This window comes from Giraffa tippelskirchi, chromosome 12 (genome assembly GCF_054371585.1).
Source record: "Giraffa tippelskirchi isolate mGirTip1 chromosome 12, T2T-mGirTip1v1.2.pri, whole genome shotgun sequence".
Lineage (NCBI taxonomy): Eukaryota > Metazoa > Chordata > Mammalia > Artiodactyla > Giraffidae > Giraffa > Giraffa tippelskirchi.
Window position 1 is genome coordinate 28,204,951 of NC_137286.1, and position 72,089 is coordinate 28,277,039.

The following is a 72,089-nucleotide window of genomic DNA, read 5'->3' on the forward strand; positions in this document are numbered from 1 at the left end:
TCTGTGTTGACAGCAGCTGGAAATGGGTGCAAGAAGGAAAACATAACTACAGGAAATGCACATAACGAGCAGAGGAATAAATAACAGTACTAGTAATAAAGTTTTCACATTGGAGTGAAAAATCACTGAGCATAGAGGGAACCTAAAGTTCTTTATTGCTTGCAGAGAATATCGTATAGAACCCAACAACTGGACAAGCTGATTAGGGAATAAAAAGAAACGAGCCTCCCCTCCCTGCAAAAAAGGCCAATGACTATGATTTTGCATACAATTTTTGTACAAGAGTGTATAATTCTTTGTATGGACCACACATGCTTTTTTGTTTCATGCTAGGAACTTGTGGCTTCCATTTATGCGCTTTTTTCTGAGCTTGAAAAATCTAATTAATCTAATTTTTTCTAATCCTCATTTTATTTTAACAGTTATATTTAATTATGTTATGTATCTATTTGCCTAACTATCTTTAATTATTTGTAGATTAAGGCAGATAATTTGAAAATAAATAAATACCTGTGTTTATGCTAATTATATACATGTAACAATTACCTTAAGCACAAATGTAATTAATTATACAATATATTTTACATATAAATTTATACTTAGGTGTATAGTTGCCTACATTAATTATGTACACATTTTTACCTGTGTTAATTTAAGCATTTCTAAAACTAATTATAAAAAGTTAGAAAATATGTTTTTTCACTAAAAGTGTTACTTTGTTCCTGTGAACTGATCAGCTTTTTTTCTCCTGTAGATCCTAAAGAACCACCCCAAACACTATAAACCGTACCCAGGTGAACTCGGGACCCAACCAACATTAGGCATTATCTTGGTACATTTGTCGAAATAGAGAGGACAAATCATTATACTCACACCATCTATTATGAAAAAGGAAGCATCAGTGCCCTGTGATCCTCACTGGGTTTGAAGGCATTACAGGTAGACCACATATTTGACTGTTCTTCTGACCTACATCCCTGGAGTAAGAAATGGCAATCGATTCCAGTATTCTGGCCTGGGGAATCCCATGGATCGAGGATCCTGGCAGGCTACAGTCCACGGGGTTCGCAAAGAGTCAGACATGACTGAGCACACACATGCTGACCTACATAGATGACATGAAAGTGCAAGTGAAAGTTGATCAGTTGTGTCTGACTCTGTGACCCCATGGACTGGGGCCAGACTCCTCTGTCCATGGAATTCTCCAGGCAAGACTATTAGAGTGGGTTGCCATTCCCTTCTCCAGGGGATTTTCCCAACCCAGGGATTGAACCCAGGTCTCCTGCAATGCAGGCAGATTCTTTACTGCCTGAGCCACCAGATCAGCTACAAAGGTGACATAAAAGGCTGCTATTTTGACTGTGCCCAGTGAAGGGCCTTGCGTTAGGTCTATATTGCAGTAAAAGTAGCTTTGCCACTTGGCCTATATGATCTGGTTAAACTCCATGGTGTTAGATATATTGGTGGTGGGGAGAATGGCAGGTAGATTTTGTAGCAAGTCCTGATGGCAAATCACAACACAGACAGCAAGGGTTTGGAAGCCAGGACATTCACCTGCAGGGAAGAGTTAAACACCTTGTGGAAAACAGCTACTTGTAGGCTTCTGGCTCCGAGTAGAGAAGGGGTTCTGATTAGGCAGACTGAAGCTGACAGCTCTGGCCATCTAAGAAGCCTGGCCCATCAGTGTTCTCCATCCAGATGAGGGTGACTTGACATGTTATTCTTCACCACTCAGTTCAGTTCAGTCACTCAGTCGTGTCTGACTCTTTGCGACCCCATGAATTGCAGCACGCCAGGCCTCCCTGTCCATCACCAACTCCCGGAGTCCACCCAAACCCATGTTCATCGATTCGGTGATGCCATCCAACCATCTCATCCTCTGTCGTCCCCTTCTCCTCCTGCCCCCAATCCTTCCCAGCATTAGGGTCTTTTCCAATGAGTCAACCCTTCGCATGTGGTGGCCGAAGTATTGGAGTTTCAGCTTCAACATCAGACCTTCCAATGAACACCCAGGATTGATCTCTTTTAGGATGGATTGACTGGATCTCCTTGCAGTCCAAGGGACTCTCAAGAGTCTTCTCCAACACCACAGTTCAAAAGCATCAATTCTGCGGCGCTCAGCTTTCTTCACCGTCCAACTCTCACATCCATACATGACCACTGGAAAAACCATAGCCTTGACTAGACGGACTTTTGTTGGCAAAGTAATGTCTCTGCTTTTAAATATGCTATCTAGGTTGGCCATAACCTTCCTTCCAAGGAGTAAGCGTCTTTTAATTTCATGGCTGCAGTCACCATCAGCAGTGATTCTTCACCACTAGTCCAATACAAAGACGAGTTGTGGAAAATAACCTTGAACCTACTAGACTGAACTGTATGAAAATTACGTTTTTTGGTAGGTAAGAATGAGATCAGTAATTTCATGTGCTTTAACCTAATATAAAAAGAATATAGAATTTATTCAGTGCCAAGCATATGCCCAAGTAAGGACACCATCCTCCTTCCCTCTCTTCCTTCCCTCCTCCTTCCCTCCCACTTTCCTTCCATCTTTTTTCCTCCTTCCCTTCTTTACAAATGTACTTTCCATCCCATTGTATGATTTTACACCATTATTCCTTTCTAAGCTACTAAATGCATTTGTATTTTTGAAGCATTTACTGCCTTGATTTTTTGTGATTATGGTTCTTGGTTGCAATAAGAAATTGCATGGAAAACATAACCAGCCCCAGTTTCCAATGATCAGCTTACAAATGGATAGAAATCCTTCTTTTAAAATGCCCTCAAAATGTATGAGGCACACATCAATGGGTGTTAGAAACCTGCAGGCAATGAAACAAAATGCTTAAAAATCAGTAAATAAAACTTTGCCAGCATTGAGCATAATTTTAGCCAAACTATAGGCAATAGCTTAGTTGGAAGCACACTTGACTTTTGGTGCATTCTCCCTTTTTATCATTAAAGTACCCATAAGACAAAATGACACCATCTGATACCTAGAATTACTGAATAAACTTTTATACCACGGAAAATGCACATCAGGTGCTTGGACAGAATTGCGGGGGAAGAACTGCCCTTGTCATCTGGTGAGTTATACAAGTATGCATGCTGCTAAGAGTTAAGAAATATTTCAGGAGAACAGAATAGTTTTAAAGGACAAGGAATTAAAAAAAAAAAAAAAAAACTCTACTAATTTTCCCCACAAATGGTATAAAACCAACCTAATGATTTTTAATTTAATAAATTTGGAAACATTATTAATATTTGGAGGCCATTTTATCCTACCTTATTTACCATAATATTGGCAGTGTTAGTCACTCAATTGTGTCCGATTCTTTGCAACCCCATGGACGGTAGTCCACCAGTCTCCTCCCTCTGTGGGATTCTCCAGGCAAGGATACTAGAGTGGGTTGCTATTCCCTTCTCCAGGGGATCTTCCTGACTCAGGGATTGAACCCGAGTCTCCTGCATTGCAGGCAGATTCTTTACCATCTGAGCCACGAGGGAAATCCAGTATTTGCAGCAACAACTGCAGCTAATAAAAACAATTGAAAATGTTCTTTAAGGAATTGAATTGATCATATATAGAGCCTCTTCATTTTCTTATCTTTAGCATAAGACTTCAAAAAGTAGAACAATATGAGCTGAATATAGGGGCATTAAAACTGCTAGTCTAAGTCCTTTTACTTTACAGATGAGCAATGTGTAGCCCAGAGGGTGACTTGTTGATGGAACCAGAACAAGAACTCAAGTCTCCTGATTACCTATCCCTATGCCTTATTTCATTACCTATATGAAACAAAATGAGAAACATTCTGCATTCAGTATTGGGGACCACTTGGTCAATTGCAGAAGCATATTTTTGCTTTGTATACTTATCTAGAGTAAAGTAATGTACTAAATTTAGAACACTATGTACCAAATGTACTTAATTACTGCTTGACTGATACTTATTTTCTGTGATTAAATTTTTGTTTGTGATTAAATTTTTCACATAATAAGCAGAATGCTTAGATATTATTATCTTTAAAGCAAATATAAAATTAATTTCCTACTGAAGAGTGAGTATCTTAAAAACACAAAATAGCTGGAAAGAGAAAGGATTTTAGAACAATGAACTTAGAAGATATGACTAAATTTTGACATGTTTCCATGTTCCTTCACCTACAAGTCACTTGATAAAAATGACCTAAAAAGTTTTTTCTCTGATGCTATCTCCTCAGCCCTGAACCTTGTCATTTTAACTAGGAGAAAAGCAGCCTATTTGTACTTTTTCCCTTCTGCATCAGTTTCGATTTCTTTTTATGTACTTGCTTTTATCTAGGTGTCAGATTCTCTCTAAATGATAGGTTGTAATCTCAGCTATAGCAAAAAAAAAAAAAAAGAAACTTACAAAATGGATGGCTATGATTTTAAGCGATGTGGTCTAGTCAGGTGGAAGCCACAGAGAGACTAACCTCTTGTGAGCTTTATTATTATGTGTGTTTTACATTAACTCTTGGACTCATGCCTATGAAAATACAAGAACTTTCTTTGTTGTATTTTGTAAAATTATTTTAAGAGTCTTCCTCCTTAGGTCTTTGAGGATAATCCAAAACCCCTGGCAGCTTTAAAATCAGGATGTAAATTATATTCTGCAGTCAATTTCACTTTCACTTTAAGCCATGGTTTGTTGTTCAGTCACTCAGTTGTGTTTGACTCTTTGCAGCCCCATGGACAGCAGGACACCAGACTTACCTGTCCTTCACTATCTTCCACAGTTTGCTAAGACTCATGTCCATTGAGTTGGTGATACCATCCAACCATCTTATTCTCTGTCACCCCCTTCTCCTCCTACCTTCAATCTTTTTCCAGCATCAGGGTCTTTTCCAATAAGTTGGCTCTTCCCATCAGGTGGCCAAAGTATTAGACCTTCAGTATCAATCCTTCCAATGAATATTCAGGGTTGATTTCCTTTAGGATGGACTGGTTTGATCTCCTTGCAGTCCAAGGGACTCTCAAGAGTCTTCTCCAGAACCACAATTTGAAAGCATCAAAAGGTGCTCAGACTTCTTAACAGTCCAACTCTCACATCTGTACATGACTACTGGAAAAACCATAGCTTTGAATATACATCTTTGTGGGCAAAGAGATGTCTCTGCTTTTTAATATCCTGTCTAGGTTTGTCATAGCTTTTCTTCCAAGGAGCAAGTTTATTTTAATTTCGTGGCTGCAGTCACTGTCTCCAGTGATTATGGAACCCGAGAAAATAAAATGTGTCACTGTTTCCACCTTTTCCCCTTCTATTTGCCTTGAGACTAGATGCCATGATCTTAGTTTTTATAATATTGAGTTTTAAGTCAGCTTTTTCATTCTTCTCTTGAACCCTCATCAACTAAGAGGCTTTAGTTTCTCTTGACTTTCTGCCATTTAATGTGGCATCATCTGCATATCTGAGGTTCTTGATATTTCTCCTAGCAATCTTGATTCCATCTTGTGATTCATCCAGCCTGGCATTTTGCATGATGTACTCTGCATGTAAATGAAATAAGCAGAGTGATAATATACTGCTTTGACATACTCCTTTCCCAATTTTGAGCCAGTCAGTTGTCCCACGTCCAGTTCTAGCTGTTGTTTCTTGACCTGCATACAGGTTTCTCGGGAGACAGCTAAGGTGGTCTGGTACTCGCATCTCCTTAAGAATTTTCCACAGTTTGTTGTGATCCACACAAAGGCTTTAGCATAGTCAATGAAGCAGAAGTAGATGTTCTTATGGAATTCCCTTGCTTTTTCTATGATCTAAAACATGATGGCCACTTGATCTCTGGTTCCTCTGCCTCTCCTAAATCCAGCTTATACATCTGGAAGTTCTTGGTTGATGTACTGCTGAAGTCTAGCTTGAAGGATTTTGGGCATTTCATTGCCAGCATGAAAAATTCATGCAATTGTACCATAGTTTGAACATTCTGTGGCATTGCCTTTCTTTGGGATTGGAATGAAAACTGAGCTTTTCCAGTCCTGTGGCCACTGGTGAGTTTTTCATATATTCTGATGTATTGAGTGTACATGTAAAAAGAATATGCAAATTAGTCATTTATTCAATCTTTTTTTAAAGTATGAGAAATTACTTATTAGGAATATTTAGCAATGTGAAGAATGAATAAAACTTTCATGGAACTTATAATTTAATGGAGGATGCAAGGAAGTAAAGCTACAGTAATAGTATCACAGACCTTATCCTAGGGGTAAGAAACCTGCTAGAGGGAATACCTTTATGACTTATGTACAGAGACTGTGCTGAAAGCATACTTATGTTTTACTAAAAATGATGTCTCATTTGCAAATATTTTCTCCCACTCCATAGATTTTCTTTTCATTTTGTTTGTGTTTTCCTTTGTTGTGCAAAAGCTTTTAAGTTTGTTTAGGACCCATTTGTTTATATTTGCTTTTATTTTTATTCTTTGGGAGACTGACCTAATAAAATAGATACAATTTATGTCAGAATGTTTTCACTATTCTTCTGGGAATAGTGTTTTCTTCTGGGAAATTTTGTTGTGTCATGTCTTATATTTAAGTTTTTAATCCATTTTGAGTTTGTTTTTGTGTGTGATGTGAGGAAGTGTTCTAACTTCATTGATTTGCATGTGGCTGTCCGATATCCCAATACCACTTACTTGAAGAGATTGACCTTTCTCTATTATATATTCCTGTCTCTTTGTTGAAGATTAATTGACCATCGGTGTGTGGGCTTATTTCTGGGCTCTCTGTTCTCTTCCATTGATCCCTAAGTCTGCTTTTGTGCCAGTGTCTTCTGTTTTGATTACTGTAGATTTGTTGTATTGTTTGAAGTTGTTGGCAAAGGGGAGTTATGCTCTAACTTTGTTCTTTTTCCTCAGGATTGCTTTGGAAATTCTGAGTATTTTATGGTTTCATATAATTTTTAGGATTATTTGTCTAGTTTTGTGAAAAATGTCAGGGGTAGTTTGATAGGGATCCCTGAATCTGTAGATTGCTTTGGGTAATATGGCCATTTTAATGGTATTAATTCTTCTAGTCCAAGAGCATGGGATATCTTTCCATCTCTAAATCATCTTCAATTTTCTTTATCAATGTTTTATAGTTATCAGCATATAAGACTTTTACCTCATTCATCATGTTTATTCTAAATCATCTTCAATTTTCTTTATCAATGTTTTATAGTTATCAGCATATAAGACTTTTACCTCATTCATCATGTTTATTCTAAATCATCTTCAATTTTCTTTATCAATGTTTTATAGTTATCAGCATATAAGACTTTTACCTCATTCATCATGTTTATTCCTAAGTATTTTATCTTTTGATGTGATTTTAAAAGGAGTTATCACTTGTATTTGGAATCTAAAATATGATACAATGAACTTATTTACAAAACAGACTCAAAGATTTCAAAGCAAACTTATGGTTACCAAAGGGGAAACTTAGGAGTGAGAGATAAATTAGGAGCTTGGAAGTAACACATACATACTACTCTATATAACATACATAACCAAAAGGTAATAGTACAGGGAATTCTGCTTGATATTCTGTAATAACCTATATGGGAAAAAAAAATCTGAAAAATAATGAATATACATATATAAAAAGAATTTAAATATTGTATTAAGATTTTCACAGATCCATTTTAACCACAGACCTATAAGAGAATATTTTAAAATATCCTGTTTTCTGGAGTTTATATTAATTTGATTTAGTTATCTGAGCTAATATGACCGTATTTTTAGATTTGATTTTATTGAAACAATAGCAATGAGACATGCACATCAAGTTTATCATGAAAATAATCATTAGATGAAAAGCTGATACATATACTTTTCTTCAAAAAATCACCTCACATGTATTTAGTACTTTACAGTTTAGAAAACATGGTTGTTTTTAGTGGTAATCTTATAGTCTTTCCTATTACAAAATTTTGATTTGCTCCAGTATCTTATTTGATCTCCTTTTACCCTCTTTCCATCTCTTTCCTCCAAACACCCCTTTCCCTTTTCTATTCCTTGGGCTCTTTTGGTTTTTTTCCTTCTTGTGGTAAAAATTTAGTGTATGTGTTCCAGATGAGTAGTTTCTCCCATATGCCTGGCTTGGGCTCTACTCTTCATTTTGGATGCTGTATTGCTTGTGGTGGAAGGTTCATTTCTGAGCCTGCGGTGAAGGTATAGGTAAGAAGGCAAAATGACGTTTCACACTTAGAAGCGTATCGCCCAGGTTACTGTGGATCAGCGCTCTAGCCATGCTCTTTCCTCCAATTTCCTGGCTTCTACGGGGCAGTGTAGTGTTTTTTAAAATTTTTTCCCTTAGAGAAATTTCATTTGTGCCTTCTACACAATGACACCCAGCATTCTGATGTTATTTCTGTTTTCGTATTATCTGACCAGCAGAGTACTGACAAGTGTGTCTTTGATAATCAGGTGAGACACATTTATTGAAGGACTTCTCATTAAGATTTTATCCCAGTTATATACAGAATCTTATTTGAGGAGAAAACAATAACAGCAAACTTACCACATAGGAGTCCATGGGGTTGCAAAGGGTCAGACACGATTGAGCAACTGAAGTGAACTATCACACAGGAGTATGGTACAAAATCATCCAAATGCCTTCAAGTGTCCAAAATGCCTGCAAACAAGACACGTGCATCCCAGCATCCCAATATTTTTTCTTTTTCTCTTCTTTTTCTTCTCCCTCTCTTCCTTCCTTTCTTTATGGAGCTTTTTGGTTAAAAGTAACCAGTTGTCATTTGACCAGGAGGAGTAATCTGTGGGAGGCTGGAGTATGGGAGGATGGAGAGGTGTGGCAAACCCCTTCTGAATCAGGTTTGCCACAGTTCCTGCAGTGGTTACAGCATTCACTTCCTCTCTGCTCCAGTCACATTGTTTCTTTCCCTCAATGCTACAGGTCCAAGGATGCTAATGACTTCCTATTGTTGTCAATATGTAGGTGCCTTAGATTCCAAGTCAGTTCCATTAATTCTGTTTATACCTGTGTAAAAATGTCTCTTTCTTAAGTTCTCAAAATTGCAACTCACTAGACTTTCTGCTTCTTGCTGAGTCCCTCGCTCATATGGAGCATAATTTAAAAGCTAAAATTTTCCTTAGTAAGTATCCAAGAGCTAAAGCCTCAGTGAGTTCATGACTTGAGCCCCTAGATAGAGATGGGCAACATTTGAAGCAACTATTTATGAGGATGGCCAGCTTTACAGCCTGGGATATAGGTGTCATTACTGTACTAACTTCATTCTATGTTTTAGGGTCTAGTACTTATAAGACCCCACTTTTAGGACCAGATTCTATATTAAATACTATGCTCTAGTAAGTGGCAAAAAAAATCTAACTTAAGCCTAAATATTAAAGAAGATATATTATCTCATTTCCCTGGTAGCTCAGCTGGTAAAGAATCCACCTACAATGCAGGAGACCCTGGTTCAATTACTGGGTCAGGAAGATCCTCTGGAGAAGGGATCAGCTACCCACGCCAGTATTCTTGGTCTTCCCTTGTGCCTCAGCTGGTAAAAGAATCCTCCTGCAATGCAGGAGACCTGGGTTTGATCCCTGGGTTGGGAAGATCCTCTGGAGAAGGGCAAGGTTACCCACTCCAGTATTCTGGCCTGGAGAATTCCATGGACTGTATAGTCCATGGGGTCGCAAGAGTCAGACACAACTGAACGACTTACACTTTCACTTCACTTTCATTATCTCATGTAGGGTACAAATCAAAAGTAGGGAAGGCTTTAGAGCAAAAACTTCTTTGTTATTTTTTGTGTTTTCCCTCCCTTCAGGCCTCATGTGAACTTCATTCCTGTTTTTGTTTGTTTGCTGATTTCATTCTTATAATGACTTGCCTCATGGTTGCAAGATCATTGTCCAGTGCAACCAGAATTACATGTGCCCTAGTTTACATTGAGGAAGAACTCTCACAGCTATCATGTCCACATATTAGGCTTTAGATATAGGATAAACAACAGCAACAAATATTTTAAAAATTAGGCAGGTGACAATGATCTTATGTGACTCAGCAGGAAAAAAAGTCTGAATTCTGAAAAGCTTAATATAGGAAAGAGACTTTATTTTTCCTTAAATATTAGACAACAAGTAAATATATTCAGGGGCTTATCTGTATTTTATTGTGACAAAAATGGATTTAAACATTTCCAACCTGTGCCAATCTACATTTAATTTTTTAATCACTAATAATTACTAATGCCAAAGAATGTTCAAACTACTGCACAGCTGCACTCGTTTTACATACTAGCAAGGTCAAGTTCAAAATCCTCCAAGCTAGGCTTCAGCAGTATGTGAACCAAGAACTTCCAGATGTACAAGCTGGATTTAGAAAAGGCAGAGAAACCAGAGATCAAATTGCCAACATCCATTGGATCATAGGAAAAGCGAGAGAATTCCAGAACAACATCATTCTGCTCTATTGACTATGCTAAAACCTTTGTGTGGATCACAGCAAACTGTGGAAAATTCTGAAAGATATGGGAATACCAGACCACCTTACCTGCCGCCTGAGAAATCTGTATGCAGATTAAGAAACAACAGTTAGAACCAGACATAGAACAAAAGACTGGTTCAAAATTGAGAAAGGAGTACGTCAAGGCTGCATATTGTCACCCTGCTTATTTAACTTATATGCAGAGTACATCATGCGAAATGCTGGGCTGGATCAAGCACAAGCTGGAATCAAGATTGCTAGGAGAAATATCAATAACCTCAGATATGCAGCGGAGAAGGCAATGGCACCCCACTCCAGTACTCTTGCCTGGGAAACCCCATGGACGGAGGAGCCTGGTAGGCTGCAGCCCATGGGGTCGCGAAGAGTCAGACACGACTGAGCGACTTCACTTTCACATTTCACTTTCATGCACTGGAGGAGGAAATGGCAACCCACTCCAGTATTCTTGCCTGGAGAATCCCAGGGACGGAAGCCTGATGGGCTGCCGTCTATGGGGTCGCACAGAGTCGGACACGACTGAAGCGACTTAGCAGCAGCAGCAGCAGATATGCAGATGATACCACCTTTATGGGCAGAAAGCAAAGAGGGAACTAAAGAGCCTCTAAATGAAAGTGAAAGAAAAGAGTGAAAAAATTGGCTTAAAACTCAACATTCAGAAAACTAAGATCATGGCATCTGGTCCCATCACTTCTCAGCAAATATATGGGGAAACAGTGGAAACAGTGACAGACTTTATGTTTTTGGAGGGGTGGGGGTGGCTCCAAAATCACTGCAGGTGGTGACTGCAGCCATGAATTTAAAAGACGCTTGCTCCTTGGAAGAAAAGCCATGACAAACCTAGACAGCATATTAAAAAGCAGAGACGTTACTTTGCCAACAAAGGTTTGTCTAGTCAAAGCTATGGTTTTTCCAGTAGTCATGTATGGATATGAGAGTTGGACCATAAAGAAGGCTGAGCACTGAAGAATTGATGCTTTTGAACTGTGGTGTTGGAGAAGACTCTTGAGACTCCATTGGATGACAAGGATAAAACCAGTCAGTCCTGGGGGGGAAATCAATCCTGAATATTCATTGGAAGGACTGATGCTGAAGCTTCAGTACTTTGGCCACCTGATGCAAAGAGCCAGCTCATTGGAAAAGACCCTGATGCTGGGAAAGATTGAAGTCAGGAGTGAAGTGGATGACAGAGGATGAGATGGTTGGATGGCATCACCAACTCAATGGACATGAGTTTGAGCAAACTTTGGGAGATGGTGAAGGACAGGGAGCCCTGGATTGCTGCAGTCCACGGGGTCACAAAGAGTCAGAAATGACTGAACGACTGAACAACAACAACAACAACAACTAATAATTTTCCTTCAGATTAGAGTTAGTTATCTTGTTTGCTACATCATTAGTAGGTATATGTAGTATATACTTTCATGAGAATAGCAGTGTGACAAACTTTTAGTTGTTTAACAAGTAGATATGAAATTTGCTTTGCTGGTCAAGTACTATTAGAAACCATCTAAAGATGTCAAGAGAATGATGATGTGGTCCTATGTGAAAAATGTCTTCACTTCTTCACCTGTGCAGCATCCCACCTAACACTTCCGATGAAATCACACTATTTAGATGCTATTCAAAATGTGAGTTTCCATTTGTTTCTCAAAGTGTGTTCCAAATAACAGCAGTTTTAAGCTATGTAACGTTACATGGTCAAACAAATTTAGGGAACGATGGGTTAAAGATTGAGTTCAAAAATGCATCTTTACACCTGGACTTTTCAGAATTTTCAGTAGAAAGCATGCATTGCAGGTGGTCAAGAGGGTGGTTAGTATGTTGTGTTCCTCAAATAGGTTTAAACAATAGAAACTCTTCTGAGACTGCAATTTGAAGGCGTGTTCCAGATAAATGACAGGTTAAGGTACTTGCTTACTTTGTACCTATGTTTGGAATTTATGAATGTCTATGTGGTTTGAAAATTTATTTATTCATTGAGCAGAAGTTTAGCATTGCTTACTTTCTTCCTGTCTTAGTCCAACTGGAAGGCTAGTTGGCTTATAAAGAGTGGGAATTTATTTTTCACAAGGAGAGGTCAGGAGGCTGGGTGGTCCACAATCAAAGTGCATTGCTTACTTTCCTCCTGTCTTAGTCCAACTGGAAGGCTAGTTGGCTTATAAAGAGTGGGAATTTATTTTTCACAAGGAGAGGTCAGGAGGCTGGGTGGTCCACAATCAAAGTGGTAGTAGATTTGATGCCTGTTGAGGGCTCTCTTCCTGGTGGACAAGTTACTATCTTTTGTTGAGTACTCACAGAGTAGAAGGGGCACCTTTATAAGAGTGCTAATCCCATAATGGGGGCTCTACGTTCATGGCATAATCACCTACCAAAAGCCCCTCCTCCTAATACTATCATATTGAGGGTTAGGTTTCAGCATATGAATCTGGGGAGAGGTGTACACAAATGCTGATTCTGTGGCACTTTTCTTGCTTGATACAGTGAAAGGGACCAAACATAAGCTCCATAAATTTGAGGCAAAATCATCTCTATTAAAACTGTATACATCTATGTACAGTGTCCCATTGTGCTTGGGACACTGTAGTGAGAGACCTCGACTTTAAGGGCATCATGTTATAATTTGAAAGATAAAATCAACATAAAAAGTAATTAAAGCTACCAGGTACTGTGTGCCAAGTGACAAATATACAACAGGTGTTCAAGCTGGGTTATCACCAAGGAATGAAAGGTAAAAAAAAAAAAAAAAAGGCTTTTTGAAGAATGTGGGAGCTAAACTGTACTTTGAAGGAAGGATAGGGGTTGTAGGACATTCAGGTGAACAAGGCATTTGGAGATCTTCTGAGAGTCGTTTCTCAGAGAAACAATTTTATAGAGATTGTCTTTCCCTACCAGATTAGTAATCAGTGTTGCTCTTTGTCAATACACATTGACATTTTTGTCTTTAAAAAAAGATGTAAAGAAAAGGATTCCCCTGAGGATTTACAAATATCACCCACCATGTAAAGAGCTCATAATATCAGGAATGGTTTTAAAACATCTATAAAACTTTGAAAATAAGAGAAGCTGTCGCATTTTAAGGCATTTTTGGAGCCATGCCAAATCTAAATGACTATTGGAAATCTAGTAAGAACTAAAGTACTTGCCACAGAAAGCACCTCTTATTGTCATCTAATTTCAAGTTTATCTACTAGGGATAGTGGAAAATCATGAACACCAAAAATTGTAGATTCTGTAATTTCCCTGACTTTTGCAATTTTTCTTTTTTTTCCTTTTTCCACAAGTAAGTTTTCATTGTAAAGAAATACATTTCTCTCATTTCCAGTAGCAAAGATAAAAAACCTTGAACACATTTCCAAATTGGCACTGTATCTCAGCTATGCTAGTTTCAACTAAATCAGAAAAAGCCTATAAATTAAGCTGTAATTATTTTTTTTTCCATTTTAAGAATTATATAGAAGCTTATGTTGGGTTCTTTAAATCCTAGTTGCCGTTTCCAAGAATTTGATTGTTTCACAAGCACTCAGCCTGAGTTAAGGCACTTGAAATTACTAAACCTCTTTCAGTATTTTTTATCCTAATTGGCCATGTTAATTATTTATTAATAAAATCTGTTGACCTCAGTCATTGACATCATGTTCCAGTGGTGCATTTACTCCATTTTGGTGAATGACAAGCATGACAATGTAAGAATGTGAAGAGTTATTAGCCAAAGTCTATGTCATTAATTGGAAAGCACAAAACTTTGGGCTGAATGATACCACTAAACAAATCTTTATCCAACACTCACAGAGTACAAGATACTATTAAAATGATAGTAGGGGCCCAAAGATGGATGAGTAAATCATGAGCATATTTTCATAGATTTTATTGTCTTCTTGGAGGACCACAAGTAACTAAACAGTGATGAATCAATGCTAATATGTTAAATAACATTAAGGAATATGGTGAAAATCAGAGTAGGGGAGTGAGAACAAGTGGGTTTACCAATCAGGAAAAAATCAATATAGTGGAGAGGAATTTAAGTTATGCCTTTAAAAAAAAGTGAGAATTTATACAAGGAAAAGTGAGATCTTAGGAGGAAGATGAAAGTGACAGCTATGTCAAGAACAAAACAGAGACAAGTAAAAGGTTTCAGTAATAGGTAATTTCCGTTGGATTGTTTCATGGGTTGTCAGTGGGGAAATGACCAAAGGTTGCAAGTGAGGTCGGGATCATACTGAAGTGCTCCATGAAAGACAGGGTCAGGCTTTGGCCTTGATTTGGTTTTGACAATGAGAAGATTACTTAAGAGAACTATCACTAGCATGGAGCTTGTAACTAAGAATAGATAATACTGAAGGCTTTCCTGGTGGCACAGTGGTAAAGAATCCACCTGCCTATGCAAGAGGCTTAGGTTTGATTCCTGGGTGGGGAAGGTACCCTGGAGAAGGAAATAGCAACCCATTCTTGCCTGAGAAATCCCATGGACAGAGGAGCCTGGCAGACTACAGTCCATGGGGTCAAAAAAGAGTTGGACACAACTTAGCAACTAAGCAACAATGAATAGATAATACTGAAGTTAGGTTACCAGGCAGGAGGTCACTGACTTATCCAATTGGGGCTTACAAGAAGACCCTCTAACCAAAATAAAATAATTTAGATCAAACATTAGAAGGCATTTGAATCAATAACAATTTTTATTAACCTTTGCTTCATTTTTCCTTATTCCAGACTTAAATATTGAATGAAAAAATGGAAGTTTTCCTTAATATCTAGTTTTACACTATTTGCTATTTCAAAGATAATGATTAATGATGATAATAATTTCTTGTAGGTAGAATGCTGCTGCTGCTGCTAAGTTGCTTCAGTCGTGTCCGACTCTGTGCGACCCGATAGACGGCAGCCCACCAGGCTCCCCCGTCCCTGGGATTCTCCAGGCAAGAACACTGGAGTGGGTTGCCATTTCCTTCTCCAATGCATGCAAGTGAAAAGTGAAAGTGAAGTCGCTCCACATGGGAAGTCCAATGACTGTTTAACTTTAGCTAAAACATTGCAGAAAAATTTGTGACTGAGCCCCTACTCACACCAGTAAGGGCTAAGTGGGGAGCCTAGCATTCTACCCTCTCTAAGCTTTAATGAGGCTCCTCAAATCTCTCGCTGGGGTGGTACTAGAGGTGGTTGAGTGGACAGATGGAACTTTTATCCCCTACCAAGAAGTAATGAGCCCTCCACTCTCTGCCCACCATGTCTGCCCCATGAATGACGTCAATAGGGAACACCTGGAGAGCCTGAACTTAAACCCTCAACTAGTAATGAGGTGCCAGTCCCCTTCCCAGCGAGGGTAGTGTCTTCCCACCTTCTTCTCCCACCTCTGTGGTGTCAGTAATGAACCACTCCTACCCTCTCAGTCAGGGACTCAGCAGTGGAGGCAAAATAAATCCAAAGCAAGCAGAAGGAAGGAAGTAATAAAGAGCAGAAATCAGAGAAATTGAAAGAAAAACAGTGGAAGAAATATCCATGAAATAAAGAGATAGCTCTCTGCAAAGATTAATAAAATGGAAACCTCTAGCTTTGTAAGTTAAGCTAGACTTACAAGAAAAAAAGAACACAAATTAGCACCATCAGAAATGAAATGGGGATATCACTACAGACCCTGTAGTCATCAATGGGAAATAAGGGAATACTATACACCAGACTCGGAGATGGCAATGGCAACCCACTCCAGTACTCTTGCCTGGAAAATCCCAGGGACGAGGGAGCCTGGTGGGCTGCCGTCTATGGGGTCGCACAGAGTCGGACATGACTGAAGCGACTTAGCAGCAGCAGCAGCATATACCAGACTAGGGTGAGTAAACTGGGGTGGGTAAAAAGTTTCCCTCCAAGAGATACTGGCACCGGAGCAAGGCAGGAGAGTGTGAAATAGTGCCCACCCTTTGCGGTCTCAAGAAGGGTCAAAGTCAGTCCTAAGCCTCTCCCTGGTGGTTCAGACGGTAAAGAGTGCGCCTGCAATGTGGGAGACTCAGGTTCGATCTCTGGGTCGGGAAGATACCCTGGTGAAGGAAACGGCAACCCACTCCAGTATTCTTGCCTGGAAAAATCCCATAAACTGAGGAGCTTGGTGGGCTACAGTCCATGGGGTCACAAAGAGTTGGACATTACTGAGCAACTAAACACACACATTTAGGTGTTTAATTGAAAGCCTGCCCCTCAGGCCGCAGCTGTAATCTAACAATCCTCTTTCACAGAAAGATTGAGTTCCTGGATTTGTGACTTTTTGCTGTGTCCTGGGGCTGGGAGCTGTTTGTGAACTCTTTCTTCACTGGTTACAGTCCAGTGAGACGCAGGATCATAAGCCACACTGGTTGCCAGAGCCAGGTGATGTAGATGTGTCCCTGGCAGCAGCCACAAAAATCAGGGCACCAAAAGGCTACTTCTGGAAGATACCATTGAGCTGGAGCAAGGCAGAGGGAAAGCACAGTGACCACAGCCCCAGCCTCACTTCCTTGAGAGCGCCTCTGTTGTCCCCAACGCCAAACCAAAAGCCTGTTCCTCAGCCCACAGTTCCTAGACAAGCAAATAGGCCTCTTTCTTAGGAAGACTAGGGGTGTGTGTCCATTTGCTCTCCCTGCAGTGCCCTGGGAGTGGTAGTCGTGGGAGAAGTTTCTCTCTGAGTGTTATAGCCCTAGGAATGCAAGCCCACCTGTCCTCCAGAGACAGGTGGTCAAGGAGCACCTCTGAGTGGCAGCCACAAAAACCAGATGCATATAGAGTTGTAACAAGCAAGGGTTCATGTGCCCATGGTACAGAAAGCCACACTCTGGCAGCAAGTGCTTGCAGCAGTGTATGTTAATCGCTGTCCTGTCCCACCCTTTCTGACCCCATGGACTGTAGCCCACCAGGCTTCTCTGTCCATGGGGATTCTCTCCATGAGAATCCTGGAGTGGGTAGCCATTCCCTTCTCCAGGGGACTCTTCCTGACAACGGGATTGAACCTGGGTCTCCTGCATTACAGGCAGACGCTTTACCATCTGAGCCACCAGGGAAGCATGCCTGCAGCAGAGTAAAGGTTTATTTGCAGGGTATTAGCCAAGGAAAATGGGCAACTCACACAGTAAGGGAACTCAAATTTAGGAGAACTTGTTTTCCGAGGCTCCCCTCTGGGATATACGGGCACTCTGGAGTGTGGCAGAGGAAGAGCGCAAAGATGGCGCCTGCGGGCTTAAGTGAGGCAGAGGGCAAGTGCAAAGGTGTCACCCAGGAAGGAAAAGAAAGAGAATAAAAAGATGGCAACCTCTAGCTTCAGCAAGGCATAGGGAGAGAAGGAAGATGGCGCCCACTAGCCTCCATCCCTGGAGAGTATGTGGAAGACATCCCTCAGGCCAAAGCTTTAAAGTTAGCAAACGAGTCTCTTTCACCTGTGCTCTGGGCACTTTTCAATGGGCTGCTTCTGTGAGGAGTTCTAGGGCGGGTGAGTGTGCACGGCCCTTTAAAAGCCAATCCTCAGTTTGCACAGCTCCCCAACGCCGATCTCCTGCGCATGCGCCTGCTGGTCTTCAAAGCCAGGTGTCCTCTCTCTGGCTTGGGTCTTAAAAGTTGGCGTGCGTCACGGGAGATACAAACTCGTCGCTCCTTAGGGAGAAATTCTAGGTTTTGAGTTCCCTTCTCTTATAGGTGACCATGCTAAGGTTTCCCTCTCCTTGCCTGATTCGAAGGGGTTGCTCCACTACTTTTTAGTTTAGTTTTGTTTTTTTTTCCTGAGGACGTTGGATACTTAGCTTGGTGTGTCCGCAGGAAGCTGTCAGTTCAGGGTTTTCTCCTGCACCGACATTTTGAACCGGAATCTCTGAGAATATTAAAAGTAAAAGGAACCAGAACATCTGAATCAACAAACCCGAGGGGAGGTAAGGAATGACATCAAACTCCTTTCTTTAGATACTTGTTTTCTTCTGCTTGAATACTTTTTAATTCTTTATAGAATACATAAGGTAAAGTCAACGTGTTTCTGCCTTCCTGACTTTTCATGCTCAGCTGAATAGATTTTGAGGCTGATTGCCATGTATTTAACTGAGGTCTTTTAGGGGTGGATTTTCATGGTTTGCATTGAGGGAAGAGGGTTTATCTCATGTCTGATACAGAGAAGTAGAACGTTGTTTATGGATCATTGCGAGGAATATACCAGCCTTTCACAAAAATAATTCAGGTCCTTATGTTTTGAAAAGATTCCAAATTTCCTTTCCCCAAGTGTATATAACTCGTGCATGGAAACAGACATTTCTTTTTCTTTCCTTTTGTTGTTAATAGCTTTTTTTTTTTTAATTTTTCGGAAAGAGTTCAGTTCAAGTTTGATTACAGGTGACCATAGAGAAATGCTAAAAAAAAAAAAGTGAGATCAAGAAAGTGTCGTTATTTTGACTTGTCTGTCTTCGCTCCTTCATTCGTACTAAGTAACTTCAGTTGTGTTCCACTCTGAGATCCTATGGACTGTAGCCCACCAGGTCCCTTGTGCATGGGATTCCCCAGGCAAGAATACTGGAGTGGGTTGTCATGCCCACCACCAGGGGATCTTCCTGACTCCAGAAATCAAACCCGAGTCTCTTATGTCTCCTACATCTCCTCCTATTGGCAGGAGTGCTCTTTACCAGTAGTGCCACCTTATTTTGAAGCTGAAATAAGGTTAAAAGTGTAATTACCTTAAAGATTTAAAAAAACATTTAAATGTATAGGGACATTCTGATTTTCGCCTTTAAACTTTGTGATATGCCTATTAAGAGCAATTCCATGGGTTGGTGACTGAGCTGGTGGCTGATCAGACGTGATTGCTGTGACACACCTGTAAGTTTCCTCTGAGGTTTCCCTCTATTTTTACTTAGATATGATATGAAGAATATAAACCAGTAGAACTAAAATAAAATGGAAGGCAGCCAGGCTATTCCAATGTAAGAATCAGCTCATTTACTCTGAATAGTATCTGAAGACATTTGCTTACATATTATTTTAAAAGCTAAAACTGAGTCACATATTTAATACATGGGACTAGTAATGGTGGTGTAGGTTCTTAAAGAGCCTACAATAAATGTCCACATTTCAATTGGAGAAATGTATTGAAAATGTTATTATAAGCTAAAGGTTCTGTCTTACAAAACCACATTTTTCTCTATTTTTGTTTGTTCATTTTCATATGAGAATCTTTAATGTATCAGCATATAGAATGTTTGAATGCATCAGTGAAAAGTATGACCAGGCTGGGAAAAGAGATGGTTGAATTTGGGAATGGCTTCTTAGGAAAGTCATTTTTTTTTTTCATTATGAAATCAGAAATGGTCATGTTTCTATCTGATATATTACTATACTCAGAAACAGAGACCAAGTATACCAACTTTTGAACCATGTGCTTATTTTAAGATGTCATTTATATGACAGCTGTTATTGTAAGGACAAGATTATTATTTCATCCTCACCCTTTCAAGTGGGTCCTTTCTACAGCATTAGTGTTTCCCAAGATAAGGTATATTGGAACGTATTGTTTATTTCTGCTTGTTATAGAGTTATTTTTTTCCCCAAACTGTAATAACAGAGTCTTATGTACAGCCATGACTAATAAGCCAGAGAGTTGGTTACCTAAAATAATAATTAGTAAATAACGTGAGCCCTTTAGGTTCAATTTGGGAGGCCCATCGAAGGATAGGACTGTATTTATTAGAATCCTATAACTGTATAGGGAACTCCAGAGTTGATTTGGGAGCAGGGTGCTTTAAATATTGGATAACAGTGAATGCAGAGGGCCAAATCTGTGCTTCAACTGTTCACTAAAATAATCTCCAAACTTTAAAAAATAATAAAGAAAGGCAAAAGAACTGGAATCATGTTATGAAGAAAAGAGAAATGTGAGTGAGTATTAATTTATCTCAAGTAAACTAGTGATATAAGTAGTTTCCATATAGTGATGTAAGAAGTCTCCATTAAGGAAATAATAAACACTATATAATTGTCATCCAAACTTGTATAATTTTGAAAGTGAATGGGGTCTATTAATAATTAAACATGAAAAGAATAGGCAAAAATAGGATGTATAGTCACCCTAGAATGATTCCTTCATTCATTAATTCAACAGGCACTCTGCTAAGTACCTGGAGGGGAAAATGAAGAAAGCACCACCCATTCCTGTTCTCAAAAAGATCAAGGCCATGAGGTTGGAATATGTATGTTTTTATTAGGAATTAAGATAAAACTCTTTTTAGGGAGCACAGAGGAGAGGTTTCTATCTGTAGTGAGGATGCAGAAAAATGCTGTTAAGCCTTTAAAAATCCATAGGGATGGGAATAATGACCTCTTGCTCCCATTTGACAGCTAGGGAACTGAGACTCCTGCTATTTAACTAGCCAGTAGGGCTTCCCTTGTGGCTCAGCTGGCAAAGAATCCACCTGCAGTGCAGGAGATTTGGGTTTGATCCTTGGTTTGGGAAGATCCTCTGGAGTAGGGAAAGACTACCCATGCCAGTATTCTGGCCTGGAGATTTCCATGGACTGTATAGTCCGTGGGGTCTCAAAGAGTCGGAAACGACTGAGCGACTTTCACTTACTTAGTAAATCTGAGGGAAGTATATGATCCCTGATTTCCATTCGAAAACTTTCCATCCCACTCTGCTATTCTTGTGAAATTTAAAGTTGCTCAGTAGTGTCTTTCTCTTTGTGGCCCCATGGACTATAAGGTCCATGGAAATCTCCAGGCCAGAATACTGGAGTGGGTAGCCTTTCCCTTCTTCAGGGGATCTTCCCAACCCAAGGATTGAACTCAAGTCTCCTGCATTGTGGGCAGATTCTTTATATCAGCTGAGCTACAAGGGAAGCCCAAGAATACTAGAGTGGGTAGACTATCCGTTTTCCAGTGGATTTTCTCAACCCAGGAATCCATCGGGGGTCTCCTGCATTCTTTACCAACTGAGCTATCAGGGAAGCCCTTGTTATTCTTACAGTTTTCAGAAGGAAAGAGGCATATGAAAATGCTCCAGACTGACGTTACAGTTCTCTGCAGACAGAGGGGAGCATGAGGCTTTTTTGTGATTCAGTATCCTTGTTTTGAAAGAGAAGGTCTAAACAACCGAACTCAGTCACTTTTAACCTCATGACTCAAACTATATGTTCTACTCTTTTGAGTAGATACCTACTCTTTGAGATACCTGTTTTGTTTTTTTTTAATCCTTGAGATAAAGTTTTCCTTACAAGTTGAATCTCATGACAAGAGGAATTGCAGTTTGCATATTGTACTATTAGGACGGCTGAGCCTACACAACATTCTAAATGGAATTTTACTATATCTAGGTATAAGCAAGCCTTAGCATGTATACACATCAACTGAAATCCATCATGAAAATATTTCTCAGACAATGCTATATTATATTCCAGAAACATACTTGCTAGCTGGATATGGTGCTAGTCCATAATATCTGAGTGAGCCTGCCCACTTGTAGACACACATTTAGGCACATGTTATATTGTCAAGCTAGTCTGCCATTTGTTATTTCTCCAGATGCTACTTAATTAATTATTCATTTGGTTGACACTTTTGACTTCATTCACAATATATGTGCATTAAATCAAACAAAGGTGAATACTCAAAACTTGTTTTTAACATTGCTTTCTCATTTTTATTTTAGTCTGAAAATAATACTAGTTCAGTGTATTTATTTTGAAGATGAAATTTCCAAGCTAGGAAACAGTAATTATAGGAAGAGTAATAAAAATGTGTTCTCGTTGAGGCAGAAAGTGCAGCACTTAGAATAAGACAGTGGCCTTCATTCTCTGGCTGACGGGTGGATATCACATCAGATGAAAATGATAAGAGATTTAGTGGACTGAAAAATAACTTCCTCTTGACAAGGACCTGACCCTTGACCTCTGGCCTAACTCTTGTTAGCTTCTCTAACACAGGTTAATTGTCATAGGTGTAGGATAAAAGATGTCTCTGCAGAAGCTACCAAAGGTTTATTTCTTTCGCTGACCATATGCTGTTGAGATAAAACGATAAGTTTTAGCCTTCTCTGATCTATAAAGACATGAAAATTCAGCCACGAGAAAGCAAAATTCCAAATACAAAGAGGTTTTTGACTGTTGGGCTGGAAGATCACAGTCGCAACAGGCAGGGTACATGCATGAGGACAAAGTGATGGTAAATATGTTACTGTCATTACCCTGGAAGCATGTTTCACCCATAATAGTGACACAGATCTAATAAGGAAGGCTCTATCCACAATAGACTCCCTGAATTTTGGAATTATTAGTAAACTCTTACTATGTCATACACTGGAAGTGTGTCCTATTCTGAAATGATTCTTTTGTATTTCTATGCTAATCACCTTCTTCAAAAGAAATCAGTTCTTTGAGTTTCCTATTTAAATGTTCTGAAGGTAGTAGCTTTAAGAGTACTTACGGGTGATGTGGTAACAATTGTGATTTCTCATGAAAGTTAATGCCTCCTCCTGTAAGAAAATGCATTGTGTCCTCCGTTTTTAGCAACAGAAGTAAGAAATTCAGAAAACACAGTAAAGCACAATGAGCTATGCAAATCCGTGTTAGAATATTACAAGGGAAAACCACATGACTGTAATATCCAGTAAAGTGAAGTCAATATAGTCATTTATCCATGATCTTTACAAAACTGCAGCAGAATGAATATTGCTGGTAAAATGAAAATGACTTCACATTTCATTAAGATAAAGTCAAAGCAGTAACCTGGTAGTGTTTTCAAAATGTTTTATCACGGAAGGAAACAGTCAACTTTTCAAACACCTGGGACAATAAAGTGGTATATCTCATTCTGTTTTTTTAGAACCATCCCAATGTTTTGTTACACAGTATGAAGAAACCATAACCCTTTTCTCACTCTGATAGATTTCCAGGATCCAGTTTCTATTCAAAACCATGTAAAAGGTATAAATAACTTTTAAGTGTATTGAGGGCTCTTATTCAGGTCATAGGTCTTGCTCTTCAGCATTTTATTTTTTTTTTTTATCCACAGCATGTTTTGACACAAAATTAATATGTATGTGCTTTTGAATAATCAGTCAAGGAAAAGATGTTTATCTTAAAGTGATACTATAGGTAAACTTACTTTAGTTGGTGCAGTAAAGGTATAGCCAGACCCATCTGCTTCCAAAATATCACACTTTCTTTTTATTAAACCATGATAATAAGGAATTATAATCATGTAACTTATTGCCATGCATACTTGCTATAATAATGCCTTCTTCCCAGACTACCATCTTTTCAAATGTGATGAGATCATCAGGTAACAGTGTAGGATATGAAGGCTTAGCACGCTGTGTTGTTAGCACATTAAAAAAAGAAATTGCTGGGATAATTAACAACTACCTATTTGTCTGTGGGATGCATTCATTATGGCTCTACAAATTGGAGGTCTCCAAAATCTGTGCAATAAAATTTACTCTTTGTTCAGGAAGTTCCCCTTGGATTTGGGGAAAATTCTGGTGTGCTGTGTCTATTGTAATTGTGACAGGCAGTTGACATGTCTCATAGTCTAAATGTAGTGGCAGGCAGGGGGTGGTACAATGATGAAAAAACTGCCATTCATTCTTGTGCAAAGGAAAGGTGTTTCTTAGCATATTCCAACCTATGTTCAGACTAGAGTTGGGTCTCTGGGGTTGAAGGTCAAATCTGTGAGGTCAAAGCTATTTCTTGTCAATCTTCGTTCACTAATGACACATGAATTGGAAATTAGAACAAAGTAAGTAAAACGAATAGCCAGAAGGTGAGTGTCTGTTTTATTACTCAGAAGAGCTGGGAAATCTGGCCAATTGTTGCCCTATGTGGCTTGAATGACAGTTGTTAAGTTGAAAAAGGGACAGTGTGATGGGAATGCCACTTTAAATCTCAATTACCTCCTCCACTCCAATCAGCTTGGTAGAGCTTTAATGAAGTGCAATTCTCTGTCCTTTTCCTCATACTTCTATCTCTAGAATAAGCCTCACATTCAAGTTTGACAGCAGTACAATCAGTTTTCCATTCATCACTGGCCCTGTTTTAACCCTGCTGAAAAAGGGCCTAATGTACGTGGCAGTGATGGCAATTAGGCAGAAAAGTAATATTAGAAACAGACAAAAGCCTGAGTCTTTTAGCATTACAGGTGTTTTTTTTTTTTCTTTCTTTTTTTTTTTTTTTTTAGCCCGTTCTAGACATAAAGGAATAGGCAGTGTTGTTAAGTTCCCTTCTTCAGTTTTCTCTTAAGCTGAAAGTCCAACGATTTCAAGATTCAATTAATTAGAGACATGGAGAGCCAAAGAACAAGGTAAAAGCTAAGTTCTTTCTAACTGAAGACACACTTAGTAATTGGCCCCTTATTAAAATGGATATCTTCTGGGTGTATGTTTAATAAGGTTGATAAAAACTCGTCATTTCCTCATTAGGATAGCATATGAATACACTCTGTATGTAGAAAGTAAATCTTAAAGAGAACAAACAGGAAAATATCAATCTGTTCAATATAGGAAATGTAAAACATAAAAATTGAAAAGCTTGAACTATAACTTTTCAGAGATGGGGGATATTGAATGCACTGTATGTGTGTGTGTGTGAATGAATGAGCGTGTAAGCTGAGATTTTTTTTTTTTTAAAGATAAGTCTTGGCTCTTTAATAACTTTATCTCTGGATGCAAAATATTTAAGCATTTGAGTTTATAACCTGAATCAGTGATATTTGCTATGACTTAAAAAAATACACGTGAAGATGGAAGACACATTTAAATGACTTTCTCATATGAGAACAGATGCAAGCTTTCAAAATCTATATTGTGTCTGCATGCAGAAGAATCCCTGAAATAATCATGCCTGTATCTTTGCACAGGAAAGTCACATATACGTGTTTAGGTACACACATGAATTGTTTTATCTAGTTATATTTGTAAATATGTCCATACTAGAATGTGAATTCCTAGAAAAGATAAAACTTCATAAATTTTTGTGCATGCATTTAATTGTTGTGTACATTTCCCTAATGGTTCTTTTCATGCCAGTTTTTAAAAATGTCAGCCAGGTTGTGGTGGTTTTTTTTTGTTGTTTTGTTTTGTTTGATAGATTCCACAGGAACATGTGGCATTGGTGTAAGGATCTTGTTTAAGAGAATGGAGGGTTGGAGGGAGAAAAAAAAAACAGATGCAGCAATTAGGCGGCTCTTGCTGCTCATTGGGGAGGTGACACAAGTGGGTGATAGTGGCTTTCACCTCTCACACTCCCTTCTCTCCTGCCTGATTCCTAGAACAATCCCTGTCAGAAACACTCTTTGAAAAAGGCTGCATTAGACAATGGCTCTTCACCCTTATTTTACGCTTTAAGTAGTAGAGCAGAATGCTGTAAGGGGCTGAAAACAAGGCGTAATCTGAGAAAGACGCGCAGGCATTGTTATAACTGTGAAAACCAGAAGAGCCCCTTTCAGAGCCGTGACTGAAAGTGCTCGGAAGACCTTTAGTCCTTTGCACTCTCCCAATCACCAATTAGACAAACATTAACATCAATTAAGCTGTTATACGGCACAGGTTCCATATAATTACCTTAATGGGTTGACGCTTTCTTTAGCAGCAATTTCTTAAACAAACTTCATCTTTTGTGCAACAGGCTAAGAAAATTTTCAGCAGGGAGCATTTCCTTTTGTCAAGTTTTCTAAAGAGACAGCTGAATTGTTCTATTTAACAACAAACACCTTCACTAAGGACCCTCGTCTTGTCCCCGTTCCCACCACATTTGACTACTAGGCTCAAAGCTTATTAACCATCAGAGACAAAAAAACGGACTGGCCAGGGGAGCCCAGACACATGCAGGGCGGGCAGTACACAAAGGACCAGTGAGTCTGGCACCGGTTTGCAAGCAGACCCTCGGAGAAAGCACCAATTGAATTAGTTGCCTATTTAGTATCCAAAGCGCCAGATCCGTCCTTACCAAAAGCACAAAGAAAATGAAATAGAAAAACAGGATCTTGCTCATAAAACAAGACAAATCTGTCTAATTTATTTTGTACCAGTAAGTGCTAATTAAATGCAAGCTACTCAGATTCTTCCTGTTCCTGCCTCACCTAATTCGCTTAGAATCACGACAATGCCAGTCTGATTTTTCCCCCTGTTTAACAAACATTCATTTGAAATGTACTCAAATACAGCTATAAAAATACAACCCTTATATCACTTCTATTTTTATTTTATATAAAGTCCATGTGTTTTTACTCTGTTGTGAAATTATTTGGGGGGAGGGAAAAAGCTCTTGGCAGAAACAAGTCCTTAAACTATCCTTGTGCATCGTAAGGAATAAACAACTTGAGATGCATATAATGAACTATAATTGTTTCTCCCCCACCCCCCAGGGTTGGAATAATGTATGTAACCAAATTTCACAGCAATTCTTGAGAAGTCAGAAGCCTCTCTTTTCTATCTACAGTTTTAAAAGTAGACAATGGTTAAACAACAATAAAAAAGAAGTATAAAATATACTGTGAATACTTAATGACAAACCAAAATCTTTAAAATGCTTTTCCTTACCCCACTCTGCCCCTCCCCCATCTCTCTCTCTCTTTTTTTTTCCTGTCTGTCTTTCTTTCACATCCCTACTGCTCATTTTCACATACCTGACTATAACAATATCCTCGGAGTAGGCAATTCATTTTACATCTTTAAGGTCAAGGCTTGGGCTCCAAAAGACAAGTGTTTGCTCCTTTTAGTCCTGCCCTTGTGAACTCCCAGCATCTCTCTGGGTCAAAGGCTCAAGGCCACAAAATTAAAAGATGACGATGAATTTATGTGTCGATGTTAACCTCAGCCCACTGTTGCCCATGATTAGGGGGTTTTACAGGGGATGAGTTCTAGAACGAAAACAAATACAGTTATGAAATAATTATTCTCAAATGTATTGCCAAGAATTAACATTTGAAAAATACCAGAGATCAATTGATCTGCAGTATCTAATCTATAACTTACCTACTGAAGAGTTTTATAATCAAAAAATTGTTTAACCTTTCTTAAATTTCTGCCTTTGTAAACTTAATATATACAGCCATGTTCTCCATTCCGACATTTGTTTCTTTTTTATTAGACATGATTCTTTTTTCCTCAGTTTCTCTGTTCTGTTCACATTGATTCACTTAAAAATTGTATTTTGAGTCTTCCTGGATTGCAGCCTTGGTGCCTTATGACATCACTTTAAATATGAAATTTGTGTTACTCCTGTTTTCTCCGTTGGTTATTGCTGCCTGCTCTAGCACTAACATAGCTACAAACTGGGGATGTCACAAATAAATGTGGAAGCCCCAGTAAAGAGTTTCCATCACTGAATTTTCTCAGACTGGCGTTCAGCCACTGATGATACAGTAGGAACATGAAAGATTATGTCAGAAGAGGCCTAAAGAAGAGATCATGGTAGATATCCTTATAACATTTACTTTACAATTAAAGAAGCATTAATCTTAAAAAAAGAAACCTATTCCTTGTTAAAGCATTTGAGAATTATACAAATTTGTATCCTTCTTAGAACTTTTACATGTAACAGATATAATTGGGTATAATAAGGGACAGGGTGCCATGGTCACCTCTGTAACCACAAAGAAAATGTGTGTAGAAGCTGAGACACTTTCTCCTAATTTCTAGTATTAGGGATTACTCTGATGTATGAATGAATTTTTTTTCCATTCAACATATGAGGCAAAGATCTAAATAAAGTAAATGTTCGCTTTTTGACACTCATATCAAACTGAAAACACCTCAATCAACTGTTGGATGGATTTGGCATAATTATTGATATACTTTGCAGGATTTTAAGAGTGAAGATTCAGTGCTCACATACCGCATTTGAAACGAACACAACTTATCAAGTAGAGTTCTGACATGTGTGACTCTTAGTATCATTTTGGAAGTGAAATAACCTGTCAGATTTTAAAATGTGTTAACAACTGGATGGTTAACTGGCAGGGACACGAAGAGAGGACATGGACTTGGTTTGAGATTTTGTTCTGGAGTAGAATCACTGACTGCCAGCCTGGAAGTAATCACAACAAAAGTTTTCCCCCAGGGGTTCTAAACAAAAATTCAATAACAGAATAAATAAACTACTACTCAGATTATCTTAACTAGCATCTGCACTCTTCTTTACAATAGCCATTTATTGATGTCTTTCCAAATACATTAGAAGTGGCAGAGGATTTATTTTGCCTTTGAAAAGTACTTATAACTATTCACTCGTTCAACAAATATTTAACTTTCTCCTATGTGCCAAGCATTCTTTTCAAAGTACATTATCAAAGTCGAATAGTACAAAATGCCTAATATCCTATTATTGGAGATATCTTACCTTTAAATGGATTAAAGCAATTTGTATAGAATGGGTAGACCAAAAAAATCTACTTCTCTCAGATTTTGTAAAACTATTCACCCTGCTGAATTTATATCTGGGGCCTGACACATAGTAGGTGCTTCAAATATGGTGCTCTGTTAATTTGTCCATGTTCCAACACCAGTTGATTCTGTATGTGTGTGTGAAATCCTCTGACCACTAGTTTATTTGTACTAGTATCATTGCCATCTATGACAGTGATTTATTTTAAGGAGTTATAATACATTTTTTTGTTTGATTTCAAAATATGTTTTCCTTATTCTTTCCATCACTCACATTCCTTCTGGAAAAAAAGTAGGAGGGCAGTGTATGGGGTAGGATAGGTAGGCGGTATTGAGAGATGGCATAGCATTTATTTTTGAAGTTAGAGCTTAAATGACTTGTGTATGTGTGTGTATGTTACACTTCAGAATGAATTTGAGTCTCCCAAAATGAGAGTTAGAGATTGTAGCTCTTCAAGGAAAAAATAATAGAATTGGTAGCAATGAAACCTAGGCTAGAAATGATTTCTCCTTTAAGAACAGGGAGTCAGTCAACATCCATGTTGCTGAGCATCTATGGTGCTGAGCAATGCTCTGGAACTATTGTAGAAATAGAGAAGGACTTAAGAGATGCAAGTGTGACTGAAAATTTCTTCTGAAAGAATTCAGAACCCAGGGTCTGGACTATAACTGCATATTTATTTCCTATCTCTTGGTAATTTCCAGGTTCTTGAATAAATTTTGAGGAACTATTGGCCATCCATTTATGCTGAAAGTTGGTGTTTAAATCCCTTTTCAACCATGAAGAACCATGGTATCTGTGATTCATAATTACTTTAAAAATAGATAACAATCATTGCATGCAGTTGATCTCAAGGGAAATAAAGCCTAGAAACACCCACCTAAGAGCAGAAAGTAATTTTCATGCTAAAACTGATCCCTCTGACTTCAACTAAATTTGAATCAATGTATCTACATCTGTGTTAAGATTTATATCCATCTACATGATCTTTCCTTTGTCTACCTCTCTAGCTTGGATTATTATACTAAATATGTACCTTCTATTAAAGTTAATTCATGAAAAAATGTACTGTCAAGTAAACATAATGGCAGATTGTAATCATTGAGTGAGTGGTGTATACACACACATACACCAACAAATACAAAAAAGTAGTCTTATGCTGAGCTATTTGGAAATATATTTCTAGCACTTCAAACATTCTATGATATACACAGATACACATATGAAGGGGCAAGCCCATAAAATCTCTGGGAGGGAGATAAGCATTTTTATTAAAAATGTGGAGGATAAAATGAGAAGGCAAAGCCTACGGAAAACATACAAATAAATATCTTCTTTGAAATTCCTTTCCTGGACTAATTCACAGTTCACATGAGTGAGGGAAGGTTCTTATTACAAAGGATATTTTTTTTAAGTTACTTATATGTGCACATCATTTTTATAATCCCTGAATCATATACATTTTATAAATCTTTCACCGTTACCCAAGCTCTTCTATAGGATCTATGTTGTATAAAGAAGAACCCTTAATATGTTAGATTTGAAATACACTTTTAGCATTTAACCTAATTTTTCCGTATTCCAATTGTGTTCCTCTTTCTGTTTGGAATAAGGATGCAGTGAAAACCTGGGGAGTCATTTCTTTTAATGCATCAAAATTGTGCTTCGTTTTTCTAATGTAATATTTAAAAACCAAACATTTTTGAAATCAATTTATCAACAGTCAATCCTGGATGGTTTTGTGCTTTCTTTCCAAAATGCAAACATGTTTCTGCTGTCAGATGGAGTATTGCCAATGTACCATGTACTCTTTCATCCTCATGAAATTTAAAGAAAATAAAGCAAAATTTCATAGCCCAGTTCTTAAAGATCCTATATAATGTTGGGCTCTTAGATTTTGAGGGGCAGTCAGCAAAGTTCACCTGATTTATTGGCTTCCCATTTAGTTAACTTGGTATGGCCTAAATTCCTCAGAGTTTCTAAAGCTATCCTGTCGTGTATCCTGTCTTTTTAATGGTTCAGCCTGGTTAACAAACACGATTTCCGTATTGTGCATCCCTGTCTATAGGAGAGGCCAAAGCCTTTCATTCAAACTCTGGAAGGTTTCCTCCTCATTTGAGGTGGTGGTGTAAACAGGGGAGAAGATTAGGGGTGTGTCATGGGCCATGTCACTCCTCAGTGCCCCTCCTCCGCTCTTTATGACAAAGGAGTGACAAGAGAAGTCCAGGAGACCTGAGGGTAAGTGCAAGAGAATGTGGACTAGGATGGTGTGAGTAGGGGAGTAAAATAGTAACGGAGAAAGTGAAATGAGGAAATATTGGCAAATAAGATAAGAAAAATAGGCACAACCAAAAGAGGCCCTGTAGCCTCTGTAGACACAGATTGTTTGTTTTGCTTTTGACAAGGTGTTATGAAAAATACACATTAGGTCAATGAGAGATATCCCAAATTTTAAAAAAGGCAAGAAAGAGTGGGGAAAACTCCTCTCCTTTTAAAACCCCCTGCCCTTATTATTTTGGTACAGTGCCTTAGGAAAGGATTAGGACTCAGCGGCCTTGCTCTTTATAAATGCATCATCTTTTCTTACATAAATATTGTCTACATTTGGCTTTTTGGGTGTCACACAATTAGCAAATTAGTCATTCACTAAAAGTATTCATCTAGGTTTTGTAATACTTTCCCCACCTTAATTTTAGAATATTACATGCCAAGGGGAAAAATTGCCGTCTTTTTTATTGTGCTCATTGAAATCCCTCTCTTAATGCTAGACTCTGGAGTTACAGTGGCAGGTAGTTCTGTCATCAGAATATGAGCACTCTGAATGGAATTTTGAAAATTACAAAGACTGTGTGGGCATTATAGCAGAATCAATCATTCTCTCTATATGATAAATGCACTCTCATTTTGAAGCCTATGCATTTCCTTTAATATAGTCCCCCTTTCAGTTCAATTGATGGCATTTACTGCAAGTGTGAGACAGAAATTAGAAACTTCCTTGAAGGTTTCAGATCTTTTGTGCACAACATCTATGAAAAAGAGAACTATTTTTTTTTTTCTGTTGAAGAACCTCATAAATACATACGATTTAGTGAGTTGAGCTTAGGTTCTAAGAAGTAAAACAAATGGTTCATCTGCACTTACGTAGATAAGTATGAAATACAATATTCATGTCCAAGAGAATCCAGAGGTATAATTGAAGGCTTTTAATTCTGCATTTAAAGTATCCTAGTTCTTTCTAATATGGTATACTTCCAAAATGCAATATTCCAAGGATGACATTCAGAGAGGCCCAGGTGCCATGTCGCAATTCTGTGGAACAGTCGTGTTGAAGATTTGCGGAAGGACTGTCATCTCTGTAGACTTTGACTGATGAATCTTGGGTTATTTGAAGTTGAAGTAGAGGCCATTTTATTTAGTCTGTTTCTTCTATATGTTCATGATTTGCCGGGTGGGGGTGATATCTGTTCTCTAGAAAATTCAAGAGCTCCGCCAGAGGGAGTCTGTCTTCTATCAATAGCAGCTAGGGGGGTACTCAAGAGAAGCCCTGTATGCCATTCTGGAGAACTGGAGGGTGACTTGAATACAATCTGTAGTGTTTCGTCCATTGCACCCATTAATAGAGTTGTGCCATGGAATTTCATGTTTCCAGTTGAGTACTCAGCACCTGAAATTGCCCATTGGTAATGAGACCTTGAATAAGGTCCTCCTTTTAGAGAGGAACTGGCACTGTAGCAAATAGTCTTAGAAATTCATGCATTTCCATCTGTTTCTCCAAATATGGGTGTTTCTTTGCTTGTCAGGTTATTAATCCTCTACTTAATATCATACTCAAAGCAAAACCTAATTATATGAGCCCAGAACCACAGCTTAATGTTATGAAGACAAGTGTACATATTATTTAAAGTCCCAGTGATAGTTTTAAAGATTTATGTAACTTGGGATCACCATTTTGAATATTATTGGTAAAATTATGAAAAGCAGTTCTAGAATCAAAACACAATGGCATGTTAATTTCGTAGTAAAATGTGATCCTGCAACTGTAATTAATATTATCCATCTCAGTAGCTGTGGGTCATTATATAGTTCAATTCAATTATTCTTGATTAAATAGAGTTAATCCATTGTAAGTATTGGTGAACCTAATTTGCGGCAATTTACAGTGGATAAACTTAGTAAAGATATATAGTGAGATATTTTATTTAACACACATTTATACTAGCTTAGTTTTAGAATTTAAAGGTCATAATCTGCTCTGGCAGCACACACATGCACCCTGTGGTTAGTTTATTTCTGCTACTTTTACAATCAGTTACTGCTTTGGAAAAGCCTAAAGCTTAATCCATTAAGAGCCATTCAGAACAAAACAAACAAACAAAGCTTTAACCACTTCAATGACAACAGTGCAGAACCAACAAGCAGCCTTCTTAGAAAACCCTTGCAATTTTAGGATCAATAGCCTCACACAGGATGCTCCTACGTGATGAAAGCTAGAACATTTGTGCTGCCAGGTTTTGGAGAATAAAACAAAACACACAAGTGTCTGGAAAAGATAATTTGATAAGTTTAGTTTGGAAATACCCATGTAGTCCAGAGGGCTGACTTAAGTCCTATCACCAGTCATGATGAAAACAAACTAAAAATCACTTTGGGCTGAAATTTTTACCTATGTGTCTTGAGAGTAGAAACTATTATCTTTTAGTCTTTCTCCAAGTTCTACTACTCACAGCCTTATTATTACTACTTCTAATTAATGTAAGTGAATATCTGTCTATCCATTCATCCATCTGTTTCTTGGAAAACAAATCTTATCTACTATCTTTACATTAACATTTATAAGAATGTTAGAATCTACTAAATTCAAGGCTACAGTTTTAACAATAAAACTAACATACGTTCATATATGAGAGGAGCAAAAACAAACATTTTTTTGCCACAAGATTAAAAGCCTGTTCATTTCCTTTCAGAATTATTCCACTGTATATTATCCTTTGTGAAAAACCCATTAGCTTCTTTTATACATCCTCAAGTCTTAAATAATGCACCAGGACTGTAAAATATGTTTCATGGAAAAAAATCTACTGTCATTCCATAGAATAAAAAAAAAAAAAAACCTCCTACATCTTTTGTATTCATTACATTCTCCTTTTCAGTTTCACAAAACAATCTTAAGTACTGTATCTCTGATAGTTATAGTTTTTAAAATGCCTTTACATTTATAGTTAATTATAAACTCAGTAATGAAATAGGAGTATTATTTATTATTTATCTCAAAATGTCAGCTGGTTAGACTTTACCCACAAATTATCTGGAGGCATTAAATTATATACCTTCCTAGGTAGTCAACAGACACTGTTGGAATTGCCTGCAGTATGTTTACAAGCTAATTTGTTTACTGAATATTGTCTACTCGTTTACATTGCTGCTTTTTTTTTTTCCAAAAAGCAGATCCTCGCTGATGAAGCAGACTTAATATTAGAAACTTACAAAAGAAATCATTTTAATTTTAAAAAGAAGCATCAGATCCAAAGCAGAATAATCTCCTTGCTGAAATGTTATCAGATAACATTGACCATCAACCTTTTACAGACTAAAGAAATAAATTACCCTGCAATACCATTAAAATGCATGATTTTTCTGTGTGTCAGGAATGCTGTGCAGTTTTGTCTGGATTCATTAAGGCGCTCGCTGCCTAAGTGCGTTGCCAACAGGGATGTGGGTGGCTGTAATGGCAGCCTGTAGGTTTGTATGGAAAACAAGTATGGCACTGTGAAAAAAAAAAAAAAATCCTTCTCTCGCCCTTACAGATACCTGTACGGAGAGCTCGGGAGACATTTTCATAGGCTCATTGTCAAGTGAATGTCAAAGCCCCCATTCGCTGGGAAGCAAAGGTAAGTCTGAAAAATGCATTGAGGGAAAAGGAAAGGGGGCGGCAGTGGGGGTGAAATCACCTAGCATTGAAGCAGCCTAACCAAGTGACAGACACGTAGACAACTCTGATGGTGCCAGAACAACACTCTGCACAGCCCACCAGCAAGCAATTTGTCACTGCGACAAGAATATCCTCCGCAATTTGGCATCAGGGTCCTTGGACAGCCAACTGCGCCTGTACAGCACGAGACGTGCTATTCGGCAACAGGGAAGATGGGAACCAAGGTTCTCGTTATTATGTCCAAATGTGTTATTTTATGAAAAACATATCTTTTGTCATGATCAACATAGAGAGGGAACAGTAGTAATTGATAATAACTGGGGGCAAATAAGACAACAAATTGGGAAAAAATATGTTCTGGTCTGTTTTTGAGGTACCCTGTGTAGCGAGAAGCTTTCAGGATGTTTGCTTGATTGGTCTGGTGTTTTATGGAGTACTCCCACAGTGTTGCATAGAAATAATGAGTACAGAGGTACAAGAATGAACTGGGAAGATTTCTGGTAGTAAACCTTTTGCTTTTAGCAGAACATACTCTTTTCTTTTAGACTTTATGTGTTTGTATATGGTGTGTTGATTAATAAGTCGCTGAGTGCAAATCCTTTCTTGCCAGTGTGATTTGAAATAGGACAAAGAATTCAAGGTAAGTTGGCTTATAAATGTGCAAAGGAAAGACCCTTTACTCTTTACATTGCTACCCTGGTAATCTATTATAAAAGTGCAGTAAAGGAGAGAAGCCAGGGGCATAGGATAAAGGTATCTGATAAATAAGCAAGTAGTGTTCCCCTTGCCAATTACTTGGCATCTTACTTTGTAATTAATGCCACAGTAATGAAAAAAGTGGTAGGCATGAAGATTGGGCCTTTTGTGCATTCTATACAGAACCAAACACTCATAAAAATCTAGCTCAAAGCTAGCCTAGTTTGGCTGTCTCCACAATCAAAACTTACTAGAGAATTAGTCCCATAGGGTGTGTGTGTGTGTATGTGTTGTGAGGTATTATATAAGAGTGACATCAGGCAATTGTGGTATTGCTGTCTCCATTATACAGACAAGGGTGTCCTTCATTCCCCAGACATGATGGAAACGTGTACCCATTCTGCCAGGATCTAACATCATGGTATCTATTATGTTAACTAGTTGTCCTATGAAACACTTAACTGCTCCTTGTAGCTATGATAACTGCCTTGCAATGCTTGGTGCATTTCCCAGTGGCTGGTATATTTATTTGTGCTCTTTGGGAACTTTCAGGGAACACTAAAACTAATAAAAGTTAAATAATGATGAAAGTGATAACACTAATAGTCATTTTTAACAACTAGGAAAGAATGTAATTTTAGGCAGTTTTGATGTCGTTTGAAATACAGTACAAGTTTCAAAAATATCCAGCTAATGTTATAATAATATTCTTTAAAAATATATTTTCTCTAGCTAGCCACATAAACTGGATAGTAAAGGATGGTTTGAGATTGTAAGGAATGGAGAAAGAGATGTTTAATTGTGCATCTTGGAAATGGTGTTAGGGTTGGAGAATGTTGACTGGCTGACTTGGGGGATGATTAAATGAAAAGGCCCAAGATTTTTATCCTTTTAGGGGTAAGGTACAAAGAAGGGGAGAACAGAGAAGCATGTGAAGAGAGAATGTTCGAGGCTAGAGGGTACAAATACAGTGGAGACCATAGAGAAAACTAACCCCTACTTTTCTAAGCTTTGCGTGGGGTGTTTTCTTTGCAACTCCCATTAAAGTCAATGGGAATCACGCAGCTAAAACCCTGTGTAACTCTTTGACAATTTACTTCCTAGTGTCTGGAAAAGAGTACTACCTACTAAGGGCAATTTACTCATTTTAGTTTGTGCCTCCCATACAAAAATGAATTTGATAGCACATAGCAGGAGGAAAAGAGAGACTGCATTTAAGATTTTGTTATTGCAAAAGAAATCATCATTGAAAAATGTCGCCTAAACTCTCACCTTGTTTAGCAACAACAATAAACAGAGAAAAGCAATCCAGTGAAAGAATATGAAAAGAAGTATGGACTTGATTACAGGAAAAATGGTGATTGTTAGTATGAGGGTTTTTTTTTTTTTTCCATTTTAAATTCTCCAGCTCTGAACACAATCTCATGATAATAAGAATAGAGAACAATTCTTAAGACACCAAATTGAAGCTCTTGATTGCTTGCTTTTTGCCATGCACCTCAAGTTGTACGTATGTAAATATACCTGTGGTATCCTTACAAAATCTTTAATAATACAAATATTGTGAAAGGGAGTTACGTAGGATTCTCCTTATGAGTAGAAATATAGAAAAATGACATATTTATTCTGCTGTAAGCAATAACTGAAAAATGCATTGTATACTCTATATAATATTTTAAAAGCAATAGAATGTGATGTTAAAAAGTGCATGCTATTTGTAATCTCTTTCATGAACTTAGAAGGCAGAAAACTAAAACTAGCTTTCAACATATTTTTATTATAGGCTCTGTATTTCTTTCCTCCAAAATGAAATGTCTATTTAGGTGCTCTTCTGCCTTACGGATACAATTCTTATAACTGCACAACCAAATAATAAGCGTATGTGGGCTAAGGATGCAGCTTCTGTGTTTTTCTGAGTCCTTTCTCTGTGATTTGTTTTGTGACTCGTCCTTTGGAGGGTGAAGAAGTAAGACCCTACATGGCTCTGGTTCTTGGTACATAGAGCAAAGACACATCTATGAACAGCTGCCTAGGCAAGTTGATTATTGGGCAATATAATTTCTGAGTTTATATGTATAAATGAGCACTTCTCGCCATGGACCTAGCTTGTGCTTCAATTTAGGTAAGCATACTGCTGCAGCAGCTTTGAAACCATTTCTCTTTGATTGTACCAATTAGCAGATCCTGAACTTTACCACCAGGAAAAGACATTGCTCCACGTTTATGAATGCTTGGCTGCTGAGAATTAGAATAATTATGTCACCAAACCTATACCATTGATTTTCAGATAGACATCTCAATAATTTTGTAAGAGTAAAAACCTTTCTTAAAGCACACTGATAATTTTTATGGCAGAAATAATATGTAGGGATGAATATGGTGATTTGATCCGTGAGAACATTTAACGGAGAGAGATATTTTACTTGAACAGAATTTAGATGTGGTTCTGAGCCGAGTCTTTGATTATAAATTTCATGTGGGAGGGTTCTGACTGTGTGAGAACTTCTGAAATCAGATTTTCTTGGAGGAGGGGGTTGAGAATTCCCAAAATAATGAAAAGCATGTGCTGACCGTAGATTATAGTAGCATTATAAAATCATAAACAATGATAAATTTAAGACCATAAAAATTCTCCCAAGTTTTAGCTCTGAGGCTCACAGCTGATTCTTGCATCCCAGCCCATTCATTGTTTGGCCAGATCACATATCCTTCACCAAATACACATAAATGATTTCTGTTCATGAATTAAACCAGGATTGAATAACACACAAAAAGCCCTTTAGTTATCTGTTGGGTTTTTTCCTATTTTTCTTCTTACAGTATTTTTATAACCAGCAAGAATAAGTTAATATCAGTATTTACAGCAAAAAAAAAAAAAAAGATTGATATGGCAGTGGCAGTGTCATTCACAATGTTATAGAAACTTCTTTTCCTCGTATGTTATAGTGCCATTGTTTCATTTTGACAAGAAACTGAATAATCTTAACACATTTCATGGAATCAAAGATTTACAGGATTATATATTCTAGATCTTTTATTTTAAGAAGTATCTTTGCCATGATCTGAATGAATTAGATATTTTAACTAATTAAATTCTAAAATTAATCTGTTTATTTCAGACTTGGTTTGCTGGGAATTTACTATAAATCAATGTTTTCTAGCACTGACGTTTACAACATCTTTCAATATTCATTTTTTTCTCTCCCTCCACATGGTTAAGAAATTATTATGACTTTGACATGACATCTATGCAGTCATTTTGTAGTATATGCAGTTGGGGAAGACATACAGAAATAATATATTTTCCCTTACAAGATCTCAAAACCACATATTTAGTTTGCAGTACACGCATACACACACACATGCACACAGTACATTTCTTTTAGCTCCATGAGCACATTTTTAATATATTGGCCCTGAAACATTTTCTCAGTCCCAGGAATGGTGTTTCATGAAGTCATTTTGGTTCTAAGGAACCAAATAAGTATATCATCAAATTAATGATTAATTACATTCTTAAAGACAAATTCATATATAAATATATATATACACATATATATATTCATTATTTTAACCACATTTGTTTTTTCTTGTATCTGTCTTTCGGCTTCCCTTGTGGCTCAGCTGGTAAAGAATCCACCTGCAGTGCAGGAAACCTGGGTTCTTCTTTTATCTCCGTTTTTCAAACATGACACTTGAATAACCTTCTACAACTAAAATCTACTTGGAAAGCTGAAGTGTGAAGGGTAACTTGGGGGTGAAAGTGTGGTACTGTTAATGATGTGATTCTCTTGTTCCAGAGATCTTTGGGATTTTCTATATGGTAAATTTCTGATGCGCCCCTTCAAGATTTGAGGCTTGAACTCTTCTTTGCTGCATCTGAGAAAAGGAAGTTACTTTTACAATAGCCTGAGTAGTCTGGGGCAAAAGGTCTCCCAACATTATACGTTCTTGTTTGGGATGAAAACACGGAAAGGAAATCCTCCCAAGCAATGTTATGTTGTCTGTTCTCTCCTTGGTGTGTGTGCACAGCTTCTTTATCATTAAGCTGATTCAAGGACAAGTACTGAAAGAGGAAGCGATATTTTAAGGTGAAATGAGATCTGGAAAATTTTTGTAGATACCCGAAAGTAGACAGGAGAAAATCTGTATCAAATAGCAGAAACTTTGAAGCTTCAAAATGATGGCATAGAATGAAAAACACTTTTTTTTTTCAGTTCTAAAACTAAGGTAAAGGTTCAGGTGAAACATAGCATAATTTTCATAATTATTTAAGTGTGAAAGCACATAATTGGTAGGTTCATTCATGGTCTTTTAAGTGGCATCGTTGGACAATGGAAAAACCAAGAAGATATTTCTCTGCTTTTTCAATATCATGCTATATAAATTTGAGCAAATCATTTCACTGTTCAGGGCTTACATGGGCACAAAGCAAACAAGATTCATACACTACTAGTATAAGGAAAAATGCATTATTATTTTAGATTATTTCTGATACCTGAAGTTTCTATTGTTGTCTGAGCTTTTATACTGTACAGAGTATATTTACTACAATAGTTTCAGTTACTTGTTCATTCAAAAATGTTTACAGCGTATTGGGCATGACCATATTTGCTATCAGCTATTCAGAGACTGTGAAGACAAAGTTCCAAACCTTCACAATACTCATAGTCTGATGAATGAAGCTATAAACCAAAATTAACAACACAGTATAAGAAGGGATATGATAAACGCATGTCACTGTTTTTGGGAAGTCAGAGGAGGCGCTCCTAACATTGCCTCAGAGAGATAAGAAAACTACTTAGAGGAGGTGAACACTGAACTAGATTGATGGTGAAAATGAAGCTTCTTGCATGTAAACCAAATATTTCACAGGAGGGCTGAGCTAATTTGTGCTGTTCAGGAGACCTTGGCTTTAAGCATTCTCTTTTTGTGGCTTTAAAAATATACATTATTGTGAAGTTCTGCTGCCACCAATTAGTTTTGATACTGGGTTTTGTTTCCTGTTTTCTTTATTATGTTGGAAGGAAAGGGGAAACCAGTAACTACTAAATATAAACATATGATTCACTTAGTGACTACTTTCTACCCATTCAATACATCTGTTTTTTGAATGGGGTGTGTGTGTGTGTGTGTGTGTGTATGAGTGTGGATACATGTGAAAAAAAGTAAACATAAACTCTTGCCTGGAAAATCCCATGGACAGAGGAGCCTGGTAGGCTGCAGTCCATGGGGTCGCGAAGAGTTGGACACGACTGAGCGGCTTCACTTTCACTTTTCACTTTCATGCTTTGGAGAAGGAAATGGCAACCCACTCCAGTGTTCCTGCCTGGAGAATCCCAGGGACGGCGGAGCCTGGTGGGCTTCCGTCTATGGGGTTGCACAGAGTCGGACACGACTGAAGCGACTTAGCAGCAGCAGCAATTAAATGTGATTATGAGAACTTTATGATATCTTGTGAGATACCTGGAGTGATACTGGCATAACAAACCTGAACAGGGAAACCTACACTCAAATTGTTTTAAATATTTGAGAGAATTCTAGGGCTTTCCAGGAACAGCTAAACATACAAATATACAAATCTTTTTAAACTTTCTGTTATACAGTGTGTTAAAAAGGTTATCTTGTTAGCAGATGTGAAAAAGGAATAGGTAGTAGGAGGGGTTAGTACATAGAAAATACTCAAAACAAAATCAGAATTTAATGATCTAGGGCAATGATTCATTCTCAAAGTATAATGTGCATAAGAACCACTTGGAGAACTTGTTAAAAAGTATGGTAGACCTGGGGTTGGGCTGATGAATTTCATTTTTTACAAATTCACAGATGATGCTGATGCTGCTTGTTGAGGATCACACTTTGAGAACAACTGATGTAGACCAGTGCTTCTCAAATTTAATCTGCATATGAATTACTTGGGGATCTTGTTAAATTGAAGATATGGATTCGGTAGGCCTGGGGTGGGTAGGACAATTTGCGTTTTGAGCAAGCTCAAATGTGATGCTGATACTGCTTGTCTGTAAACCACCTAGTAAGAAGCACGGCCTGAGATGAAGTTCTGCCTTATGAGTCCAAGTCATATGACATGGCTTGGTCACTTTCAGAAAATAATAGAACCAAAAAATGATTTCAAGTTTGGTTTCAGACCAAATAAGATTGTCTCCTTACCAACAAATGCTAATAGAGAATTAGTATTTGTTTTTTTATATTGTATGAGTAAATGTTACAACCCTACAGAGAGAGGCATTTACTGATCTGTATAAAATACCTGCCTCAGTTACTGTGAAAGATTAGGTCAAATGCAGGTTTCTTCTTTTAAGTCGTTTCTATCACTACCTTGAAACCTTAGAAGTGAAAGGTTACCCAAACTGGCCATGTATTGAATGTATTATATTTCTCTGATTCTATTAAGTAGGTACAGAAGGAAGAAAATGGACTGGTTTAACATCTTTCCCCCGACACAAAAAAATAGAAATAGTACACTATTTATGTAATGTTATCTAGTCTCCCCCCATCTCTGTTTAGAAATTTTACTTTGCTAGGCAAGTTCTATTCATAGAAAGCAAAAGGTTGAACTAAATTTACTGAAATGAATTGGAAAATAGGCTTAATTTTGATCAGATAACAATCCCTGATGGATTATATGGATCTAGGCATGGAGAAGCCTTACTGAGAAATGTTGCCTGTCTTCAACCTACATTTTCTTGGTAATTGGTAATTCTCCATTCCCTTTCTTCTGTGTGCATGCATGCTTAGTTGCTCAGTCATATCACTCTTTTCAACTCCATGAACTGTAGTCTGCCAGGCTCCTCTGTCCATGGAACTTTCCAGGTAAGAAGACTAGAATACTGTCTTCTCCAGGGGATCTTCTCAACCCAGGTATTGAACTTGCATCTCCTGCAGGTTGCTGAGCCACCTGAGAAGCCCTTTTAAATAACAGAGAAATGAAATAATGGTAATGGCATTTGGAGTAGAAATTTCTAATAGAGCATTCAGATGAAACATTCAAAAGAGGGGGATCTGTAGTATTTACTTTGGCTGACTTTGGATGGTTTTAAGGACCATAGGGCTGCATGCATTTCTGTTTTATGTCCCTGCCATTCACAAATTTTCAACTGATGTGATACTGTTAAATTCAGTGGCTCAACATGGTTTTTATATTTGTCAACATGGTATTTATATTTGTTTTTATATTTGTCAAGTCTCAATTTATTTGTTGATATTTTCTTGGTGAAGTGGATCAGATATGGGCCACCAATTATGTTCATAAAAATACCCAAGCTGCGGCAGCCAAGGAAATGCAAAAATGTTTAAAGTATTAATATAATTTTAACATGGCTTTTTGCTTGGAGTATGTGACTTTTAATATTTTCATTTCTGAAGATAAGTGATTATATTTACAATAATAATTTATGGCTAAGTACTTTTGGCATTTTTACTCCTTCATCTCATGTCTCAAGGGTGTTCATTTCTGATCCACTTACCAAATTGGACTATACCAAGCAAAAATTTTACTTGTGGGATGTTTGACTTTTTATCTCCTCATACTTGCATCTTTTGTTAATTATCTAAAAGAAGTTGCAAACAATATGGTTTTAAAATGCAGCTGTTTGGGTGAGAGGAACAGTGCTTAACCTTTTTGGAAATTCCACCCTTTTTAAGTGTGACTCCTCTTCAAAGAAAATGCTCATGAAGCACATTCAGGAAAATTTTGTATACAAAGTAGCGCATATTCATTAACCTTTTGAAGGAAGATTAGCGACTCTTATCTTGATAATTGAGGTTAAGTTAACCAAAATGCCATCTTCTTTTTTTTTTTTTCTTTTCTTACATAGACATTGAAACCAGATGGATCAATAGACTGTTTTTCTAAAAACATCATTTTGTTTTTATGGTGTAAACCTTGCCTTACAAATAAGCCTTTATCCTGATTTGTAACATAGAAGCAAGTGGACATCTGGCTTCTGTGGAAAATATGATTCACTCATTTGCATTTTAAAATTCCATTCATTCCATTTTTAAATTGTTCACTTGTCCTCTTTGCTCTTTCTAAAAGCAACACTTCTCAACTCTCTTCAATTTCAAATTGAAGTTTGAAATTAAGTTTATATTTTATAATTCAAAATGTTATCCTTTTAACATTTTTAAATGAAAATCAATATTCAAGGTCCACAGCATGAAGAAACTCACAATATCTAGGTAAGTGAAAAGTCATTTGAAAACTAAGGAATTTGGGTGTCAAAAATCAATTTAACCCCTCTTGTTTTACACTGGATTTGAGTGAGGATCAAAATACTAATAAATAATTTATTCTTCAAGTCAGTTATAATCTGTCTTCAAAGGAATTTTGCTATATATAGGTGCTTCTATCACTAATGATAGGCTGTAAAAAAAACTGTGAGCTGAAAGACTATAATGCTGTTTGGTTGCTCATGAATATTATTTGCTGCAGTAGTTTTTGCAAGAATTTGAAACCTGAAAGATTTCAATCATTCTTAGTCCTAACCCTTTCTCTTTATAGTGGCAAATCTGTAATCTAATAATTTCACTAAATTGAATCCTCATGATAATCCAAAGCAGAATAATTTGGATATTCCATTCCAATTTTAGGTAAAACTTCTTGTAAGCATTTTATGCCTCGGCTTAAAATCATAGGCCTGTGTGGAATGCTAATATTTCCAAAGGATAGTTCTGAATATATAGTTAAACTTAATCTCTTTTAATGCATCCTTATAACCAACTAGTTACATCCTGAAAGGATTCTTTTGTGTGTGTGTGTACGTAAAAGATTTTCCTCCAGTTCAGTGGAATAGTTGATAGGTCTAAAAACTAGATGCAAGAAATAGGGATAACATGATAGACAAAGATGAATGGAAGAGAAAAATCAGTTCATCATCTTCAAGTAAATTTTAGGCCTGCTTCTCAAAGTATGCCAGAAGAGACTGCTCTCCTAAGAATGTCAGTCACATGAGGTTTAAGGTGATTAAGGTAAATTAAGGTATTAATACTTAGGAGACATATAGCTTGGACAGTAGAGAGCTATACATGGGAAACTGGAACCAAAAAGACCAGGTGGTAGAAGTTCTCAAGCTCTGAGCTTCCATGCTGTCATAATTCATGTCTCACCACTGATGTCCTCTGCTAATATCTTACAATTGAGAAAATACCTGGCAGAATATATTGACCTAGAAATTAGGAAAAGTGAGTTTGCTTCAATTGTCCAAGCTAGATTTCATGACAGCTGTCATCTTGAACTAAATCACCTTTCCATTCAGGGCTTGGTGCTTATAATTGGGGGGAAATGAGGGATCATTTTAATGATTTGGTCTATAGAACTCTTAGAAAATGAGAGGCATTACAAACTCTTTTGAGACAAGCTGGAGATTTCTAGAAGCTAGAATCATGTGGATTACTCTTTATCCTAACTCACTAGGTCCCCTCTAATCTTCTGATTGTTTCAGGTTACTTTAGAAATTGACTTAGAGAAGTCATTTGACTTCTGATAAACTAAAGTGTATCTAGGTAGGTTGGTCCCATCAGTCATTCCAGAAATGTCTCAACTCTTATTTTGAGCAGGATGAGACAGACTATCATCAGGACACCCACTCAGTATTTTGAAGCTTGTTAATACTTCAATATTTGGGGCATTGTTACTACTTTCAAATACGCACACGGCATGGATGGTTCAATATAGATATCATAATCTTCAGCTCCTTTAAGAACAAGAAGCAATCTACCTCTCTTTCCTACTGATGCTGCTGTCAGAATTCTGGGCAAGGGGGACACATCCTGTCTCTCTACAGGAAATTTAACTGTCCTGGTGGGAGGGAGTGAAGCAGTCTTAAGGCATTGAGTGCTGATTATCACATCAGTCATACTCTCTATCTGATGTAATTAAAAAATTGAGGGGTGTGCTCAGTTGTGTCCAACTCTTTGGGACCTCATGGACTGAAACCTGCTGGGTTCCTCTGTCCATGGAATTTTCTAGGCAAGAGTAGTGAAGTGGATTGCCGTTTCCTACTGCAAGGGGTCTTCCCAACCCAGGGGTTGAACTCATGTCTCCTGTGTCGCCTGCATTTTCAGGTGGATTCTTTACTACTGCACCACCTGGAAATCTAAAGAATTTAAGGATTCTTAGGGGGGGAAAAAAAAACTGTTCTGAGGGGAAATGTAGACAGCTGTCTAAAGTGATTTGTCTGAAACAAATACTCATGGATTTATCCATTGAAGGAGATGCTAAAAACTAGTCTCTGAAAATGACTAGAGAAGTCTGTGTTTGGTAGATTAGGTCAAAGTAGAAATTTGATGTTTGAGTAGGTAGGTCTCAAAACAAGTCTGAATCAGCCCTCATCTTTTAGGAAAGATCCAAATGGCTTTGACTGTGTTTTTGGTTCATTCTACCTCACTTCTGAGATGGGATGGTACTATCACCTCCATCTTACTCACTTGGTACTTACTCACATCATGGATGTGTAGCTAGGACATAAAAAGATGATTACTTCTCAATATAGTAACTTTTGAGATTTTAGGGGAAAAGTACAAGCACATAAAATTCTAAGGATGTAACCATTCTATTGTGCTTTATAGTGCCTTTCATTTGTACTTATTATTGTAAAAGTAGTTATCAACTGAAGTTCTTAACTTCCCTTTGTGGTAAGTGAAAATGAAGACCCAAGTCTTCAGGAAGTCAGAATTATAAACCCAATGCTAGTCAGTAATGAACCTGAAGACAAAGCTGAAACTTTTCCTCTGAAACTTCTTTTCATTACCATATAAGTTTTTTTTTTTTAAAAAAATATTCATTGAAGCAAAAAACATATTAAATGCACAAATGTGATTGTACAAATTATTGAATGAGCAAAGTCAACACATCCATGTGATCTTCAGTGGTTTCACGAAAAAGAACATTTTACCATATAAAAAATTCACCTTTGTCCCTTCTTATTACTATCAGCCAAAAGAAATCACTATCTTGATTCCTATTACCTCCAATTAATTTCATGTTGTTGACTTAAAAAAAAATTATTTTGCTGCGTTTGGTCTTAGTTGTGGCACGAGAGATCTTCATTGCATCATGCAGGATCTTTCATTGCGGTACACAAATTCTCTAGTTGCAGAACACAGTGTTTCTAGTTGTGGCAATGGGGCTTCAGAGCATGTGGGGTCTTAGTTTCTCCATGGCATGTGATCTTAGTTCCTTGACAAGGATCCAACCCACATCCCCTGCATTGCAAGGCAGATTCTTAACCACTGGAACACCAGGGAAGTCTCTGTTGTTGACGTCTATGTAAGTAGTTACCCGTGATATGTACTTTACTGTACCTATGCTGTGGAACAGTGATGATGTAAGTACAGTTCATTTATTTTCATTGCATTAGGGTATTTCACCAGATGTACATGCCAAAGTTAATCCATCACTACTTTTGATGGGCATTGGTTGCTTCCAATTTTTGGCTTTATTCATCTTATATGTATTTTGGGTATATAAGTATACTTTTCAGTTGTTGCTCAGTTGCTAAACTCATGTTCAACTCTTTGCAACCCCATAGATGCAGGATGCCAGCCTTCCCTGTCCTTCAGTATCTCCCAGAGTTTGCTCAAACTCATGTCCATTGAGTCGCTGATGCCATCCAACCATCTGTCTCATCCTTGTTGCCCCCTTCTCCTCTTGCCCTCAATCTTTCCCTGCATCAGAGTCTTTTCCAATGAGTCGGCTCTTCGCATCTAGTGGCCAGAGTATTTGAGCTTTAGCATCAGTCTTTCCAATTAATATTCAGAGTTGATTTCCTTTAAGATTGACTGGTTTGATCTCCTTACTGTCCATGAGACTCTCACGAGTCTTCTCCAGCACCACATTTCAAAAGAATCAATTCTTTAGTGCTCAGCCTTTTTTAATGGTCCAACTCTCACATCTGTACATGACTATTGGACAAACCAGTAGATTTGACTATATGGACCTTTTTCAGCATACTTTTCTGCCTGGGGTTAACTATATACCTGGAAATGGAAACAAGATATGTTCAGCTGTGATAGAGGTGACAAAACAATTTTCTGAAGTGGTTGTGCCATTTCATGCTTGTGCTAGCAATGTCTGATGTTGCTTCATATCCTCACCATATTCTGTTTTCATTTTAGCCATAACTCCTTGAAAGAAAAGTTATGACCAACCTAGACAGCATATTAAAAAGCAGAGACATTACTTTGTCCACAAAAGTCTGTCTAGTCAAGGCTGTGGTTTTTCCAGTAGGCATGTATGGATGTGAGAGTTGGACTATAAAGAAAGCTGAGCGCTGAAGAATTGATGCTTTTGAACTGTGGTGTTGGAGAAGACTATTGGGAGTCCCTTGGACTGCAAGGAGATCCAGCCAGTCCATCCTAAAGGAGATCAGTCCTGGGTGTTCATTGAAAGGACTAACGTTGAAGCTGAAACTGCAATACTTTGGCCACCTGATGCAAAGAGCTGACTCATTTGAAAAGACCCTGATGCTAGGAAAGATTGAGGGCAGGAGGAGAAGGGGATGACAGAGAATGAGATGGTTGGATGGCATCACCGACTCAATGGACATGGGTTTGAGTAGGCTCCGGGAGTTGGTGTGGACAGGGAGGCCTGGCGTGCTGCAGTTCATGGGGTCGCAAAGAGTCGGACATGACTGAGCAACTGAACTGAACTGAATTGATGTAGTGGTTTCTCATTGTAATTTTAATTTACTCTCCTTTGGAAACTAATAATGTTTGGCCACTTTTCCTTTGTTTATTGGCTATTTTGAAATATCTGTTGTCCATTTTTCTTTTGGGCTGCCTTCTTTATAGTTTTGTAAAAGGACTTGATATATTCTGCATATGTCCTTCGTGAGATCAATGCATTGCAAAGAACTTTTTCCAGTTTATAGTATTCCTTTTTCACTTTCTTAATGGTATCTTTCTTAATTTTAATTTGGCCTTTTCTTTTATGGTTAGTGCATTTTGTTTTCTGTTAAAGATATCTTTACCTACCCCCCAAATGTGACAATATACTCCTACTTGAGAGGGGAGGAGGGGAGCTTATTTTTTAACCTTTTATTTTTAGACCTGTGGACAACTTGAAGTGATTTTTGTGTATCCTGTAGAGTAGGAGGAGAAGGCAATGGCACCCCACTCCAGTACTCTTGCCTGGAGAATCCCATGGACGGAGGAGCCTGGTAGCCTGCAGTCCATGGGGTGGCTAAGGGTCAGACACGACTGAGCAACTTCACTTTCCCTTTTCACTTTCATGCATTGGAGAAGGAAATGGCAACCCACTCCAGTGTTCTTGCCTGAAGAGTCCCAGGGACAGAGGAGCTGGGTGGGCTGCCGTCTATGGGGTCGCACAGAGTCGGACACGCCTAAAGCGACTAAGCAGCAGCAGCATAGAGTAGGAATCACTTATAATTTTTTCTTTATATATATTCAATTGGAGTAACAATTTATTGAAAAGATAATTTTTTCAGTTTTGCAGTGCAATCACCTTTGTCATAAATCGACTATGTATTGATACATGTGTACATCTGTATTTAGATTCTCCTTTGGTTTCCTTATGCACTATACTGTCTGAATTACTATACTTTGTACTAAGTCTTGATTTCTAGCAATGTGTATCCTTTGATTTTGTTCTTTTTCAAACTGATTTAGGCTATTCTTATCCCTTTGCATTTAAAATTATCTTGCTGATTTCCACATTTAAAAATATCTTGTATAATTTTGATTGGGAATGCATTGAATCTATATATCATTTTTGGGAGAAATGCTATGTTTTCAACATTGTATTCTGTTCACAAATCCTTTCATCTCTGGTGTTTATAGTCTTATTTAATTTCTCTCAATAATGTCCTATAGTTTTATAGGTAGAAGTCTTATACATATTTAAATTTTTTTTCTTTGATATTTGCTTTTTGGAATGCAATTGCAAATTTTCTGTATATTTTTAAAACTTAATTTTCTAATTGTTAATGATATATAGAATTACAATTTATTTTTTTATATTGACCATTTATCCAGTTTCCTTGCTAAAGTTGTTTATGAATCTTGTTTTACTATAGAAGCCTTTGGATTTTATAACTATACAGTTATATCATTGGCAAATAATATCATATTTCTTTCTTTCTATCCTTATATCTCTTATTTCTTTTACTTGCTTATTGCTCTGACTAGTTATTAAACAGAAGAGTGCTCATGGACATCTTTGTTTCTTTTCCAGTCTCATGGGGGAATTTTTTTGTTTGTTTCACTATTGTGTATGTTACTTGCTGTAGGTTTTATATAAATACAAATTGCAGATTAGAAAAGTTTAATTTATTCTTAAAAATGTATTTATTAATTTTCAAACATCTTTATATTTTCTACTTAACTTTTTAAAAACTTGGTTTGTAGTCTAATAGCAATGAGATCAGAGAATACACCATGATTTTAATTCTATGAAATTTGCTGAACATATTCAATATTGATAGGTTGTTGTCTGTTTTGATATACATTTTATGTGCACCTGAAACAATGTGTGTACTATAACATTTGAAGACAGTATCCAGTGTATTGTTGTTGTTGTTTAGATGCTAAGTCATATCTAACTCTTGCAATCTGATGGACTGTAGCCCAGGGCCTCCCAGGTGCTAATGGTAAAGAACCTGCCTGCCAATGCAGAAGATGTAAGAGACATGGGTTCGATCCCTAGATTGGGAAGATTGCCTGGAGGAGGGCATGGCAATCCACTTCAGTATTCTTGCCTGGAGAATCCCATGGGCAGAGGAGCCTGGCAGGCTACAGTCTGTGGGGTTACAAAAAGTTGGACACTACTGAGAAGACTTGGCATGCACTGTAGCCTACCAGGCTCTTCTGTCCATGGGATTTCCCAGGCAAGAATATTGGAGTGGGTTGCCATTTCCCTCTCTAGGGGATCTTCCTGAATAAGGGATTGAACCCATGTCTCTTACATGTCCTGCATTGGCAGGCAGGTTCTTCACCAGTCAGCTAGCAGAGAATCCTGTTCAATGTATAGTCTATTACATTTGAAGTCAGTTAGATTAAGAGTGTTTATTTTCATACTCAAATCTCCTGTATTCCTATGGTTATTTTATCTATTTTTTTTGTATTATTATTAAGAGGAGTGTGTTAAAAACTTGCCATATGATTTTTGATTTGTGAATTTTGCTTCTATTTCTGTCAATTTTATTTTGCTTCATATAATCTAAAGCAGTGTTATCAGATATATATAAATTTAAAGTTGCTGCTTTCCTGATGTATTAAGTCATTAGAAAATGTCCCTTTTTATGTTACTTTCCTTTTCTTCCTTTCCTCATTTTCCACTAATCAGATGTTTTTAGCAATCCATGTTCTCCATGCATAAATCTCTGGCTAACTTGATAATTAAACTTCACTAGTTTTTTTTATTACTTACCTTAGAAATTATAACTCACATCCTTGTTTTTTGAGCATTTATTTCAAATTGGTATTCTTACCTACTTACCAGATAATGCAAGATACATAGAACAATTTATATCCATTTACCTACTTCTTGACTTTTTATATTTTTGTCACACATTTACTTCTAACTATTTTATAAACCACAAAAACATATTATTTCTTTTTGTGGATTTACTGTCTGTTTCAGTGTGTAAACATATTTACTTTATCCATTGCTCTTCATCCCTCTCTGCATTTCTCTGCTTCTGGATTTATTTTAATTCTGCTAAAAAATACTTTATTGTTTTCTTTCGTGTGAATCTATTGCTCTGAAAAATCTTTGTTTTTGTATTTCTATCTTAGCATCACTTTTTTGGAGGATATCTCATCTGGGTATAAAATTTTGATTTAGTAGGTTCTTTTCTCCTTTTAACACTTTAAAGATGTTTTGTTATCTTCTGGCTTTCATTGTTTTTTTCACTTCTTTGAAAGTAATGACTTTTTCATCCTTCAAGTACTCTTAAGACTAAACTGTCTATGGTTTTTTGTTTGCTTTATGCTGAAGAAACTCAGTGTGATTTTCCTTGTGTAATCTTTTTGTTTGTTTGTTTTTACCTTCTTTGGGTTTATAAGACATCCTGGATTTGTCTTTGCAGTTTTTTTTTTTCCCCAGCATTTAAAAAGTCGTGTTGAAAGTCTCTGCAATATTACAGCTGGCCCATTGTTCTCTACTCTTTCAAGCTCTCAGATTGTGTATATAGTAGAATTTTTTAACCACAACTCACCTATATATTCTGTATTTTTCATTAATGCTTTATTTTTAATTTTATATTGGAGTGTAGTTGATGAAATATTTTCTGTTCTTTAGATAGTTTCTACTGGCCTATCTAACAGATCTGTAAGCCCTTCTTCAGTTCTTCCCAAACTACAGTTACCCTATCTTTTGAAATCTGAATTTAAGTTACTATAATTTTTACATGTAAAAATTTTATTTGATTCATTTTATATATTTCAGTTCTATGGTAGGATTATCTGGTTTATTTCATTTATTGAACATATTGATCAATTAATCTTTAATTCCATGTCTGGAAATTCTGACATTTGTGTCAACTATGGGTCTCTTTCTATTAGCTACTACTTGTTCTTTGACACTTTACTTCAGTAAGACTTTTTTTTTTTATTGAATCCTAGACATTGCATTTGATTGTAGGAACTAATTTATGTTTTCTTATTCTAAAGAGGATTTATCTCACCCTCTGTCAGGCAGCAAAAAGATAGAACATATCTAATGATAGACTGAGGACTTCCCAAGTGGTTTGGGGGTAAAGAATCCATCTGCCAACGCAGAAGATGGCAATGCCTTCAAGCTTATGTCTTTGTATGTTATATAGCTTTTCCTAATTCTTCTCAGGAAGAGCTTTGATCTATTCTCAGCTACTATGTGGTGTTTGGAAGTGAAAGTAATCCACCCATGATGAGATTAGCCAATATTGAGTAATATTTTACATATTGACAATTTATTTTAAAATAAATAATTCAGAGACACAGGTTTGATCCCAGGGTCAGGAAGATCCCCTGGAGAAAGAAGTGAAAACCCATTCCAGTATTCTTGTTTGGAAAATCCCATGGGCAGGGGAGCCTGGCAGGCTGTAGGTCATGGGGTCACAAAGAGTCAGACACAACTGAGCATGCACACATGCATGCAATGATGGATTGAGCTGACTGGAAGCTGATTTTCTGTCCTTGTAGGACTTGGCCTTCCTCTTATTCATCCCTTTCTAAGGTGCAGCTTTCCAGAGTTCCCAACAGAGACTTCCCAGGGCCATGAGAATGCCTCTGTCCTGCTGTGTATTTACCTTCTCCCTGACTTCTTAGCCCAATCTTCAATGCAGCATTATTGGTAACTCCTGAAGAACTACAAGATTTTTCCTTTTGGGGTGGTTTCAGGCCCAACAATTTTCTGCCTTCCTTGATAGCACAAAACTCCAGTTTTTGCCTTCTCTATAGGTGCAGTTGACTTAACCTGCCTTTTCATCTGCTTTCCCTAAGCTAAGAATTGGCATATGCCATGAGAGGAAAAGAAGCATAAAAAAACTGGGCTTGTCCTAATAAGCTCCTTCCACCCCCCCACCCCCCACCCAGAAGTTTGCCCCTTGAATCCTGGCTGTCTCAGCAGTTCTCCAATGCCTTCAAGCTTATGTCTTTGTGTGCTGTGTAGCTTTTCCTAATTGTTCTCAGCAAGAGCTTTGATCTACTCTAAGCTACCTCATGGTGTTTGGAAGTGAAAGTAATTTCTCCTCCAGCCTTATGATGAGATTATCCAATATTGCATGATAGTTTAAATATAACAATGTGTTCTAAAATAAATAATTCCAAACTCTATCTTCCTTTGTATTACAAAGAACTCCAGTAATATTTTGAGCATGCTTTGAGTATGTATATTGTGAATTTGATTTAGATAATTTTCTGTTATCAATTAAAAGTGTATTTTGTACTTTAAAAGCATAGTTATGTTTAGAGATATTAATAAACCAGAATTTTGGTGTGTGATACTGTAGTTATAAAGTAACAACAAAATAAGAGGAAAAACATCCCTCAGGGCATTACAATATTTGGTTCTTGGGGTATACGCTTCTATAGGAGTTTTAAAATAGAGTCTCAATAATTAGACTCTCTTGGATGAAGTTCAAGAAATCCATTTAGCAATATAATCAACACTAAATATTGTTAGATTGAGATTTTTAAACTCATAGCTTTCAATTAGTTAAGAATTGATCAAGCGTTAATCTAAAATATTTCACAAGTAGGGTGAACCTTGTCATCCTTTTACTCAAGAGTCAGACATTAGGAAAACACTGTGTTGCAGGAAATACTTTTGGAACTGCTATGTTCAGTACCTCTTTTCTTTTCTGACATTACAGAATCATTGTAAGCACAAGGCCCACCTTACATTCTCCATCAAAATCCTGGATAGTCTTTCCTCTGTTTGAAGATCTTCATATCTTCATTCTAAGGGAGGTTTAATTCCATAATCTCCTCTCCATCCCATTGTCTTATGTAAGTTTACCTGACCAGTATCTCATCGTCTTAATATCTGTATTAGCAAATATTTGATCTGATAAACTGATACATAATAAGATAAATGTTTCAAGTGAAAGCTTTAAACACATCTGTATCAATATACTTCATTATAATAACTCAATAAAATAATCTTAATAGTATTCTGTTATACATACATTTTAAAAAAAATGTTGCTTTTTCTTCATTAATTATTTGCATGAGTCTTTAAGTTACAGCTTTCTGGTTATAAATGTATATATTGGAATAAGTTCTGAAGATTTTCTTCACCCTCGATCCAATTCAAACCTGGAAGATATGGTATAACAACTGTCATCATAATTAAGATATTCTTGTGCCTTGAAACTTTTCTTTCAACCAAGGTAGCATCTGGTTTTCTTTATTTTGACAATTGCAGTTTCCCAGTTTCAGGACTTTTTTTACATTATCCTTCAAATTAACGTTGCATAGTGTCTGCCAGTTTTCATGGTTTGCAAGTATAATACCCATTGGTTGTTTTTATTGGAAATTACAGATCTTTATTTTATATAATAAGTTTTTAGGAGGGATGTAATTTGTAAATCCATGAAAGAATGAATCCATTTTCATTCAGATCTCAGAATTTATTTATTGCCTCTGTTCTACAAAGATAACATTTGTCTGAAGGGCACTCAAGGTTGCATTAGAAAGCAAATAGCTTGTGTACTGCCACTTGCCACAGTTATGAAGATATTTTACATGATCCAGCAAACACACTGTAAAGAGGAAAATGGAAATATTATTATATTGCTTATGGCCTACTTTGCTGTCTTTATATTATTAAAATCCCTATTTTCAGATTATTTATTTTATGTAAATTATCAACAAAAGACCAGTATCACTGTGGTTAGATTACTATTCTCTTGTATATATCGCTAAACACATTACTACTTAATTATGATCTCCAAATGGTGTTAATATAAAAATGTTGTGACTTCAAAACATTGAAACTCCCTGGTCTAGCTGTTATAACACCATGTCCACAAGATATAGCTATATGCCTGTTTTATACTGAACTTATGTTTAAATTTAATGCCAACATTTCATTGCTAAGAAACATGTTAAATGAGGATGGAGATGCCATATTTATTGAAGGGCACATCTACATTGGCAGGTGCTTTCTGAATTAAACATTTGTTTCAGATAATATTTTATTCAGTCACATCTTATCAGCCAAAATGTTTTCTCTCTCTTTTTTTTTAAGTTTTGAAAATTCCAGTTTCCTCACTACATATTCTAAGCTGGAAATGTTTGGGAAGAAATATTCTTTCCCTTTGGTCCCAAATGCTTCAGAACTCTCATTTCCTCATTGAAAATCTTCTGTCCCAGGGCTGTCCATTCACACAGAATATTTCTGCTCTTTAGGCATTGAACTTTATTTTCCGAATGTTTTTCTTTAAAAATGGGGTTTTAGGTTGGAGATTCTAATTTGGAAATAGTTGAAAGAGTCTGCAAGTATACAAGTCAAGGTGGAAGGACTGGAAAAACGCCATTTAGGATATGACACTTGTCGAAAACATAATAATCTCAGAAAGATGAGTGATTGAAGTTTCCAAAGAAACTGCTGACAATGTCTGAAGTTAACACACTTAGTTCTAAATCTGTGCAATTTGACCTTAATTTTTTTGTGAACAAAAGTTACACTTTGCACTAATTTGCATTGCTGCTACTTTCATCTTAAATTGGAATTTTTTATCGCCATCCATCTGTACGATACCTCCTGTTACTAATTTTTGACGTGGATTCCCTCATTAATATGAGCTCCACAATTGCATAGATTAAGTTATCTGATCATATCTGGCTCATCCCATGTTGTATCATTCTGTTCCTATATTTGATAGAGAGTGATTTAACTGTGACAGTGTTAGTATAAAAAGAGAATGAATCAGAGAGTAATATTGGAAGAGTAAAATTTTAATGTATCTATTGATGTTTTATTTTATAAGGTTTAAAATTTTAGGTGCAGTTTTCTTTTTTAGCCATTTTAATAGAGTAAAAAACACAAATCTTAGATGTTGTAGTCTTATAAAGATTATATGTAGAGAATGTTCAAATAAGAATTTCAATAGATTCCTAATTAAATATTTTGCATAGCTTTGTGAAACAATTTTTATTCTTTTTATGATTAATCATTTTGAAAGCTCTTAAGTGAAAGAAATTTATTTCTGATAAAAACCGTCATAAGTACCAAACTAATATAGAAACCATTATCTTTAAAAATGTTTGAAAACCCAGAAGGTTGAGTTAGAGAGTAAGAAACCTCTGGAATATAGTGAAACTCCTGATACTCTTAATTAGTTCTTTAGATCAGGGTCAAAGAAACAAAACTTCTCAACAAAACATATGAGTGCGGTGAACTGAGAATTCCTTTAAGAGCTAGATTTGATAGCTGTGTTAAAGCATCCGTAGACTTCTCAAAAAATTAGGAGCTGGGGGTTAAGAGGTATGAACTGTTGTGTACAGAATAAACTACAAGGTTATATTATACAACATAGAGAATATAGGTGATATTTTATAGTAACTAATAAATGGAGTATAACCTTCAAAAATTGTGCATCACTGTATTGTACACCTATAATTATATAATATCGTATGTCAACTCTACTTAAGTTAAAAAAAGAAGAATCCTCTTTATAATCTCAAACTTAATCTGAGTTGGTCCATGGTGAGACTTAAGGCTACTTGAAAACTCTTAGCATCTGTTCCTTTATTTGCTGAAAAATTGAGCATTCTAATTATTAAAAGCTTGTCTTTAATATCAATGAGAATTTACTGAAGAATTAAAGGACTCCTTCTCTTCTCTGGTTTCAGTAATTATAATGAACTCTGTGTAAGGTTGTGCATTTTAATCTCTATCCTTTGCCTCTGTAATTGGTCTGTAGTACCTATTATTTGAGCTGCTCTTTTCCAGCCGGCCCAGTTAACCACAAGGAGAAACATGCCCTTTGACTAGTGCTTCCTTGAAACTATGCATCTATTTTCTCTTCCGGAAATTAAGGGTGACATTACCCATCTTCCAACATGGTTGGACAATGGAGGAAATATTCTCTGTGAAGGTGCTCTGCTGAGTACCTTGAACATAGAAGGTGCTGTTACATTTTGGCTCTTTTACTATCTGTGTGGGTTTTTTTTTCTCTCTAAGGGCTTCTCTGGTGACTCAGATAGTAAAGAATCTGCCTGCAGTGCAGGAGACCTGGGTACGATCCCTAGGTTAGGAGGATACCCTGGAGAAGGGAATGGCAACCCAGTCCAGTATTCTTGCCTGGAGAATCCCATGGACCAAGGAGCCTGGTGGGCTTCAGTCCATGGGGTTTCACAGAGTTGGACATGACTCAACAACTAACACTTTCTCTCTAAACCCTTCTAAACCACATGATGAGAATTGCTGGTGCACTGGGGTAAGGGGGACTTTGGGAGCTGGTAACTGTTTAATGTTCATGCTTATGGAGGACTACCTGTCTTTGATAGATTCCTCTCTGGTAAGCATTGGTCCTTAAACTCCTCTGCTCTCCAGCTTCTATATAATTCTTGCTATTTGATTTACTTGGGACCTGAATCCTAAACTGTTAGACGCTATAAACTCTTTCTAACAGCACACCAATTGAAGAGAAGACTTTTAAAAGCTAATAAAAAGTCTTAATATAAGGACCATGGTGACCACTGTGATTACCATAGAAGAGTGAAAAGAACTCTGACCTGAGCGGTTCAAAACCATTTGCTCTTTCCTGATTTTAAGTGTGACATGCTAGTAAGTCACTTTAACTTTTTATTAATATATTACAGTATCTGAATGTTAAACTAGATCGGGTGGAAATATTTTGTCCAGAACTCTAGTACAATCAGATACTCCAAGAAAACACTCAAATACATTCTTTGAATACTGTGCCCTACCACTCACACCCTCAATTTTGTAGAGTCACAAAATGGCATTGAGTGTCTGTGAGTTCCTAGAAAATGAAAATTTCTTAAGATGATCTAATCCAGTCTCCCCCTCAAACTGTGTACTTCCTAAAACTCATTCTGGAAGACAGTGGCCAGCTTCAGTGAGAAAGCTAAATTTAAGAACATGGCAATCCTCATATCTTAACTAGCCATTGTTCTTAGTGTAAGAGGAATACACATCATCAGACCATCAAGTTTCCTAGTCAATCTATTTTCCTTAAAAAATGGGTAATTATCAGGACTTCCAGGTGTATTCAGAATCACAAAATGACATAAATGTCCGTCTGCAGTTAAAAACAGCTCCGTAAGGATGAAGGCAGCCTGTCATCCTAGAACACCTTTTTCTTTTGACGTGTAACCTGGTGGCTCAGACGGTAAATAATCTACCTGCAATGCAGGAGACCCAGGTTCAATCCCTAGGTTAGGAAATCTCCTGGAGTAAGGTAATGGCTACTCACTCCAGGATTCTTGCCTAGAAAGTCCTGTGGACAGAGGATCCTGGTCAGGTATAGTCCATGGGGTCGCAAAGAGTCAAACATGACTGAGCATTAACCCTTTCACTTTCACAATCCTAAAATATGAGATGCATTATTACAAAAGGTTATTATTAATTTCCTTATGACAAAGGTTTTTTTTTTTTTTTTCCTCTTTGTGGATTAAATGCAACTTCTTATCATCCAACATTATTAATTCAGTTCAGTCCTGAGACACTTCTGTCCCATGTCTTCTGCTTATAAGGCATTGTGAAGGAATGCCCACTGTGCCTTTCCTGCTTTTGTGGCTAGGTTGGGTCCCTTGGGATAGCAAACAGAAGTTCAGAAAGGCTTAGTACCATATCCTCTGACCCATGGTACCTTGAATAACCTGGAGAATAAATTCATACTCTGCCTCATGAGTAGAGGCAGAGTGACGGAAGGGATTCTTATTCTTTCCCTGCCAAGCATAGCATGGGCGCCTTTGCCTGCTCAGGGTCCTATTTCCTTATGTGACATGTGTATGAGGTACAATGAAATCCCAGCATTTCTCAGGTCCTTTCACCTTCTGATCAAAGAACTCTTCAACTAGTTAATAATTCCTTTTTATCATAATAGAGCCTTAGAGCATAATTTCAATCATGGTTAAGCATAGTTAAGTGAGATAGAGTTAATTAATTGGCATTTTGTACTTCATATGTCAAGCATGGATGGTTTTGTAGGTGAAGATGAGTCCTGGAATATATATCATGGACATATCAGTGTGAGGGTATGTGTGTGCCCCCATATTAGGAAGTAGAAAGCCAGGACAGAAACAAGTAGAAAGGAAAGAATTTGGAAAAGAATGTGAAGGAAGGTGACTATAGCCTGACCTATGGTTCTTTAGAGGGGAAACTACAGTTTATGTTTGTGGCAGAAAGAGGTTCTGCAAAGTACTGAACTAAAGGAATGTGGAAAGTGTGTTCAGGGATGGAAGGTGAGAGCTTGTTTATTGAAAGTATCTGGTGAGGATGTAGTAATGGCTGAGGCATGTTTTCCGTCTAGGTAAGCGTGAAAGTGAAAGTTGCTCAATCGTGTCTGACTCTTTGCAACCCCATGGACTACACAGTCCATGGAATTCTCCAGGCCAAAGTACTGGAGTGGGTAGCCTTTCCCTACTCCAGGGGATCTTCCCAACCGAGGGATCGAACCCAGGTCTCCCACATTGCAGGAGGATTCTTTACCAGCTGGGCCACAAGGGAAGCCCCTAGGTAAGTATGGTTTTTGCTATTTCTGATTTCCAAAAGATGAGTGCGTGCCAATGATGGAAAAGGAGATTTAGGTTCAATTTTGGATTTTAAAATAAATACTGCATTATTCCACCAGAAAACTTCAGTAAACAAATGCAATACTTTAATTCTTTTTAAAAAAGTATTATTAAAAGTTTGATTGTTAAATATTAAACTTGACATTTTGATTAGCATGACTTGTCAAAATATTCTCTGTCTTAAGCATTATATGAGAATTAAGTCTCTGATTAAGCATTATATAAGAGCATATCTCGTTTTAAACGGTAGCTTTTTCATCAATACCAAAGAAATACCAAACATATAGGAGAAACGTATATAATTTGTTGATATACAAGTCAGAAAATTAAACTAATGGTTTTAATTTACATTCCACCCTAGCCTTCTATATTACAGGCAGAAAATTTGTGCTTCCTTTAATTGCACAAGCAATTAGGCATTTACACTCTCAAAACTAAGAGAAAATGGCTAATTGTGTATGCAATATCTGTGCCCACCACTAACAGTGGCTACAAACAATCCTGCTACCAAAATGAAAGCCAGGGATAAAAGCCGACCCTGAGTCATTGCCCTTTTTGAAGCTTGGAACATGCTTTTCTCATAACTTCAGTGGCTTTGAAAGTTCTGTGTTTTTGACAGACGTAAGCATTAGCCTGTAGTGCTCCTTACAATCTGAAGTACAAATTATTCTCATTTAAATAAAGTGGAAATGGTGACAAATTCTGAACAATTTTGTTACAAGACATATAATATTTGAAAATTTTCTCTGGAGTATTTTAGACCAATCATGTTGGAAATTTAATATGAGTGCCTGATTTCTAAAGTTACATTTCCGTCTCTTAAATCACACCCAGAATTTGTCTGTAGTCATTTTATACCTCTTCAAATGACACCCAAATATTTACAGCCCCCAAAGCACCACAAGAGTTCCACCAGATAGACACATTCTCAGAAATTGCTAGAGAAGTGAACAAAAGATGAGTCTGTCTGTCTTTCCAAATGTCTGTTTTATTTATATACCACTGAATTTACATTGGATTTTTCCCTCACTACAATAGGTAAAATACGCTTTCTGTGTTTATCGTCTGTGTTTCAAAGTAAGAATTTAAAAGGAAACAGTGTCCATTTGCCCCTGAATATTTTCGTGCATCATCTCCAAATAAGAGATCAAGACTTTTGAAGACCCTTAACCCAAGTTGAACACCCTCTGTGCTGTAATCAAATTCAGCTATTTAAAAAAAAAAAATAAAACAATCATTAATAGCAGCTGTTAAACACAAAAAATCCACAAGGTTGGATTTTGCTGTAACAACATACTGAAAACCTCCTTTTGCTAAATCTACTTAGAAGCCCATAAGAGTATCTGAGCATAACCAACTAACTCTTAATTCTACTTGACTTCCTCAGTCTGATATTCTAGCCACTATTTTTGTTGTTTTTCAAAAAATCTAACTACCCTTGCACTTATGTCATAAAAAATTCTGCCTTTTTTCCCTTTTTTAATATTTGTATTCAAGACAAACAACAGGAGGTTGAAATCAGGCCATTTAAAAGAAACATCTGCTGACATTTATTCATATGCTACATGTTCCACTTTCATCATTGAATGTAATGATAAACACACATTCCAGTCAATAATGGCAATTCCCAGCCAAGCTTTACAAATGGTCTCTTTAACACCTAAATTGACAGCTCGGGAGATTTTGAGATAGAAGCTAAATATGGTACATTTGGACACTGTTTGCCTAAGTCTAGGATGTCTTGAAGACTTTAATAAGCAGACATACATTACAAAATAGAAGAAAGTCTCGACTGTTCAGGTATGGGAGCAGTTGAGTTTGACACTTTTTTGAGCAGATTAAAAGCACCAAAAAAAAGAAAAAAAGAAAGAAAAACCTTCAAAAACAAATGGCCTCTTGGAAGAGTAAAGTGAAATAACAGCCCTGGCCCACACTACATGGAGCCTCGATTCATTTAAGAGAGAGCTAATTGCATCTCATTTAAATGATAGATCTTAATTGTGGAATGATAAATAAGTTAAATATTTATTTTGCTTCCGAAGTTAATTGAAATAAATCCTACTCCAAGTTTCAATTATTACAAGAACATTTTTAATAAAATATTAAATGTGTTCCATGTATTGCTAGCCATGAATCATTCTGTCAGCTTTTAATATGCAGAGGTTTTCTTTTAAGCCTATGCCGTAGGTTTCGATACATATTTCTAAGTTCTCTTCAGGAAGGGACATCTCACAGCAAAGTGAATTAACAACACAGAAGGTAGCCATTAGAGATCTCATGATAGGATTGGAATTAGCTTGAGTCATCGCTATGAGGACATATAAATACATGCTCCTCCCAAGACATTAAGGACCCCATTTGATGTATATGTTTTATGCATATCCCTTTACATTTTAGTTCAGATTGATTAACCTTATAACTGAATCATAGACTGTGTTCTAGCCAAGCAGAAAACCACAGCTTTACCCAACTCGATCATGTGTGAAGAGTTTTTCCTTTCAAAAGTCTGCTGTTCCTGTGGTTTAAAACAGGTCACTCCCTACTGAAAAGAACCTAGACATTTAACAAACTCTCTCAAACAGAATTGAGAGGTAGGTGAAGTTATCTCATACAATGTAATCCAAAGAACAAGTCACACCAATCTGTAGTGCTCTGATTAATGGTATTTTTCTCTGAAATCGGCTCCATTTAGGGGACAGCTTGAAATTGTTTTTTGTTTTTTGATTTTGTTTCTTCATGCAGGACAAATGGAGCTAAATTTGGAACATCATGTTATGGTGTTTTCATCTGCTCCCAAAGCATGTTGAGCAAGGTAGCCAGACATATCTTAACACCTTATTATTGTTGTATGTGGGGAAAATTAAAAAAATCCAGAAGATGGATTTACAGTACTCCATGGCATTAGCTACAGTGATGGAAAGCAAGGCAAGGTGAAGGACTATTTACAGGGATTTCTGAGCCAGTGTCATAGAGCTCTGGGTAGAAACTGCTGTTTTCAAAGTTAGCATTGATATTAACAGTGCATTACAGAAAAACCTGAACACCATAATGCTCTTTTTCATAATGTCACCTCTCCTATGAATCTGTTGAAACTGGTTCTGTAAAATTTTCAGTGAAATTTTCCTCCAGTCATCCATCGTTCACATATTTACAACATTACTGTGTGGTAAAATTATGGTGGCTAAACCAGTTTGTTAAATCTCTGGGGCAGAATTCAGAGGAATCAGTTGGTTTCCACTGATGCTCCATCCTTAAAAGGTTTTTAAACATGGATGTCTGGCAGGAGTGTAGCCCAGACCTGCCGCATCTACACAGGAGCAGAGTGTACTGAGTGGGGAAAGGGAGAGAAAGTATGTGCTCTCTCCCAGGCCCCCCAAAGCCAGAGCAGAGTGAAGATGGGACGCCAAATAAATCTGCCAGTGATTACGCTAAAGGAAATTATGATCTTGTTATAGAAACCATTAAAGGAAAACCAGAGTTGGTATGTAAATATTGTTGCATCATTATACCACTGAAAAAAACAACCTAGTGCAACATTAGTATGTTATGCAATTAACAAAATGAAAAATGAGCTGCTTGAATTTAAAGCTTTTAATGTTTTTCAAACAGATAATAAGCATTTTCGACACCACTGTAAAACATAAAAGGAAAGGTCTCTGTCAGAGTAAGTGACATAGTTCATCAATACTTACTATGCATTAAGGAACTGTTGTATGTTCACATATCTCTGTTATTTGTTATTTTCTAACTCATCAAACAGAAACCATGTATAAACTAAGGCAGGGTAAAGATAGAGGACTTGCGAGAAGAAGTGATGTTTTTGATTTTTTCAGAGATTGTTGGCCTGTGTGTGTCATACTGATTTTGAGAATAAATGGCTTGGAAAGCCAAATTTGTGTATCCAAAAGCACCAGTATAAAGTACTGTGTACAATATTTTAGATTTAGAACTTATTTAAAAATATTAATATAATTCTTCAGTGCCTTAGAATAATAAAATGTAGTTAGCTTTAATCTATTACTCGGTGTTCTTTTTGATTCCCTAAAACGAGCAGTTAATTTATATTTTCAATTACTGTAGTAGACTCTAAACAAGACTTTAGCAGTGTTGCTTCAATGGAAATGGGAAAACAAAAACTTCTTTAAAATATGCCACAAAATATTCTCATGCACTATAGTATCTAGATATTATATAAATAATGTAATATTCATAATATACAAATTATAACTATACTATTCATCTTACCGTGGTACTTTTTATAGGTGAACAAAAAGATCACAATTATTTACTCTTTGAAAGTCAGAGAACTGCTCAATCAAAAAATTTCATAAAATGGAGTTACATTACCAACAATGCAGCTATTTTACTTTGCAGATGATGAGTGATTTCTGTATCAAATTTAGAATAGTAGGGAAAAATTCATATGGGGACAATGCAACTTTCATCATTTCTAAATGAATATAATTTACTGTAGGCACTAGAAAGTTAATATGTTCTCTAAAGATTTCTTTAATTTAGTTGTTGCTAATTTATTCACACTAATACAGAAAAAAATACTGCAAAATTTTTCATAACAAAAAAACTGTGCATATCTCTGTGTTTTAGCTGGCATGTGGTTCTACACAGATGGTTTGGGGCTTTCTTTGCTGCAAAACAGATGGGCCTGCACTGTCCCTTACCAATCAAAAGAGAACTTGAAAATATAGGAATATCTTTACCTACATTGCGTCCTTTAATTCAAGAAATTAAAATGCCTAAAAGTATAAATAACTGCCTATGGAAAATAATTTTTGAAGTGGGATGTCATATGTTGAAATTATACAGTAACCCAGTTCATGTTTAATGCAAAAAATATAAAAAAAGTTTGGCTTATACTTGATACTGTTTGTAACATACAAGTATTAACTTAAGAAATTTACAACTATGGAATGACTGTTATCATGTGTTCACCTTGCCTAAAAAACACTGCTGTTTTAAAACTTGAAGTGCAGTTAAGCATATTTCAATTCAAAGTGATCATTCTAGGCAGTATCATCCATTGAACCGAGTTAGCAAACACATATGAGTTTGGTACTCTTATAACTGACACACTTTTACAACCAAAATAGAAGTGCAAACAAAGCTCTGAATTAACCTGAGTGCTTTAAGTATTACTTTAATTATTCACAACGGAAATTATGAAGTCTTTTGTGCATTGAATTAGAACTGTGGCCTGCCTTCAGTGTTTGGATTTCTGTTGAAATGTGTAAGTATGATATTCAGAACTATTAAAAGCACTCTCTTTGTTTTGTACATATCAGTAAATTGTACCAAGTAACGTGGCAGCACACTCTCATATCTTCACCAAGTGAGAGACAGACATCATGGGCTCTTGAGCTTAGAATATAGTGTTACTTATAGGCAAATCTCTTACTGCTTTTGTCTCTAATATATCAATACAAATAAAATTGTCAACATGTGATGTGGCGACCAATTTTTGATATTTTGTCAATATACATTCTAACAGTGAGAAACTTTGCTGAGCATGATCAAGGATAAGATTAGCTTTTAGAGACTGGTGTTCCTTTGTGGCATTATCTGCAAAGCCCGGTTTAGCTGTCTGATCTACCTTTACTTACCCAGGATAAGTAGTTTCAGAGCACTGTGTACCCTGTATTTTGCATCCCTCCCAAACTGTGCATTTACATATTGTACAGCCTTTCCAGGAAAGAAAAACTGATGAAGCTCTAATGCTTAACTATAAGAAAAAACCCTAAAATTACTTTATATCTATAATGATATCTATATCATCTATATTTATATAAGCACACACACATATATATATTTATATATGTATCTGCAACTATACATGTAACTGTATATAACTGCATCTCTCTCTCTATATCTATGCCTGTGTGTGTGTGTATATATATACACATATATATGTATATATATGTTTACATAGATTTTCATTCCTTGCAAATATTTTACTAAGAAACATAGAAAGAAAGACTTTTTCTACATATAAGCAATGTTTCTTAAATTGGTTTCTTTTTTAAATGTTCAGATTCTGAAAGAAACTGAGTATTTTTTCTTTTGTCTGTGTGATGCAAAATAACAGCTTTGCTTGTATTTTTTCAATTACATGAAAACCAGTGTCTTTCATAGATGAAAGGTTTTGCCAGGCTAGTAAATGTAAATAAAACTGTAAAATAAATATATTTAAGAAAAGAAACTCTTCTCAAGCACTCCTAATACTTTGGCAGCATCTCCATAAACAAACAATTGATATGGTAATTACAAATAATCTTTATCCATTCTTTAAAACCAGTTTCTAAAGTTGTCTTCTAGCCTAAACCTAGATCAAATTACTGCAGTTGAATGAAGTAAAACTGAATTCTTAAAAATGTTCCTGTGACTACTTTTTAAAATAACTGAGTCTTCTATTTTTTTTTTTTTTTTTTTTTTTGCATTAGTAAAGTTTGCTGGAATAGTTGGTTTTTGGACTTAACATTCAGTCAGAAGACCTTAAACCCTCTAGAGAATCAAGGAATATAATCAGCAAAATTTAAGCTTTGCAACATTTTTAAGAAAAAAATATCTGAATTGTTGGGAATATTCTGGCAATTAAGAACCAATACAGCCCAAGTGAAAAAGCCTAAGGCACTAGGCTGAACATTTTATGGGCTCTTCCTAGACTCCATTGAGGAAAAGAACACATCTATGCAGTAGTTGGCATTGGAAAATGTAGATTGTGCCATCAACCATTATTGACTTATCTGGCTCTTTAGTGTCCATCTAAAAATAGGTCTGATGTGCCCAAAATATATATTATTGCTCAGATAATTACTATTGAACAGATATTAATTCATGCCTATTCCTTGGACAGTTAGAATGCTTCTGAGCATTTCATCAATTTTTAAAATATTCTCCTGCTGATCATGTGGCCCAGGTTCAATTTGCCAAGCCAAATTGACCTGAACAGAAACTTACAATCTTTTATTTGACTCTTGTCAAAATTGGACTTTAAATTGTTTTAATTTTCTTGTAAACAAATACTCATTATATTAGGAAGTAAAAATTAGCAATTTCTTACTCATTGTTCCTCATTTCAACTATAAATATCTGTAAAAACTGTATGAAAGTATGAAGAGAAGGCATTACCATTACTTGTCTTGGTGGCAGATTATATTATTGTTTTTGATTTTTTGCACTCCCTCCCTGGGACAGAATTACACTAGTCATTGCACCACTGACATCAGACTTGGCCACAAGACACTCTTGTAGAATCTTTCGTGAGCCTAAGTGATTTACATCGCATCTAAGCAGAAGCTTTAAGAATTTATTTCATGGGACTTCCCTGGTGGTCCAGTGGTTAAGACTCTGAGCTCTGAATGCAGTGGGCCTGGGTTCGATTCCTGGTTAGGGAACTAGATCCTACATGCCACAACTAAGAGTTTGCACGCTGCAACGAAAGAGTTGCATGATGAAACTAAGACCGGGCATAGCCAAATAAATAAGTAAATATTAAAAAAAAAAAATGCTACCACTACTTGTTCCCCAATGTAATAGAGAAGAGTTGTTCTCCCCTTAAGAATTCTGGAATAGAGGGACCAGAGTCCTAGCTGTTCCCAGCTGACTTGAACAGGAGGAAAAAAGGTAAGTTTTTGTGAGCCCCTGAGATTTAGGGATTATCTGTTACTAAAGCAAAACCTATAATAAGCTAACTAATAAGGAAATAAAGAATTTTCAAAACTTATCATTTCAATTTTTATTTCATCAAAGGAACTCTGCCTGCAGTGTGGAGGGCAGATTGCCATGGAGAAGTCCAGAGTCAGGAATATTAGCTGGAGGATAATAAGAGGAATAGGCTTGCTCCTGTGCTACCAGTTAGCTGATAGTTCAGTGGGAAAGAAAAGAATAAATCATTTCCAAACTGATGCGGAGCTCAGAGTTAGTAGGTTTTGGGGGATTATGTAAGCCTTTGTATTGGAGATGAGACTGAAGACGGAGTAAAATGTGAGTCAAATATTCAGTGGAAAGTGGTCAAAAATGATTATGAAAGATCACTAATTGTCTCTTGACTGCTTTGGCAGATTATTAAGTTATCTGAATTTAACTCTTTTTTTTTATTATTAAAGACAATTTTATTTAGTATTTACTGGACATCACAGGCTATTATGTTTTAAAAATTTGTTTTTCTCAGTCATATGTTAGTTTCTTTTGAAATGTATTAAGTATTCAGTGTAGAAAATTTGTAAATTTACCCCTTCCTTGAACTCCTCCAAGAAAAAAAGGAAATTTCTAAAAATAATATCAAGGAAAACTGAACATTTTGGTGATTTTTCTAATATATGCCTTTTGTAAAATAATATTATTTTGTAACCTGATTTTTTTCTACTCTATCACTAGTAGTTTCTGTACCATTACATTCTGATCATTTCGTTTTGTTGAATAGAATTCCATTTATAGACAATGTAATCCATTTTGTATTGTTGCTTATTTATATTTTTTGCTTTTTTTTTTTTTTTCTATTCTAAACAATGCAGTAGGTATCTGTCCACTTCCCAGCAGGATCTGACAATATCTACTCTCCTTACTCAGTATCTTCTTACAAATACAACTCCACTTTCCCCAGTAAAAGAAATTCTTAGGCTATAAATTGTGAATTTACAGCTATAAATTATACTAGCAAAGAATGTTATATTATCCCATCAGATGTTTTTTTTATTTCTTTATTCACGAAAGTTGCTTCATTATCTTGTGTCTTTTCCTCTGGTAGTCTAAGATCTGAGGTTGTCTGAAGAGCCACAGTCAAGAAAACACACTTGTATCCTGTCATTTTATGCATGGATATGCATATCCTGGCAGTACTGTACCAGATACCAGGTCAGCTATTTCCCAAACAATCAGATTTCTCTCTCTGGGGAACCAATCACCAAGAAAGGATTACTTATCCTCACCAGGCAGGACTCAGGAGTGGCCATATAACCTCCAGGTAGAAGTTTAAAAGCCAGCATATGATTGTCTATGCCTCTGTTTTGTTTTTTGTTTTCGCCCCTTTGCCATGAGACCAGGTATGGATAGTGGCTGCCCTGTTACTTGGATCTGGTTTCACACATTCATCATAAAGACACAGCTACAAAGGACAGAGACTATGAGTGAGAAATAACTATCTATTGTAAGGCGTTGAAATTCTGGATCGTTTGTTACAACACATTACATCTCCTCTCCTGGTTAATGCATCTGAAGAATAGCTGTGTGTTTCTACAGATAAGGAGATCATGAGAGGCAGTGTAGAGTAATGGATGAAGACAGTCGTCCTAGGCTGGCAACTTGTTTTTGCCTCTTGCTAACCAAGTAATCTTGAGGACAGTGTGTAACTTTTCAAAATCTTCTTATTCTCACAGGAAAATGGACATGATGATACATGATGATACTCTCAAATAGTTGTTATGAAGGTTGAGAAAGAGATCAAATGTAGTGTTTAATATTCTGATACTACAAACATTTTTGACATATATCAGCTTATTTAAAAGGTTTATAGTATTAGTTTTAGTAGTTTTAAGCAGTAAAAAAATTGAGTTTTAGGTAAATAAAACACCTGGATCTCAGATCTCAACAGTGTGAATTTGGATTTGTCACGTGAGTTCTCCGAGCCTCTGTTTGTATGTGTGTGTATATGTGCTCAGTCATGTCTGACTCTTTGCGACCCCATGGATCCTGCCAGATTCCTTTTGTCCACGGAATTTTTCAGGCAAGAATACTAGAGTGGGTTGTCATTTCCTGTTCAGGAGTCTTCCAGACCCAGGGACCAAACCTACATTTCTTGCATCTCCTGCATTGGCAGGAGGATTCTTTACCACTCTGCCACCCAAATGCTTCCCTTTGTATCACTGAGGTGATAAAATAAGTTTGTGTGTGTAAGGAGCACAATGTATGGCATATTGGAAACACCCAATAAATCATAGCTGCTATTAGAATTATAAAAGTAATAGTATCCATCACTTAAAAGCCTTTGGATGATGGAAAAGCATTTCAGTGAACATATTAATCTTCTCTCTATTCTTTATTTTCAATTTGTTACTTTGAAATTTGATGCTGCATTCCAAAATCAACTTGACGGAACAACTGATTTTATATACAAATTTCAAGTAGAATGGCTGCAGGAACTATCTTTGATTTGACCAAAAATCTCTTTGGAAAACTAAACTGTGGTAAACTACATAAAAATATGTGTAATGCAAAATCCAGTCATCCATCTGGCCTAGTCAAAGAGGACTTCAAATGTACTTTGAGATAAATCAGATGAGATGTGGAACTAGCTGAATTATAGGCTTGATTTAACGTAAGCTGACTCGGTTAACTTGAGCAAGGCTTTTGGGTGCAGGCTTCCTCATCTCTAAGGTGGCTGTGTTAGGATCACAGTAGGAGACATTGTACACTTGGTTCTGAGAGCCCTGAAATGAAAAGCATATACGTTTTATCATATTACTTTAGCATAATTTTCTTCTCTTCAAATGCAAAACTGAGCAGAAACTCTAAAGTGGAAGTTAAGTGTTGAAAGTAGTATTATGTTAGGACTTTTCCCTTATAGTTCCATGGTTCTTGAAGTCTTAAATCTGGAGGGAAAAACAGCAGTGTCATTATCCACAACAACCCAACAATCCCACTGACCAGTCTCATGGCAGGGTTTTCCTTGTCACAGTAAATATTGTCCTATGAGTGTGAAAGTGAGAAAAGCAATTACTCTTCTATGATTGATACTCATTTATTCAAATCTTTTATTTCTCTTTTCCATCTAATATCTGTTCATTTTTTATTTCATTCACTTTAATTGTGTTTTTCAAAAGTTGTCAAAGGTTACTTTCCCAGGAATAGTCCGAATTAATACAGAATATTCAAAATGTAATTTGAGGAAGAGATATGCAAAAGTGGGCAGTATTCATAAAAATGTTAGAAAGTGATAAAATTTACCTCAAACCACAGGATTCTATTTCCATAACCTCAAAATCAAGATGAACATGTGGAAAATAAATCTAGTTTAGTGTCTAAGTATTTGCAAATTTCCAGATGTTTATTTTCATATAACTACTAAATTCTCCAAAGAATTGATGCTTTTGAATTGTGGTGCTGGAGAAGACTCTTGTGAGTCCCTTGGACTAAAGGCGATCAAACCAGTCAATCCTAAAGGAAATCAACCCTGAATGTTCATTGGAAGGGCTGAAGCTCCAATATTTTGGCCACTTGATGTGAAGAGCTGACTCTTTGGAAAAGACCCTGATGCTAGGAGAGATTGAGGTCAAGAGAAGGGGGCAACAGAGGATGAGATGGTTGGATAGCATCACTGACTCAATGGGCATGAATTTGAGCAAACTCTGAGAGATAGGGAAGGACAGGGAAGCCTGGCTTGCTGCAGTCCATGGGGGCACAAAGAGTTGTACACAACTTAGTGACTGAATAACAACAACTATACTCCAGGCAAGAATACTCAAGTGAGTATCCATTCCCTTTTTCAAGGGATCTTCCTGACCCAGGGATTGAACCTGGATCTCCTGCATTGCAGGCAGATTCTTTACCTCCTGAGCCACCAGGGAAGTCTCACTTACAATTATTCCACATCAATTATATTTGTAAAAATCGTTAACATTTTTATTTCTGTTTTGAACTAGAAAGGGTAAGTGGAAATCAGGAGAAACACTAAAAACATTCCAGAGCCATTGAGCAAGCAGAAGCAAATATAGTAATTTTATTGGCCTGCGAAATAACAAAGCTGCCTTAACATGACTCTGACTTTCCACAGGCAAGGAGCATTACATCAGAACATCTTCATATTATAGCCCAGTGCAGTGGTTTTGGGGCTTTCCACGTGGTGCTAGTGGTAAAGAACCTGCCTGCCAATGCAGGAGACATAAGAGACTCAGGTTTGATCCCTGGGTCAGCAAGATCCCCTGGAGAAGGGCATGGCAACCTATTGCAGTATTCTTGCCTGTAGAATCCCATGGACAGAGGAACCTGGAAGGCTATACAGGGTTGCAAAGAGTTGGACACGACTGAAGCGACTTAGCATGCACGCACACAGTGGTATTTATCAGAAACAGACCAGCAAATATTTATTGCACTAAGATACTCATAGGTGAAAGGTGAAATAGTCTATGTGAAAACTGAAAGGATAGAGAGCAAGAACAACCTAAGTGATGTTGTGAAAGCCCCAAAGCACATGATAACATCTAGGAACTCGTTAAGGATACAGTGTAGGGGGTGTCAATGAGCCTGGTACAGAATTAACTCCGAAAAGTGGCAATGGGAAGTTTAGAGAAAGATTGTAGAAAGCTTTGAACATTAAGCCAAAGAGTCTGGATTTTGTTCTGGAGACAGTGGGAAACAACAAATAGTTTGTAGCCAGGCCTGACATAAGCAGAACT

At 36.9% G+C, this 72,089-nt stretch overlaps 1 long non-coding RNA gene and 1 other non-coding gene across 2 annotated transcripts; both read left to right on the forward strand.

Annotated features, from left to right (window-relative positions):
• The first annotated feature begins 17,626 nt into the window (after nt 1-17,626).
• Nucleotides 17,627-35,101, forward strand: LOC145528891 (uncharacterized). Its single transcript, XR_014070769.1, has 2 exons — nt 17,627-18,350; nt 34,637-35,101. It is a non-coding gene; the product is annotated as an uncharacterized LOC145528891 (long non-coding RNA).
• Nucleotides 35,102-67,021: 31,920 nt separating this feature from the next.
• Nucleotides 67,022-67,094, forward strand: TRNAQ-CUG (transfer RNA glutamine (anticodon CUG)). The gene has a single exon. It is a non-coding gene; the product is annotated as a tRNA-Gln (tRNA).
• The last annotated feature ends 4,995 nt before the right edge of the window (nt 67,095-72,089 follow it).